General features: G+C 36.7%; 1 protein-coding gene and 2 long non-coding RNA genes across 7 annotated transcripts; all 3 read left to right on the top strand.

Annotated features, from left to right (window-relative positions):
- Window positions 1–27,979: 27,979 nt before the first annotated feature.
- On the top strand, window positions 27,980–50,095 carry LOC121241169. The gene is made up of 4 exons (XR_005935675.1): window positions 27,980–27,990; window positions 30,573–30,577; window positions 33,617–33,625; window positions 49,959–50,095. It is a non-coding gene; the product is annotated as an uncharacterized LOC121241169 (long non-coding RNA).
- On the top strand, window positions 33,260–39,111 carry LOC121241167 (protein FAR1-RELATED SEQUENCE 4-like). Of its 5 annotated transcripts, none has more exons than XM_041138822.1 (6): window positions 33,260–33,514; window positions 34,629–34,733; window positions 35,468–37,768; window positions 37,881–37,934; window positions 38,606–38,763; window positions 38,874–39,111. In XM_041138822.1, exons 3-5 carry the CDS (start codon window positions 35,693–35,695, stop codon window positions 38,741–38,743), a joined length of 2,268 nt encoding a protein of 755 aa, XP_040994756.1. In that variant the 5' UTR covers window positions 33,260–33,514; window positions 34,629–34,733; window positions 35,468–35,692; the 3' UTR covers window positions 38,744–38,763; window positions 38,874–39,111. The 5 variants fall into 5 exon arrangements, with proteins under 5 accessions (XP_040994756.1, XP_040994754.1, XP_040994752.1 ...); XM_041138820.1 differs by having other exon boundaries at window positions 37,878–37,934; XM_041138818.1 differs by lacking the exon at window positions 34,629–34,733 and having other exon boundaries at window positions 33,261–33,514; window positions 37,878–37,934.
- Window positions 49,427–49,814, top strand: LOC121241168. Its single transcript, XR_005935674.1, has 3 exons — window positions 49,427–49,470; window positions 49,574–49,634; window positions 49,739–49,814. It is a non-coding gene; the product is annotated as an uncharacterized LOC121241168 (long non-coding RNA).
- Window positions 50,096–68,070: the final 17,975 nt, after the last annotated feature.

Genomic DNA, 68,070 nt, shown 5'->3' with positions numbered 1-68,070 from the left:
CAATAAACCGGCCAATATCAACCACCTTTTTTTTTTTAAATATATATACCATTATTAAATAACGTCGTTTCACTTAAATAAGTGAAACGGTGTCGTTCTACTAATCTGCTTCTTTAGTTTTTAAAAAAATGAAGGGAACGCGGCACTATTTCTACCTAGCGTTTAAACAACCCATGTGTGTCCTCTGCTTCTCAATGTTTTCATTTAATCTCCATTTACGTTTCAAGCCTCAACAGACAATTCTCCTCAAGCAGCAAGCGGCCAACCCCCTCATTTGATCCTCTCCACTCTTCAGCGACGGCATCAGCATGTGTACTCTATGAGTCTAATCTTTTGTTTCAATTTTAGTGATGAGAATCTTATTACTTTGAATTTCATGAATATATAACCTACAACATGTTTATATATAGCCCCGATTCCCAAATGTATAACCTTCGAATTGGAAATATATAGGTCTGTACTTCACAAGTTTTTATTTAAAATAAAATCATAGCTATTTATGTATGTTTGATAAATTTGGATATTAGGTTTTGATTTTATATAGCTCCGAACTTCACAGGTTCAAAATTTTGATAAATTTTGATATTAGGTTTATAATTTATAGTGTTGATTTTTTTGCTGATTTAATATTGTGTTGGCATTTTTTTAAACCATACAGTTTTGTTATAAAATATAGATTAGAATCTTAGATTTGTGATGTTTGTCATATTGCAAACTAGCTGTTGTGTAATTGTGTTAATTTTTCTCTTCTTTGTTTCTTTTACATGTTAGATGGATTATCCGTCAAGTTCTAATTTAAATTAGCAGACTTTAAATGAACTGCAAAAAGTATATTTTTAAATTTCAAACTTGGTGATCACAACTTGTCAACCACCATTTTTTTCACTATCCTCTTGGTGGATCACTAACCATGACTTATATTTTAAACCAAATCGAACTCTCCATCACCCTTCCTATCCTCTCCATCACCCTTCCTATCTTCTTGCAACCATGACTTATGTTATCAACTATGGGCAATAAATGAGTTAAATTAAGGGACTTGCGATAATCTAAATATTCATAATGCTACATTATGAGTGAACCATCCTGATAGGTACCGCACTGAGAGTTAGATCGTCTCTAAACAACAAGTCGATTACATCTTGCCCACATAAGGGCACCACAATTTTATTTTAGAAAAAAAAAAAAAAAAGTTTACAGGAGACTCATCTGGGACCTTTAGCCAATTGATGATATGAAAGAGTGTGATTCCTTAGTGATTAGGAATCCCGTGCCATGACCCAAACATCATTTTGGAAGATGTGGAAGTCACACATCTCTTATTCGAATTGTAGAAATATTTTGAATTCTTCCACCTCTATATCTCCTGCAATAAACAAAAGAAAATGGGTTTCGAGAGATCAAGTGATCAACACTAATTAAAGCATAGGAAAGTGCTCAATCAACAAAGAAAGCATTGCCGATTCACATTAAAAGGGTACAAGAATGATTTCACTTTAGTTTTCCAAATAGATTATAATGGTTAGGATGTTATATAAAATTTTGTTGAAAAATATTAAATTGGTTTCAGTAATTGTAGGAACCATTTGTATTCAAATTGCTAGCCATTTACTAAATCCATCTCTTCTGGGGGTTTCATCCTTAGATCCACCCAGATATCGCATTTTACTCTTTCTTGAATTTCCAGCAAGTACTTGCTTTGGCCTTGGAGAAGAAATTGTTTCGGATTTTGAATTTGTAGATATTTCTTTAAGATGACTTACTAATCGAGATTTCAATTGCTGATTTGTTCATCTAATAAAGGAACATGAGGCTTTTGCTGGTGCTGACATATGGTTTGTTGTAGAAGTGGAATTGCTATTCTTGACAAAAACTTCATCAATTTTCGCAAAACAAGCATGTGCCCTGTTCACAAAGGAGCAGTCTGAATCAGAAGATGGACTAGTAGCACTATCCATGTGATATAAGAGATTATCTGTCATGTGTGGATGTTGCCTGCAGTTTGAGTGAGTTTGAGGCAGGGAAGGAGGTTCTCCTAAGCCTAGTTAAGTGCACAACCTATTTTCATATATATATATATATATATATATATATATATATATACTTTTACTTTAATAATTATAAACAAGAATTCCTTGTGCTATAAAAGGATAACCTCACTTCTTATTCAGGCAGAACTTATCTCTCTTCTAATCTTGAGTCTCTCCTACTTTTGATATTGTAAGTGCAAATCCAACATTACCTGCTCCCTTACTTTAAAGCTTTGTAATTTTAATAAAGTTTTTATGTTCATTATCTTTGCATTTATTTATCTTGTTTACGCATACATGCATATGATTGGTTATACCGTCTGAATATAATTGTGCATATTCTGATTTTAATCTATCTATTCCTTCTCTTCTTCTTCAGTCTTTATTCCTATTCATTTCTGCTGTTTGGTATCAGAGCCACTCTGATATCTGATTGTTACTTTTGCTTCTCTTCATTTCATTTATTTTGTTATTCTACAACCCCCACCTTGAGTTCTTACTTTGGTTGGTTCAACCCTTTATTGTCTGTCTAGTACCCTAGGTAAGTCCCATTTGCCGGAGAGCGTTGATGGCAGTTTGGGTTGTCGGGTCAGATAAGGTGTGATGTTCGCAGACCCCTGAAGTGCAAAGGTCGGTGTTGTTTAATGACAAAATGAATAGGATGTTTAGATCCAATTCAACAATTAGTTCCAGGTCGACTATGCCACCTGACATAATTAATGAAGAAGATTGCTCTTTCGAAGAGGCAATTCCAACTGTGCTGGAATTTTGGAAGATTCCAAAACAATGTTACTTCCATTTACCGAACCTCTTGGGTTCAAAATAGTTTCAAAACTGCTTTTAATGTTCGGACAGTCGAACAAACATATGCTATTTCAAAATCACAAAAAAATGTTATCTTTTCAAAAAAGGTAATATTGATGATTTTTTAAAGAAGGTTACAAGTATTTACATATTGGTTCTGTTCAGATTGTTGCCAAACCCCTAACCAGGAAAGGCATTAATGTATCTGTTTTATTTTGTTTACGAGATGCTAGATTCAATCATTTTGAAACTAGTATCCTTGGTATGATCCAGTCCTCTCTTTCAAAAGGACCGGTTCATTTTAATTGTTCCCTGATTTAACTCTTTCACTGGATGATAAACATATTCTTAAAGTTTTGACTTTAAATATTTTAACTTCTGGTTATGATATGATTGAGGGTAGCAAACCCCTTGCTTTGATTTTCTGAATTTATTATCGTCTTTTAAAAACGAATTTAAATCCAAAAACTATTGCAAAACCAACTGCGGGAAGCACTCTTTTGATCCAGAGTTTAACCCCAAATGCGAATATTCAAGTTCCAAAGATGGTTTATTGGAAAGACATAACTCTTCTCAACGAATGGACTTTGGAAAATGAAGTTCCTCCTATTCATAATATGCCTACTGATTGTAACCTTGATTACATTAGGCAGTTTATGGATGGGACTGTTAAAATTAGTTTTGATCAGACTAGCCTCAGAAGAAATTCTTTTGCTGGTTCTGTTTCTGATAATCCAGTAAGACGAGACCACCATCTCAAACAATTTCTGGAAGATTCAGTACAAATAGCTCAACTAGTTAATCCAGTTTTAAAACTGAAAAGACTTTCTACATCCTCTCAAGTTACTTCTCCTTACTATTCTACCAAAGATGGTGAATCCTTTAGTGGTAAACCCATTCAGGAAGAAGCTGATAAAGAAGAAGAAAATTCATCTTTATCACCAACAGTTTCAGATATGGTTGCTCTTGTCCATCACAGTTTGACTGTTTTAAACACACCTTTTCAATTTGATTTAATAGGTCTTGTTGATGAATATGCTTCTGATGAAAACCGTGCTAAGCGTAAAGCTTATCATGAGAAATATACTGATAAAGAAAAATTACGTGTTAAACGAAAATGGAAAGAAGAAATGAATAAGCTTCAAAAGCATATTCCCTTCTTTGATTTTGTTGAAAATTATTACGTTTCTAACAATACTTTAAATGTTGTTAAAACTGATTTTGTCAAAGAAGAAGAAAAGATAGTAGTTCAGGCTAGCCATCCACCTTTAGAGACAGTACTTATTTCTTACAAAAGAACTGAAGTAACTGCTTCTCTTTTCAAAATCCCTGAATCTATTTCTAGAGATCATGAGAATGACAAGATTTTGAGAGAAACAAAAAATGTTATTTCTCAAAATAACTTTGTAAATCTTACTCTTCATACGATCGGACAACAGTTAGATCAGATTGAAGAAAAAGTTGAGAAGCCTATTTTTACTTCAACTCCTATTTTCAAAATTGAAAATCCTTTGGTTCCTCCCAGAGATCAGCCACAGAAAAATGTTAAACTAGTTAACAACCTTTGATTATCTTACCATCAAATCGGCCTAAAATTAATTTTAAAACCCCTCAGGCCAAGACTCTTGATAAGATTGATCAACTGATTGCTTATCTTAAGAAAGAACAACCTTCTACCAGTGCTCTAACGAACAATGAAAGAGAATAAGTTCTTGTTGAAACCATATAAGAGTCATCTAATGATCACTCCTCTGAAGAAAAGGATATTGATTTACTTGAAAAGAATTTTCAAGATTTTAATTTAAAACCTGAAATCGCCAACTTTTCTTCAAAAAGACCCAAACCAATGAGTCTGACGAAGAACTGGTATTCTAGGCCCACTCCTCCTGATTTACAGTTTGAAGAAAAGGTTTTTCAAAATCAATCTTCTTACTCTGCTGACAAAGTTTATGAATAAAATATTGATGGATTGTCTGAATAAGAAATCATCAATACCATGAGTAAAATGTCTCTTGTTGCAAATGCTTGCATTAACTATAATATCAGACAACCTGATATTGCTATGATTTTAACCCAAGGTTTTTCTGGTGTTTTATACAACTGGTGGGACAAACATCTCACCAATACTATGAAGGAAACCATTCAGAATGATGTCAAGCGTAATGATGAAGGGTTACCAATTTTTTATGAGACTATTGGGATGACTCATCTTGATGGTATCAATACCTTAATCTATACTATTTTAAAACATTTTATTGGAGCACCATCTAATATAACTAATCGTGTTAGCGATCAGTTGAATAATCTGCGATGCCATCAGATGTCCGATTATAGATGGTATCAAGATGTTTTTATTTCTAGAGTAATGCTTCGGGAAGATAGTCAGAAGTCTTACTGGAAGGAGAAATTTATTGATGATCTACCTCGTTTGTTTGCTTACAAAGTGAATGAATAACTTACTGATATCTCAGGATTTCTTAATTACGAAAATTACACCTATGGTGATATTTTCAGTGTAATTAAGAAACTTGGTATTAGTATGTGTAATGATCAAAGAATGCTTTGAGAACAGATGAGAAATAGTAAGAAAGCCAAATATGAAATGAGAACTTTTTGTGAATAATTTGGCATTCCTTCTATTGCTCCATCTAAAAGAAAGCATAAATTTTCCAAACTCCATGACGGTACAAGGAGTAAACCCCGTGATAAACTTTATAAGAAAATTTATAAAAAAACCTTTTTCCAGGCCATTTTCTAAGAAAAAGAATTATAAAAATTTTTCACAAGGAAAATGTTTTCATTGTGGCAAACCTGGGCATTTTGCAGACAAATGTCCCAAGAAAGTCAAAAAACTAAAAAAGAAACTTAATCAGTTGAATATTGATAACAATGATAAAGAAGAACTATTTCAACTCTTAGAAATAGTCTCGTTTTTATCATCTGATATCCTCGAATTCAACTCTACTGATTCAGAATATCATTCAGAAACTGAATCTTCTGATTCTACTGGTGCAAAGCTTGGTTGCAATTGTAATAATACTTGTTGCAAGCCTTCTGGTAAAACAATCAATGTTTTAACCAAGGCCGAAGAACAAGAGAATCTTTTGCTAACCTTAATATCTCAAATTACAAATCCCGAGCTTAAAGAAAAATATCTTTTTAAACTCAAGAAGACAATGGTTCGCCAAGAACCAGAAACTTCTAAGCAAATGATTAGTTTTCAAGAAATCTTGGAAAGATTTCAAAAGAAAAAACCCAAGGAACTTTCTATTTCTGATTTACAACATGAAATAAATTTTGTTAAAAAAGAAATCATTGAACTCAGATCCGAAATTAACAACCTTAAATCTGAAAATGAGATTTTGAAACAAGAATTTTTAATGTTTAAAATTGATAAACAACTTGATCAGGATATTCCTTCTGATAATGAGCAAGCAAATGATTCTGGTTCGAGCCAACATGAAATGGCTGCTGATAATCAGATATGTTTAATCCATCATTCTATTCCTCCCAAATGGTTTTCAAGAGTTATCATTGTTGTTTCTCATGATTTTCAATTTTTTGTTGTTGTTATAATTTATTCTGGATCAGACTTAAATTATATTCAAGAAAGATTAATCCCCAACAAATATTTTGAAAAATGTATTGAGCGTTTATTTTCGACAAATAGATCTCAGATGAAGATCAATTATGAGCTCAATAATGCTCATGTTTGCCAAGATAATATTTGTTTTAAAATCCCTTCTGTGTTGGTTAGAAATATGTCTGACAAAGTGATTTTAGGGATTCCTTTTATTTCATCCTTATCTCCTTTTTTGACTGAAAAAGATGGTATTACTACCGACTATTTTGGTCAAAAAGTCAAATTTAAATTTGCTTCTCGATTTGAGATTAATCAAGATAAAGGTTTAAAATCTTTGATTCTTGCAAAAGAAAAACATTTGAATTTCCTCCAGCTGGAAATCAGATATAAAAAGATTTCTGAACAATTATCCTCCCTTTTACTTCTTTCTAAAATTGCTGATTTTAACAAACGTTTAATTTTTTATGTTTGTTCTGATTTACCTAATGTTTTTTGGTATAGGAAGAAACACATCGTTTTCCTTCCATATATCAAAAATTTTGATGAAAAAACTATTCTAACTAAAGCCAGTGCTATTCATTTGAATAGCAAGACTTTAGAATTTTGCCAAATTGAAATTGCTGATCTTCTTAGAAAATGAGTAATTAGACATAGCAAGTCCCCTTGGTATTGTCCTGCCTTTTATATCCAGAAAAATGCTGAACTAGAAAGAGGAACCCATTGCCTAGTTATTAATTGCAAACTTTTGAACAAAATCTTAGAGTGGATTAGATATCATATTCCCAACAAAAACGACTTGATTCATAGGTTAAGCAATGTTGTAGTCTTCTCCAAGTTTGACTTAAAATTAGGATTCTGGCAAATCCAAATAGCTGAGTTAGATAGATATAATAAGACTGCATTTGTTACCCCTTTTGGTCACTATGAGTGGAATGTGATGTCTTTTGGTCTAAAAAATGCTCCTAGTGAATTTCAAAATATCATGAACGACATTTTCAATTCGTTCACCCAATTCACCATTGTCTACATAGACGATGTACTTGTTTTCTCCAAATCTATTGATGAACATTGGAAACATTTGAGTTCGTTCCTTGACATCATTAGACTCAATGGTCTTGTTGTTTCTGCAAAAAAGATCAAATTGTTTCAAACCAAGATTAGATTCCTTGGTTATGATATTTCTGATGGCAAAATCAGGCCCATCCAACGAGCCATTGAATTTGCTGATAAATTTCCTGATGTCATCATTGACAAAAAACAATTGCAGAGGTTCTTAGGATCTCTCAACTATGTTGCTGATTTCTACAAGGATATGAGGAAACAATATCGTCCTTTGTTCAAACGACTTCTTTCAAATCCTCCTCCTTGGACAGAAACACACACCAATCTAGTAAGGAAAATTAAGGCACATGTCAAGATTCTTCCATGTCTTGGTATCCCTACTTCTGATTCCTTTAAAATTGTTGAAACAGATGCCTCTAACATTGGTTACTGTGGCATTCTGAAACAATTTGTTTCACTGGACTCTTTTGAACAAATTGTTCGTTTTCATTCCGGAGTCTAGAATCCTACACAAGAAAAATACAGTACTATTAAAAAAGAAATTTTATTTATAGTACTATGTATTTCTAAATTTCATTCTGATTTGCTTAATAAGAAATTCATATTAAGGATTGATTGCATGGGTGCTAAATTTGTTTTAGAAAAAGATGTTAAAAATATTGCATCAAAACATATTTTTGCACGATGACAAGCTATTTTAAGTGTTTTTGATTTTGATATTTAATTTATCAAAAGCACCAACAATTTCATACTTGATTTTCTTACTCGTGAATTCTTGCAGATACCCAACCATGAGCAAGAAAAAAAAAGAAAAGAAAAACAAACAAATGTCCCTCCCCCAATTCCCAGCTCAAAGCTGATAAAGAACGAGCCGGGACAAACCCCTGTGTCAACTTGTCTAGATATTGCCAATAGGTTCACACCTCTTGAAAAAATTGTTCAACCTGCGACCTTTGCGTCAACAGTTTCTATGCCCTTTGATCCTTATGCTAAGGCAATTGCATCAAAGGTTAAAACCCCTGCTTCTTCTCAATATTTCCTTCCAAAAGGAAAATCTGAGTATTTGAAGAAACCCTTTGTTTCCTATCTGTTTCACGTAGAGCCAAACCGGTTTGCATACACAGATAATTTCAAAATTGCTTCTTCTTACTTCCCTCCTAATTTTCACTGGATCCCAGAAGATTCCTCCAAGAATCTCCAATTTTATTCCAGTATTTTGCTTCTTACCAATTCCTTTGTCATAAAGCCAATTTATGACAAAAATAATCCAAACAAATTAATCTATCATAGTGCCTATATCTTTCGAGTCATTATAGAAGAGAATGGGGGTACCAACCCCTATACTCCTAAAAGACTCTCAGATACAGACACTTCTTTTAATTGCCATGATTACATCACTGCTTGGAATAGATTCATGTTCTTCCAAGTCTCTGATATGAGCCATTCTTGGTTCATTAATTTTGATGCTAAATTCAAAGGAAGTTTTCCTTTTTGGTTTCTCCAATGGTGGAATCAATTTGGTCTAATTCCAGAAAATTTCCCCAATGAGCTCTCCCGAGCTTTTAAACATTACGCCATGATTGTTGGTCCCAAATTAGACCGACATTTAGCTAAATTTCCTTACTCTCTCCATTTTTACAAAACCTACAAATTACCTTGGATTTTCAGATGGAGTTATGAAAGGAATGCTGATGTTATGACTTGCTCTTACTTCACTAAGTGGTGGGATAAGTTTTCATATGTGCAAAAAACTATCGACCGAATGATCAAGGATTTTCCTCAAGCTGCACCTGACTTGCAGAATAAAGAAGAATTTCCAACCATCACTGGTTCAACTGCTCCTGAATATCCATTAATCCAAGCCCCTAATTCACCAACAACATCACAACGAGAAAAAGCCAGCAGCTCAACCTCAAGAAAATCCTCAAAGTCTGAAAAGAATACTGATTTTCTTAACAGACTTAATAAAAAGGATTTAATTAAAATATTAGAAAAACAATTGTCAAAGTCCCTGAGTAATGATTATGAAGAAGACAAGAATTCAGAAGCGTCATCAGAGGCTTCATACAGCAATGTGTTTGGTCACGATTCAGAAGATACCCCAAAATTATCTGATGACTGACTACTACTTTGTTCAAAAGAAGATTACCAATGCCTCTTTTGATACACTAATATTTGTCGCCTTATGCCAAAAGCAGCAGCCTACAGAGACAGTTGAAAGACATAAAGACGACCATTACACTATTTTGTCATCATATGCCGAAAGCAGCAATCCACAAAGACAGCTGAAGACATCTTGATGATATTTATGCCCGTGCCTAAACAAGTCCCCACTAGTCACTCACGAATTTACTTTTACTTTTACTTTAATAATTGTAAACAGGAACTCCTTGTACTATAAAAGGAGAACCTCACTTCTTATTCAGGCAGAACTCATCTCTCTTTTAATCTTGAGTCTCTCCTACTTCTAATATTGTAAGTGCAAATCCAGCACTACCTGCTCCCCTACTTTAAAACTTTGTAATTTTAATAAAACTTATATGTTCATTATCTTTGCATTTATTTATCTTGTTTACGCATACATGCATATGGCAAGTTATACCGCCTGCATGTAATTGTGCATATTCTGATTTTAATCTATCTATTCCTTCTTTTCTTCTTCAGTCTCTTCTTCTTCAGTCTTATATATATATTTCGTTACAAATTCAGAACATAATGACCATCTTTTAGATATTATCCCGGATTTTGTTTTTAAAATTAAAATTATAGTAGAATTCTCTAATAAGTAACCGTTAACAAATATACTGCTCATTCCTATATGTATTGTTGGTAGAATTGCACAATGATGATCACATATGCTTCTTTTTTCCTAGAATGCACAACTTTTCCACAATGAATTTCAGATGTGTGGTAATTACAATTCCAATGAAGTTAATTGGTAGTGATTATCCTTTTAGTGTGTAAACGGTAGGTGCATACATCTCAAAAAAAAAAAAAAAAAAAAGTCAGTGCATAATGTGATTATATCACTAAAAGTCACTTATTTAACCATTAAAAAATTTTTAAAAAAAATTAAATACACGAGATGTCGAAATGGAGGGGCAAACTCACAGGGCATATTAGCATTTTCCTTTGTATAAATGATAAGTGGCTGCTGAAATTCTTAATTTTTTTCAAAAGTAATGACTCAACTTTTCGATATAATGAGTTATTATATAACCTTTGAGGCCAAGTACTTTGCTGATGGAGGCAAAACTAAGACCTACCAAGCTGTTGTGCAAGACGAGATACTTGAAATTTCAAAGTTGTCTTCCAGGCTAAAATCTATTGAGGATGTGCATGGTAAAAGAATATTACTTTGGAAGTGGATGGATTTAATTAATTAATTAATTAATTAAAGCTTTGCATATGCTTAAGATGTTATTGTTTTAGTTACTTCACTCAATTTTCTAAGTTTCAGTTCACCTTTGTTGATTTGGCTTCTAGAGTTCACAAACTTAGCTCAGTTCAACATACCACATATAGAAAAGCAAAAAGTCTACTTTTATCCTGGAGGGGAACCCCCCGCGTACCCGGGGTTCCACGTGTACACTAGTAAAACGGTGCGTTTGCATCATCATTTGCCCCCTTTTGATTCCTACTTTTTGAAACTCGAAATCCAACCCATAGAACACCTCGTTTTCACCTCACCCCATAGAATACCTCATTTTCACCTCAGCAAGGAACACGACCATGGAACCCCACACGGAACACAGCAAGTTTCCCAAGCAAACTACGAAGACGATTCACACAGTGGGAAAAAAGGGAAAAAAGGAAATTACAACTTGAATGTAAAGAACTGCAACGGGAACAAAATCCATCCATCTTGTTTCCAATATTTACTCGTTGTGGAGAATAAAACCTTTTAGTATTGTCCTCTCCATATATGCCAGTTTCAGGCGGGATATTGATGTGGCTAACAGACATTTCTACCACCATTACCATATTCTTCTCTAACCTTTTCTCATTGATTCATTTTTTCCTCAATGTCCATAATTTTACTCTGCGCACCTTCTTTATCTCCTATTGCTACTTCTTCTTCTACTACCATTTTTGGTCTTTCTTGTGTTTTGTGCGTAGTTCTATTAAGGTTTGTTTACTCAAAAGAGTCAAACTTTAATACCCACATGCTTAAATTCGTTCTTGTTTAATTGCAGCAAGCTAGAAACCCTTATAAACTAGATCTTTTGTCAGATTCTTTATTGAGGGGTTGGTTTTCTGATTTGGTTTAAATTTCGAATCTTTGTTGGTTAGTTTAGCCCATTTCTTGTCTTGGGTTTTGGTTGGTAGTTTACAGATAAAATCAAATTGTTTGGGATTAGAAACTCTAAATCTTGTGATTCCTTGATTCCTTTTTTTTTTTTGGTCTGTGAATTCTTATCTCCCCTAATCCTAGACTCTTCTTACATTCCAATTTTGAAGTTGTCTGGGTGGATAGACAACATCTCTTCACTTAGACATACTCTTCAATCTACCTGCTTTTTCTGAGTTTGGAAGTGGGTGCGTTCCGTCCTTCTTCAATCTGTTGTTGATTACATGGGTACTTGGTTGGACCATAGTGTCTCTATGGATCTTTTGCTACATGAGTGCAGATGTGGGAGGGAGAGGGAGAGAAAGAAGGAGAGGGAGAGGTTTTGGATGAATGCGACTCCATTTTACTTTTTTTTGGAATGCCTATGTGGCACTTGTTGAGACGTCGAAGGAACTGCACCAAAAAATGCGACTCCATTTTTTTTTTAATAATATCGGCAGTTAGCCGATTTCGCAAAAGGTACCCAAGGGCGAGTACCTGTAGCAGAGCTGATAGAAAAGATATATTATTTTACACATCATATCAAATGTTGTGACCTTTTATCAACAATGCTAACATGCACATACAAGTATAAAATGCTATGTCACTTATTTCATTAGAAAAAATAAAGCAAAAATCTTGCATCACTTAGTACTACTTGCTATTCTTTTATTGGATGCAACACACCATCAAAATGATTACACCAATCCCACTCTTGATATAAAAGCTAAAAATATTAGAAGACAATTTGTTTTGGATAAAAGTAATAATATTTTTATTAAGATAAGTAAATACGCATAACCCAAGTATACAGAAAATATACGGGCAGAAACACCTAAATACAAGCTAGGAGCTAGAAAAAGCTAAAACAAAATCATGAAACTTGTCCCCATTCAATATAAGAACATTCGCCCAAAGACAAAGTTCAAATGGAAAATTATGAATTCTTCAACAAACGTTCTCTATCATCAAAATGCCGCCCATTCTTTTCCGACCATAAGCACCACATCAAACATAGAGGAATCATCTTTCAAATAGCAGCATTGCGATGGCTACCCATAAACCCTTTCCAACAAGCCAATAAATCCACCACCCTCTTAGGGATCGCCTAAGCAATATCCGTCCTATTGAAAATCTTATCCCAAAAGGTCTTTGCTACCTCACGATACAGAAATAAATGATCAACGGACTCACCATCTTTTTTATACAGCACCAATCTAAGCATATAATACCATGCTTTCTCAAATTATCCATAGTCAAGATCTTCCCAAGAGACCAACCAGCAGAAGAAGACACTTTACCAATAGATCCACCACCCTCTTAGGGATCACCCAAGCAATACCCGTCATACTGAAAATCTCATCCCAAAAGGTCTTTGTCACCTCACAATGCAGAAATAAATAATCAACGGACTCACCATTTTTTTTATACAAGTAACTCCAATCTAAGCAAATAATACCATGCTTTCTCAAATTATCCATAGTCAAGATCTTCCCAAGAGACACCAACCAGTAGAAGAAACCACTTTACTAGGCATCTTGTATCTCCAAATGCACTTCCAAGGAAATTGATCAACACGGTGGCAATTTAGCTCTTTGTAAAACGAACTAACTGAGAAGCTGAAGTTCCAGCTAATTCCATAGCAATCTGTCCTCCCTTCCCCGCACAATCTTCATATCATACAGCCTGCTGAAAAAATAAGAAACAACTCCCCAATCATGAACGTCTCTAATATATCTCACATTCCATTGAGAGATATTATTAGAAAAAAAATAACAGAATCAACCACTGTGGCTTGTTGATCCCTTGCAATCCTAAAGAGAATAGGGTAAGCATCCTTAAGAGCCATGTGCCCACACCAAAGATCATGCCAAAATCGTATCATATCACTCGATCCTCCACCCACCTTAAAAGAAACATGGTTAAGAAATTTCCCCCAACCATTCCAAATAGATTTTCATAGACCCACATTGTACACACCTATAATTTCGTTAGAACCCCAACTCTCCCAAGCCCTCCCATATTTAACATAAATAATATTCCTCCATAATGCACCATTTTCTAAATGATATCCCCAAAGCCATTTCCCAAGAGCTTTGTTAAGCCTCAAATTGCAAATCCCCAAACCTCCCCAAGAAACTGATACAAAACTTTATTCCAACTCGCCAAATGGAACTTTCTTTCTTCCCCAAGACTACCCAGCAAAAAAATTCAGAAGATCCAAATCTACTAGCCACCGCAGCCGGCAAAGGAAAGAGGGATAGGAAATATGTTGGAAGATTAGACAACTTACTTTAAATCAGTGTAATTCTTCTCCCTTTAGACAAATAAATAATTTTCCAACCAGACAACCTCTCAATTTTCACGATCACTCCATCCCAAATTGACGACAATTTATAGGAAGCTCCCAAGGGAAGGCCAAGATATCTTATAGGGAGAGATGAGATCTTGCAACCCAATAGAAATTTTAATTAAACAAAGGGATTTCTTTCTCATTTACTCATGGCCTTTGGTGTTATTCCTAAATTAAAAATTTCAATTAAACAAAGTGTTTTCGATATCTGACAGTTATACAACATTAATATTCAATCAGGGAGTGAATGAAATTAGTCAAGTTCTAAGACTAAGGTCATGGGAAAGCATGCAAAAAACTCACTCATATATAGAGAAAAACCAAGAATGTTTCCGGTTTAGAAAAGGTTACACATAATTAATTCTTGCATACACACGCCTACACTTACACACCTAAATTTTTTGGAAAATGGAAATATTCTCAATATAAAGCGCTCTTAATTTCAATCAAAACATCTTTCCATCTCAAAATGAATTTTATTTGAACTTTCAATTCCATCATTTATTATACATGAACCCAGTAGCATACCTGAACCGTTACTCAAGCTCACAACAATAGAAATGCAAGCTTGACAATAATGTCTTCTAAACAAAATTAATTGAGAATATATACACATACAAATTAACTAACTATTACAAATGTTGCAATATTGTCGTGCATTCAAATTACTATTGGACATAGAGTTCCATAAATTATATTCTTTTTATTCTCTGATAGATTAGAGTATCGACTTTCATGTCACTTTTATATATCCGCCAATACCCCAACTCGGTCCCCATAACCCACAGATTTTTTTTTATCAACCAATAATTATTTCCATGCATTCTTCTTCCTTTTTAGATTTGCAAGGAAATTTATACACTTTTAAAGTATAATCATTTTCCTTTCTAATTCCATTGGTTTGGATCCGCTCAAATCCTTCTCACTTTCTTTTTCTTTACAAAAATTAATAAGCTTATGGAAAGAAAGATCTCATAAATCTTCTTCCAGGTACTTGCTTTTTATTACGGCGGCAATAACTTCTATAGCTATAACTGGCCAAGAACAATCTAAAAAGAAAAGTAATAATAAAATAGTTAAGGCATTAAATTTATTGTTTTCCAAAGATATAACTTCAAACAAAAAGAATGAATAATTAAAATCAAGGGAATAAACGGCCAATTCTTGACCCTTGCAATATGCATATATATTACATTTATCTACTAATTAAATTCAAAAAAGCAGAAAACCGTGTAAATTAAAAAATATCATGTGTTTTTTTTTAAATATCCTATCAAATACGTGCATTAAATGACTTTCTATTTATTTCATCAACAATGCTAATATATAAGTAGAAAATAGTGATTAATACTACATTCATTGCTCATTTCAGAACAGCAAAATTTTTCCATCACCTACTTATCATGATCGTCTGCCTTGTGACGGGCTGCAACAATCCATAAAAAATATTAGACCAATCCCACTCCTAATATATATATATATATATATATATATAAGCTAAAATATCAAAAGACACGTTTATTTAATTAATATAAAAGATGCATAACAGTGACTACAGTAGTGCATGTAGACGATTCAAAATATAAAATATAAAAAATAGCTAGCATCCATGCACACATTTGTTTTAAGAAAGAGATGCCATATCTATTAAGGCCATAAACATGAATGAATAGTATTTTTGTTTGACACTTTTGTTCCATTTATACCCGTATAGTTGATAGTTATTACGGTTTTGTTCCTGATTGAGTTTTGTCTCTTTTTTTTTTTTTTTTTCAATTTTGTTCCTCTATGTTTCTCGTTTTATAGTGATTTTCTTGAAGTTTCACTGATCTTCACTTCCATTTGGTTCCCATTAACGAAGATATTGTCACACTTGAGATCTATGTGTATCATAGGAGAGTCATGGCTAGGAAGATAGAGAAGCCCTCTCAAGATCTACCTACACCAGTGTTTTACTGCCCTAAGGTTAAATCTCTTTAGTTTTAGTCTATACGCATCAACAATACAATCATAAAGACAAGAAGAACCCACAAAAATAAATCAGAAATCCAAAAGATCAAAAGTAACAAAAAGACCCAAAAAGCTCAAATTTTGAAGAAATCTGAGATGGATCATATGCTACATGTCGAATGAAGACAAAAAATAGTTGGAATTGAAGGGAAAAAAAAAATCTCAAATTGGTGTTCATACACTGTGACACTCCGTATTTTAGTGTATTTTTAATCGAATGGATATTTTAATTAATTTAAATATTGGTTCTTTTACCTTAAATTTATCGGTTGGTTTATTTTTATGATTTTTAAGTTGTGTAATTTATTTTGATATACTTTCTTAATATTAATTATTGTTTTACATTTAAATTGCTCTTTAATTTAAATTAGTTTATTGTTAGATTTTATGATTTTATTTTACTTAATCACTGCGTTTAAGTTATTTTATTTAAATTTACTTTTTTGAAATAATTTTCATTGGATCAATTTTTGTGACCCAAGTTGTGAAGACTGAACTTTATTTTTTTCCCTCATTTTTTCTTTTTTTCCCTTTTTTCTTTTTCTACTCTTTTTCTTTTCCTTCTCTTTCTTTTTCTACTTATTTCTTCTTTGTTTCTCTCCCTGCCCGCACGTGTAACACCCTGTATTTTAGTATATTTTCACTGAATGATTATTTTTAATAATTCAAAAATTTATTCTCTTATTTTATAATTATCGGATATTTTAAATGGGTTATTTTATGATCTTTAAGTTGTGAAAATTAAATTGTTATGCTTTCTTAATATTTATTTACTGTTGTACATTTAAATTGTTCTCCTTTTAAATTAATTGATTGTGAGATTTAATTATTTTATTTTTGTTGTATCATTACGATGAATTTAATTTAATTGATTTGCTGTTTTAAAATCATTTCCGTTGGATCATTTTCTATGACCCAAGATGTGAGGATTGAACCTCATTTCTTTCCCTTCATTTTTTCTTTTTCTCCTTTTCTTTTCTTTCTTTTCTTTTCTTTCCCAGTTTCCCCCCATCCCGCGCGACTCACTCTCTCTCTCTCTCTCCGTCCGGTTTTGCCTTCCGCCCAGCCCGCCGCCGTGAGCCACCGGTGACCGACACCACCCCCTCCGTCCAACTCCCCACCGGCCGGCGACCTTTCTCCTTAAATCTCAGCTCCTCCATCGCCGGCGTTCTCCTCCACCCACGGCTTGAAGCCGTGGCCTTCTCTTCCTTCGCGCGCAGCCGTCGCTTCACCTCCGGCCACCATCCCTTCACCACTTCATCCCCGACCTCTTGGCAACCCAATGGACCTAACCCCGGCTCCGATCCGTCACCGGTGAAGCACAACCAAGCTCATCTCCGATTTCGACTTTTTGGCCTTAAAACCACCATTTGCGCCGCCACCCACGGCAAACCACCATCACCACCGTTGGCTTCACTGACCTCTCTAGGCCCTACCCTATCAATTTCAGGTCTTAGTTTGTCCCCATTCAAAAGTGGGTATTTGAGACCCACGGCCACAGTGTATTTTACACTGTTACGTTGTTGAGTCACCACTTCTTGCACCTCTGTGATACTTCAAAAATCATATTATAGCGCTGTAAGTATTTTTCCAAAGAACTATCGTGATTTAAATATATTTTTGCACTAACCCATATTATTGTGAACTGATTGGTTGGACATGCCGGACTGAGTCCGAGGAGTTCGGGGGTCGGATGGACTATGAACGGAGTGGTGTGATTGTTTGGTATTGTGAATTATTGGTTGTTGGTTTTGGTGTTCATGTATATAGCATATTGCACGCATGATCATGTTTGTAAAGGAAACTGGATTTTCGTGTACATGCATCATGTTCATGTATTTAATGAAAACTGGGTTTTCATGTGTTAAAGGATTTTGGGTGCGTGTGTATCACGACCCCAAGCCGAGATGGGGTATTATCTCGATGGAGCTCCTCTGGTCACTCGGGAGCGGAGTATACTGAGTGATGTCCCCTGTATTGTCGCTGGGCGACGATGGGATCGGACGAGATGGTCTCGTGCTGACTCCGTGGCCCCTTTTGCTGGTGGGGGCTAGAAGATGCTTGGCCACGTACGCGCTGGGCGTGGAACTGGGCATCGCTCGTTGCGTAGTGGGTGCTTGGCCACGAATGCGCTGGGCGCGGAACTGAGCATCGCTACGAAGCCAGGACGTGCGGATGATCCCTAGGGGAGATCATAGTGCATTGGTTAATGGAATATTGGGTTATTTTCTGGGAAAATGACAGAGTATTGTTTTTGGGTCAAAATGGGATTTTGGCGTGTGTTGGAAAATATCTATTTTCGGAGAAAATAGTATTTTTGGATTTAATGCATATCTCATCATATGCATGCATGTTAGTAGCATTAATGTATTTTTTATCTTGTGGTTATTTGGGTTATACTGACCTGCGGTACCATTTTGTGGTAACGCAGATTTTGATGCAGAGGAGGATGAGGGTGAGCCTGAGGAGTCGGCTCCGCCCGAGGAGTGATTGGATCACTCGTATTTTTGGTTGGGACTTGTAAATATTTATTATGGATGACTATATAATTTTTAAACCTTTTATCTGATTGTTTAAATTGTATTAACAATTCTGGTACTTAGTTGTATTAATTATCCGCTGCGTTGTTTTTGTACACCGTTGCATGTACACACACTTGGCACTAACATTGGGATGTGTGATCCTGTTGTCATCATCCCGGTGTCTCGATTCCCGTGTCTCCTTACATTGGGGTCGTGGGCGCCACATGTGGTATCAGAGCTTTCGGCTCTGGGTAAACTCACATGTCCCTTAGGAGAAGTACCAGAGATATTCTTTTAAAAATATAAGTTAAATTATTTATGTTAAGGAATCTTTTAATTTGGATTTGTTATTTATTTTGTTTATGTTATATTATTTTATTTTACTTTATCTTGGTTATTTCAGTGTTACTTTGTTTGGGTGTTTGATTTTTGTTCGGGTAGTTAAACGGACTTAAAGATTGCTATGACAAGAAGATGGTGAGACCAAGAAGGCAAGCTAATGAGCCTGAGGATGAATTACCAAGAGGTGATGGAAATTATGCCATGGCGATGGCGTTGAATAGGATGACTGAGTTCCTTCAACAGAATTTCCGACCGCCGCAAGGAGATTTAAATAGAGCTGTCCATGTTGGGTGCACCTATGAGCTCTTCCTAGCGCATAGGACTCCTGCCTTTACTGGGGAGGAGGATCCACTGCGAGCTAGGAGGTGGATAGAAGATCTGGAGAGAACATTTGAGGTTTGTGGGTGCACGGAGGCCCAAATGGTATTGTATGGAAGCTATATGCAGCAAGGTGAAGCGGCAAACTGGTGGCAGACCAAGCGGCAACTCCTAGAAATGGAGTTGGAATCTTTTGCTGCTGTGTCCTGGCAGCGTTTCAAGAAGGAGTTCGACGACTGTTTCTTTCCTGTTGCGGTGAGATGGCAAAAGGCTCGGGAATTCAATAATTTGGTACAAGGAGACATGACGGTCAAGCAATATGCTAGGAAATTCATGGAGCTTGGGCGATTCGCTACTCACCTCATTGCCACTGAGGAGTTGTGGGTTGAGCGTTTCCAGGAAGGTCTGCGCCATGATATACGCAGACAAGTGGCCTGTCTAGAGATTGTGGATTTTCAAAAATTAGTAGATTTGACAACTATTGCAGAGCGGGAGAATACTTTTGTGGTAGGCTCCCCTCCAGGCCAGAAGAGGCGAAGTTTTGCTGGTGAGGGCAGTAGTTCTGGGTCACCGCAGAAGTTTGTTCAGCGGACTGGGCCCCGTGCGTAGGCAGCCTCTAGGGTTCGTGCAGGAGGTCGAGCTCCAGTTTGTAGCAGGTGTAATAGAGCCCATGAGGGTGACTGTGGCCAGAGAGGGATCCAGTGCTTTAGATGTGGCCAGCCGGGTCACTTTGCTCGTGAGTGTCCCAATCAAGCTCAAGGAAGTCAAGGAGGACGAGGAGGTCGTCGAGGCGGGAGGACCAGCCAGAGACAGTTGGTACAGGCCTGAGTATATGCTGTGACTCCTGGTGATGTGGATTATGGGGCTCCAGAGACCCACGATGCTGGGGTGATTACTGGTATGCTTTTAATTTAATTGTTGGACTTGATGTTTGGTGCGAGTTGGTTTTTGGATTTATCTGGTGTATGTATTTGCTTCAGGTAGAGTTCGTCTGTATGATTTTTATGCATGTACCTTGTTTGATTCTAGGGCGTCTCAATCTTTTGTGTCCGCTACTTTTGCGTGGATGTGCAATCTAGTCACCGAGCCGTTATCACAATCCTTGGTAGTGACTCTTCCAAATGGTGAGCTGGTGTGGTGCTCCAAGGTTGCTTTAGGCTGTCCTTTGGATTTTGGTGGGAGGATATTGGATGCGGATTTGATTGTATTCAAGCTGCTTGGATTTGACATAATTTTAGGTATGGATTGGTTGCATCGATATTCTGCAAATATCAATTGTAGAAGTCGGATAATTGGCTTACAACTTACTGATGGAGAGTATTTGGAATTCGTGGGAAGCAAGTTGAAAGCAAGACCTGCAGTTATATCTGCAATTCAAGCTAAGAGAGACATAGCATGTGGAGCAGATGCTTTTTTGGTTCAAGTGGTGTCTACGCCATCCGAGAAGAAGTCTTTAGTGGATATTCCGGTTGTGGAAGAATTCCCTGATGTATTCGTGGACGAGTTGCCCGGATTGCCTCCTGTTCGTGATTTGGAATTTGTTATTGATTTGGAACCTGGAGCGTCTCCTGTGCATAAAGCTCCTTACCGTATGGCACCGTCTGAGTTAAAAGAGTTGAAGACTCAATTGCAGGAACTTGTGGATAAAGGATTTATTCAGCCTAGTACTTCACCGTGGGGAGCGCCTGTTTTATTTTTCAAGAAGAAGGATGGTACACTCAGAATGTGCATCGACTATCGGGAACTTAACAAGGTGACTATCAAGAATAAGTATCCTCTTCCTAGAATTGATGATTTGTTTGACCAGCTTCAGGGAGCAGCTGTCTTTTCAAAGATTGATTTGAGATCAGGGTACCATCAGTTGAGAATAAGAGATAAGGACGTGCCCAAGGACGTGCCCAAGACTGCTTTCAGGACGAGGTATGGGCATTATGAATTTAAGGTGATGTCTTTTGGGTTAGCTAATGCCTCTGCCGCTTTTATAGATTTGATGAATAGGGTATTTCGGCCTTTCTTGGATTCTTTTGTGGTGGTGTTCCTCGACGATATTCTTATTTATTCGCGAGATGTGGAGGAACATGCTTGTCATCTTCGTTTGGCACTTGGACAATTAAGGGAGCATCAGTTATATGCTAAGCTGAGTAAGTGTGAATTCTGGTTGGAAGAAGTTAAATTTCTTGGACATGTGATTTCCCAGGAGGGAGTGGCTGTAGATCCTAGTAAAGTGGAAGCTGTTTTGTCATGGCCTCGCCCTTCAACAGTTCGTGAGATACGGAGTTTCTTGGGACTTGCCAGTTATTATCGAAGATTTGTGGAGGGGTTTTCTCGACTATCTGGACCTCTCACTGCTTTGACTAGAAATAATGCTGAGTTTGTATGGTTTGATAGATGTGAGAGAAGTTTCCTTGAGTTGAAGAGAATATTGACAACGGCACCTATTTTGGCACTTCCGGAGCCACACAAGCCATTTGTGATTTTTAGTGATGCATCTAAATTCGGGTTGGGATGTGTTCTTATGCAAGAAGATCGAGTTGTTGCTTATGCATCTCGCCAGTTGAAAATTCATGAGAGGAATTATCCCACCCATGATTTGGAATTGGCAGCTATAGTTTTTGCTCTTAAGATTTGGTGGCATTATCTGTATAGTGAAGTCTGTGAAGTTTATACTGACCACAAGAGTTTGAAAGATCTGTTTACTCAGAAGAATCTCAATATGAGGCAGAGGCGGTGGTTAGAACTGATTAGTGACTACCAATGTGAGATCAAGTATCATCCTGGAAAGGCGAATCTAGTCGCAGACGCTTTAAATAGGAAGTCTCAACAGGAAGAAAAAGCAAAGTCGTCAGATGTGGATTCTCTCCTTTGCGGGATGAGGAGACTCCTTATTGAAAGTTCGCAGTAGGAAGAATTATTATCTTCGGTTTTAGATATCCGGGTTGTGGATTTTGAAGAATTGAAGACTATTCAAAGAAGGGATCCAAAGTTGTTGGCCATCAGAAAGAGAGTCAGAAAGTCTAAGGGACCCTTGCACTATAGTCTGGATAAGGATGGTATCCTTCGGTTTCGGGATATTAGGGTGATTCCCCGAGATTTAGAATTTAAGGAGCGAATTTTGGCAGAGGTTCATGCGGCTCCTTATTCAGTTCATCTAGGAAGCACGAAAATGTATCGAGATTTAAAGAAAAATTACTGGTGGGAATGAATGAAGGTGGATATTGCCATGTTTATCGAGAAATACGACACGTGCCGTCAAGTTAAAGCTGAACATCAAAGACCTGCTGGTAGGCTTCAACCTCTCCCTATTCCTGAGTGGAAGTGGGATGACATTTCTATGGATTTTGTTGTGGGTTTGCCAAGAACTCCTAGTGGAAAGAACTCAGTTTGGGTGATTGTTGACCGGTTGACCAAGAGTGCCCATTTCTTACCTATCAATAACACTGACTCTTTGGGTAAGTTGACTCGGTTGTATGTTAAGGAGAAAGTGCGTTTGCACGGAGTGCCCAAGAGTATCGTGTCAGATAGGGACCCGCGGTTCACGTCCCATTTTTGGAAGAGTTTGCAGGCAGCTTTAGGCACTAAGTTGAAGTTCAGTACTGCATATCACCCACAGACAGACGGTCAATCAGAGCGTACTATCCAGACTCTTGAGGATATGTTACGTGCTTGTGTCTTGGAATTTCAGGGGAGTTGGGAGAATCACTTACCACTAATTGAGTTTGCCTACAATAACAGTTTTCATTCTTCCATTCAGATGGCCCCGTATGAAGCTTTATATGGGAGGAGGTGTAGATCACCGTTGTGTTGGGATGAAGTCGGCGAAAGTAAATTGATTGGGCCTGAGATAATTCAAGAAATGAAGGACCAAGTTCAATTTATAAGAACTAAAATGGCAGAAGCGCAAAGTCGCCAAAAGAGTTATGCAGATACAAGGAGAAGAGACTTATCATTTGAGATAGGCGATTGGGTTTACCTTAAAGTCTCTTCGATGAAGGGGGTTAAGCGCTTTGGCAAGAAGGGTAAGCTTAGTCCGAGGTATGTTGGCCCTTTCCAGATTGTAGAGAAAGTTGGGCTAGTTGCTTATAGAGTTGCCCTGTCGGATTATTTTGGGGATATCCATGATGTGTTCCATGTGTCATCTTTGAAAAAGAGTTTTGGTCAGCTAGAACCGCGTTTTGTCGACTCTGAACACATTGAACTTCGACCTAATCTTTCTTATGAAGTTGCCCCGACTCAGATTGTGGATTGGAAAGAGCAAAGGCTAAGATCTAAGACAATACCTTGGGTGAAGGTGTTGTGGGGCGATCCGATGGCTCAGGATTTCTCTTGGGAGAGAGAAGCTGACATGAGAGAGCAGTACCCGTATCTGTTCGATTGATTCTAGCGGTATGTTTTTTAAGTTTGCTCCTAGTTGAATCTTATTCCTATCTTAGCCTTATGTTTGACTTTGCCAATTTCGAGGACGAAATTATTTTTTTAAGGGGGGAGGATGTAACACCCCGTATTTTAGTATATTTTCACTGAATGATTATTTTTAATAATTCAAAAATTTATTCTCTTATTTTATAATTATTGGATATTTTAAATAGGTTATTTTATGATCTTTAAATTGTGAAAATTAAATTGTTATGCTTTCTTAATATTTATTTACTGTTGTACATTTAAATTGTTCTCCTTTTAAATTAATTGATTGTGAGATTTAATTAGTTTATTTTCATTGTATCATTACGTTTAATTTAATTTAATTGATTTGCTGTTTTAAAATCATTTCCGTTGGATCATTTTCTGTGACCCAAGATATGAGGATTGTACCTCATTTCTTTCCCTTCATTTTTTCTTTTTCTCCTTTTCTTTTCTTTCTTTTCTTTTCTTTCCCAGTTTCCCCCATCCCGCGCGACTCACTCTCTCTCTCTCTCTCCATCCGGTTTTGCCTTCCGCCCAGCCCGCCGCCTTGAGCCGCCGGTGACCGACACTGCCCCCTCCGTCCAACTCCCCACCGGCCGGCGACCCTTCCCCTTAAATCTCAGCTCCTCCATCGCCGGCGTTCTCCTCCACGCAGGGCTTGAAGTAACGGCCTTCTCTTCCTTCGCGAGCCGCCGTCGCGCCACCTCCGGCCACCATCTCTTCACCACTTCATCCCCGATCTCTTGGCAACCCAATGGACCTAACCCAGGCTCCGATCCGTCACCGGTGAAGCACAACCAAGCTCATCTCCGATTTCGACTTTTTGGCCTTAAAACCACCATTTGCGCCGCCACCCACGGCAAACCACCACCACCACCGTTGGCTTCACCGACCTCTCTAGGCCCTACCCTATCAATTTCAGGTCTTAGTTTGTCCCCATTCAAAAGTGGGTATTTGAGACCCACGGCCACAGTGTATTTTACACTGTTACGTTGCTGAGTCACCACTTCTTGCACCTCTGTGATACTTCGAAAATCATATTATAGCGCTGTAAGTATTTTTCCAAAGAACTATCGTGATTTAAATATATTTTTGCACTAACCCATATTATTGTGAACTGATTGGTTGGACATGCTGGACTAAGTCCGAAGAGTTCGGGGGTCGGATGGACTATGAACGGAGTGGTGCGATTGTTTGGTATTGTGAATTATTGGTTGTTGGTTTTGGTGTTCATGTACATAGCATATTGCACGCATGATCACGTTTGTAAAGGAAACTGAGTTTTCGTGTACATGCATCATGTTTATGTATTTCATGAAAACTGGATTTTCATGTGTTAAAAGATTTTGGGTGCGTGTGTATCACGACCCCAAGTCGAGATGGGGCATTATCTCGGTGGAGCTCCTCTGGTCACTCGGGAGTGGAATATACTGAATGACGTCCCCTGGATTGTCGCTGGGCGAAGATGAGATCGGACGAGATGGTCTCGTGCCGACTCCGTGGCCCCTTTTGCTGGTGGGGGCTAGAGGATGCTTGGCCACGTACGCGCTGGGCGCGGAACTGGGCATCGCTCGTTGCGTAGTGGGTGCTTGGTCACGAACGCGCTGGGCGCGGAACTGAGCATCGCTACGAAGCCAGGACGTGCGGATGATCCCTGGGGGAGATCATGGTGCATTGGTTAATGGAATATTGGGTTATTTTCTGGGAAAATGACAGAGTATTGTTTTTGGGCCAAAATGGGATTTTGGCGTGTGTTGGAAAATATCTATTTTCGGGGAAAATAGTATTTTTAGATTTAATGCATATCTCATCATATGCATGCATGTTAGTAGCATTAATGTATTTTTATCTTGTGGTTATTTGGATTATACTTACCTGCGGTACCATTTTGTGGTAACGCAGATTTTGATGCAGAGGAGGATGAGGGTGAGCCTGAGGAGTCGGCTCCGCCCGAGGAGTGATTGGATCACTCATATTTTTGGTTGGGACTTGTAAACATTTATTAAGGATGACTGTATAATTTTTAAACTTTTTACCTGATTGTTTAAATTGTATTAACAATTATGGTACTTAGTTGTATTAATTATCCGTTGCGTTGTTTTTGTAGACCGTTGCATGTACACACACTTGGCACTAAGTTGGGATGTGTGACCCTGTTGTGATCATCCCGGTGTCTCGATTCCCGTGTCTCCTTACATGGGGGTCGTGGGCGCCCCAGCACGAGTCCCTCCCTCTCCCCTGTTCATTTGTTTCGTCAGCCCCAAGCACCGCTGTGCGCCGTGTGCCGTGCGCCGTCCGTGTCCACCACCGCCCCTCCCAACCTCTTCCTCACCGGTCGGCGACCACCTCCCTGTGTTTTCAGCTCCTCCCGCGCCACCATTAACCCTCACGCGCTGCCTCAAGCCGCAGCTTTCCTTGCGTCCTTGGGCCGCTGTCGCGCCACCTCTGGCTACTATCTCTTCATCACATCATCCTTGACCTCCCAGCAACTTAAACCACTCATCCTTAGCTCTGATCTGTCACCGGTGAAGTTTTACCATCTACTTTTCTGATTTTACGCATTTTGGCCTCCAAACACCTCCCACGGCCAACCACCGCCACCACTCGCTTCACTGACACATCTAAGCCCTTCCCTTGTAATCTTAAGTCTTCGTTTGTCCCTACTCAAAAACTTGCATTTTGAGACCCACGGCCACAGTGCATTTTGTACTGTTACATTGTTATGCCGCCACTTCTAGCACCTTCGTGATCGTTCAAAAATTATATTACAGCACGGTAAATATTTTTCCAAAGAACTTTCGTGATCTAAATGTATTTTTTGCACTAACTCATTTTTATGTGAACTGGTTTGGTTGTACCGGACTGAGTCCGAGGAGTAAGGGGGTCGGTTGGATTGGTTGATGGAGTTGTTTGTGTGATTGGTTTATGCTAGAATTTGTTGGCTGTTTCGGGTTTAAATATTAATGTTTTGGACTTTGACGTTGGTTATGGTGGATATTGATGAATTTAGAAAGGGATGATATTTAGAGTTGAGAGAATTTTAAGTTTTTTTTAGGAATTAAAATAGGTACTTCAGGTGTAATATGAGATTTATCTGTTCACTGGAGATTTATTTTAAGTTACATGAATTTTTTATAGGTGACGAATGACAATTGTTCAATACTGTTGCGGAGAATTTCTGAATAAGCTAAGAGACCCAGGTAAGCGGGGTTCCTATGCTAGATTTGCATAAAAAGAAATGAACTAACGTTGGTTTGTAAAATTGTGCATGTTATTTTAAATAGAAAATGTGAAAAACAACCTCAGTATATGTTTTGCATTCACTCATGAAATATGTATGAAAGATTAAAGAAATGTTTTTGACATGAAAAGTGTAGACATGAGCAATATTTGACATGTTTCTGAAATGTGCAAAAGAGCGAATATGAAAATTGAGATTTTTATACATGTGATATGAAATATTTTGGAACTGTTATTGATCATCTGAAAATGATACGAATGTGTTCAGCACGTGGTTTGATATGATATGCATATGAGAAACTTTGGCATACTTATATGTTTTGATTCTGATTCTGAATATGGTTCTGATATGATTATATTGGTTTACGTGATATGGTTGGTACCAACATGATATGAAATGAGTGCACTCACTTTGGAAACAAAGTGGTCTTTTATATGTTCTTTCCTGTGTGCACACTCGGGGCTCCGAGATTGAAAAATGGAAAGTTTCACAACATGATACTGTCTGGTTTGGCCACCGAGGATAGCACAACCCTACCACGTGGGTTAAACATGGTATATGACATGATACGATACGATACGATATAATAAGATGAAGATGTGCAATTATGTTATGCCAAAACGGTTTTTGAATATGAAAATGGTTTATGAGTATGAAAAGATTGAAAAGTCGCTTTGATTTTTCTAATAACACGTTTTGAGATGTGCATATGAAAACGAAATGTTTTATTTCTGCATACCAAACTTTTTAAAAATGGCTCATGTTTACATACTAGTATATGTTCTCTGCTTACTGAGTTATGGATAACTCACCCTCTTATCTTCATATATTTTCAGATGACATTGATTACCCAGTTGGGAGTCAGGAATATAAATTGGAGTTTGGCTAGATATGGATGGAAGGTCAAGTACCTAAGAGTACCATTGTTAGTAAAATGATTTAACTTGAATATTTAAGTACTTTATGTTGTTTGGACTTATTAAGACCTAAATATGTATCGTTTTATTTCGTTGAGATTATTGGAAAATTGTGGACCCCCTTTGGTTTATGTTATTCTGTAATGATGATTTATGAAATTTGTATTATGGTTATTTAGAAAATATGAGATTATATACTATTTATGAAGTCCTTGGAGTTTTAAATGCCTGGAGAGACAGGTTTGTAAGTGACATGTAGTAATTCTCTGACCCTTCTGGGTACGGGGTGTTACATACACTCTCTTTGAAACTCCTTTGCAGAGGATTTCATTGTACCATAACAAACATAGAAGCCTAAAAATCAGCCTCAAAGATGATAACAATAAAGAGAGAAAGCTAGGATAACAAGAGAGAGAAAAGGAGAGAGACAGAGAGAGGTGTACGCTTCTAGATCTGCCAGTTGGATCAACTTCAACAAACTTGGAGTAATCTGGTTCAGGATGTGCAAGGCCATTTACCTAGGTGACGTAATCTGGATCAACTTCAACAAACTCGATGGAACAAAGAGGTGACAAGAGAGAGAGAGAGAGAGAGAGAGGCAGTTTTGAGAAATTGTAAAGGTTGTCGGAAAGGAAAGATAGAAAAGATGAAAAAAACAATTAGGGTTTGATGGCTTTTATTGACAGTTCTGCTAGGGACAATGGGCATGTGGAATCAGGAGCAATCTAGTTTTGATATAACACCCCATTTTCTATATTCGAATCCTCACCCACATAAAAGAGAAATAAAAAGAAAGAAAAATGTTGAAAGCAACAAAGCAAAAGAGAGATTTTTCTTCTTCTTCGAACGAGTAGCAGACCAGATGCGAGAAATATCACATTTTGAATGTAAAGAAGAGCAAATTCTGTTGAAGCATTTCATGCAAGGCCACAACCCATATTTTGTAGGACTTTGAAGCATTTTTCCACCAAGCAAAGTTCATGAGAATCCGACTTGCTGGAAATTGTGCGTAGTTCTTTTGCATTATTTTCTTCCCAATAGGTGAATGCTCTACATTGTTTTTTAGTCTAATTTTACTTTATTTCGAATTATGCTGGCTTTGTGGCGGCCTAATTTGTATTTTCTAAATAACTTAAATAGTATTCAAAGTTAAAAACCTATTAGAATGTTTGTGGAGGATGCAGGCTCATTTTGTAAATTTGAGAAATTTTAGTACCACGATTTATTGTTTGTTTCTTTTTACAGCTAATGTCTATATCTCTGATAATATATTCTTTTATTTCTTTTCAATTTTTGTTTCCAGTACTCAAATGAAGAGATTGAACGTTCGTTATGAAAAATTTCACGAGGATCTGCACATAGAGTTCTTGAAGTTTGGGGAAATTGTGAATTTTAAGGTTGTTGCTTCTGTCCTAGTATTGGTTTTGCCCGCTATTCCATTAAAATATTCTCACCTCATCTTGGGATATTGTGTTTATGGGGAGTTGAGGAATATTAGAATTTTTTATTTGTTGAAGAATTATTTACAATATATTGATAATTATGAATTCCATTAGCTGATTATAGCTATACTGGGAGACTATTTTCGGGTGCTAACTGTGGGTAGTTGGGAGTTATGGTTCGTCTTAGGGTAACAGATGTCATGTCTTTTTCAGGTGTGAAAAAATGGCTCGTTTCATTTACATATGTTTGACATCGAGAATAGGTGACAAAAGAGCAGGATTTAAGTCCCAAGAAAATGAGGTACTGCTGCTGTAAAAATTGCTCAGCAACGCTCACAAGAAAATGAGGCAAGCTTTCAGCAATTTGAAACTAAAAGAGCAGGATTTAAGCCCCAAGAATAAAAGCCTTAACCGAACCTTGCATGATCACCTCTAGCTGGTCTAATGTGCGCTATAGATATTATAAAAAATGGGACAAGTAATTAACCATGAAATAAGAAAGTGATGTCTATTACTAATAAAATATACAAAATAAAAAGTGATGTCTGTGTCAAGAAAAGCTTAAAAGACATTCTTGGAATATACATGTATTTAGTAAGATATTCTTGGAATATTAAAAATATACATGTACGTGAGAAGTGCTTATCACTTGTATAAACAACTCCAAGTAAGAAAACATGGTGAATCTTCAACTAATGGAGCACAAGGGTTGCTGTGGAAGAGGATTTGGTCCTTACAAACAACAAATGCTATTAAACAGTTTATTTGTAGTGCTTGCACAGATTCACTACCCACTCGAGTTAATTTATGCAAGAGAAATGTGATTACTGACTCTTGTTGTCCTATTTGCATGCTTGAAGATGAAACACCAGCTCATATTTTATGGTCATATTCCTCTGCCAAGGATGCATGCTTTTTGTGTTCCAAGTTTATTCAAAAGGCAAATATTCAAGCATCCAGTTACTTATATGTTTTTGAGTATCTAGTTGACAGATTACCAAGTCAAGAACTGGTGTTATTTGCCACCCTAGCTAGACTAATCTGGTTTAGAAGAAACACTCTTATTCATGATGGCCATTTTCAATCCCCTAAGGTGCTCTTTGGTATTGCTGTAAAGGCTATAGAGGATTATTGTAATGCAAGAGCAAAGTCAACAAGGTTAGGAATTCAGAATTTGTTGCCTGCTACTCCATGGGAAACACCTCCATCATCTCGAGTGAAAGTGAACTGGGATGTGGCCGTAAGATTTGGTTTCAATAAGATTGGTGTTGGTGTGGTGATAAGAGAGGCCGATGGTTCTGTTTTGGTATATTTAATGCAACCAAGATTCTATTGCACTGATCATGTGTTGGCTGAAGCAAGAGGTTTACTCTCTGTTGTTTTATTTTGCAAAGAGTTGGGTCTGACTCTTTAATCATTGAAGGTGACTCTAGTCAAGTTGTCCATGCAATCAAGAGTTTTGCTTATTCTACTGGGAAATTGCAGTGCACTTTCTCAGACATCATTACTCTTCTGTGTGGTGCTCAATGGAAAATACAGCATGTCTAAAGAGAATTGAATGGTGCTGCTCATTGTCTTGCTCAAATGACAGTGACTTTAGAACATGAGCTATTTGATATTGATTGTAATGCTGAATGTATTAAACCTCTTGTAATGGTTGAATGCCATATTTCAAATCAATAAAATTGTATTCTATGTTGATTATAAAAAAAATAATAATAATTGAAAGGAAAAATTACAAATATACATTGCTTTGGCTAGCTATACTTTTGTACGTACATGTAACATGATTATGATGAGAGTTTTGGTATGTACAAACAAGTTTGCGTACCAATCTGCATATTAATGTTGTTACCTTCATATTCTAAATTCAAATTAGCATTGTTTTCAATAAAATTTAATTTTCAATCAATCATATTGAATGTGTACGCGTATTAGTGCGCAGAATCGCTTACAATTAAATTTTTCCTTATGATGATGATGATGCTACATGATATTGAGGCCTCGTTTGATAAATAAACTCATCTCAACTCATCTCAATTCATCATTACAACTTTTTCAAATCTCATTATAAAATATAATAAATAATTTAACTTTTTCAAATCTTAAAATAATAATAATATTAAAAAATAATATTCTAATAATATTTTATCATCTTAACTCAACTCAACATCTAAACACAGCCTCAAACCATTAATTATCGGTATTATACAGACACATACATGTGAGAATATATAATACCCTTTAAAGTCTTTACAGCTGGATCAAAAGTGATGCTACACGTGGTGGTTTTTTTAATTTATTTTTAATTTTTACAAATGATATTTGTAGTGCACAAGCGTCTGAACTTATTTAAAGAAAATAGTAAATAAGAAATTCATGTAAAAAAATTAATTTTTTAATGATAAATCTGACCACTATTAATTTTGACGTAACGTTTACGCACTTTATGATTATATATAAAATTACACTTTTTCAAAAGAAGTGTGCGATACTTGTACAACTCATGACTGTATCTAGCATTACTCTTTACCTCTCGATGATGTTAGATACAATTATGTATTGTTCAAACGTCGCGCATTTTTTTTGAAAAAGAGTAAAATTCACTATTAAAAAATTGAATAATACTAGATACATGTATGGATTGTACAGGTGCCGCACACTTCTATTGAAAAAGAATAAGGGCACCATTTAAAAAATTAATTTTTCATGTGTATCCCATATAATTTATTCATTTTTTTAAAAGAAGTATGCAACACTTACACACTCTATAACTGTAAATATCATTTTTCTTTGTATCTTTCGTCTCCGGCATGTAATTTCCCCCTCAATTTTGTTTCTATTTTTTAAAATAATTTAAAATAAAATTATGTAAAAAAAAGTGTACATTTATAATTTCATCACGACTCTACTTAATCTGCAACAATAAACTAAGGGATTGTTTGGAAAAAATTTCTTTCTTAAAATTATCATCTTATCTCATTTCATCACATCTTATCTCTTTTCTAAACATCACTTAAATACAAATATTTTTAAACTAATCATTATAATTTTTTTAAACTTTCAAACAAAAAATAAAAACAATTTAATTTTTTTAAAATTGAAAAAATTCTCATCTCACTATTTAAATTTACATAACTATCTTACTATTATTCACAAAATATTTTACTATTATTTATAAAAATTTTATCTCATCTCACTCTTTAAAAAAACTCTAAATGATTATAGATAGGATAGCTGATGGATGACATAAAATATGTTTTCTCAAAGATCATATTAGAATGCTTGGTTTATGTATCAAAAAACAACCAGTGTGACTCATAGCTTGTGAAAGAAGCCTTTACAATTAGAAGGAGAGCAATGCTTGATTGAAGATGTACCAAATGAGATTTTTTCTCTTGCAACGAAAGATACTGCTTGTAATAATTAATTCCTTTAGTGCTAATGAGTGGGATGAGGAGTTTTTGATTTAAATAAAAAATAAATAACCATATAAACATCAGATAATTTATATAAATTTTATATTATCTATTATCTAGATAATATTGAACATAATAAGATTCATAAAAGAAAAATATTATTATATTTTTTAATTTATCTAGAGAAAAATGTTTTTATACTGTAGTGTCCGTGTCCAACACTACCGATGTGACTTATTAAAAAAATTAAAAACAAACGAAAAAAAGATAGAGGGAAGCTGGATATAAAAAAGATTCACTAGTAATATTATTTATTATTTTAATTTTTATTATTTTTTTATTATTTTATGATATGATATTAAATAATTAAAAATTATTTATTATATTTTATTTATAAACTTATTATCTAATATTATTTTATAAAAAAAAAATTATAAAAATTAAAATGATTAATAGATTTTTTCTCGACAAACGTAAAACCGGTCCAAAGGGCACAATACTTTGCCACGTCAATTATCTCTAAAATTCTGAGTTTTGTCTCTCCGCCCGGGCCTTCTCGTTCTAGTCTCCCTTCAGGCCGTCTCTGCCGCTTCTGGAACGCCAGGGTCACTGCCGGCACTCGTCCGCAACCTGCTCTCCGACATTGAGAGATCACTGCCTTTGTTGTTGCCATCGATCTCGACAAAGAGCTCTCCCGCGCTATCCCCGGGGTCGATGTGGTCTTCAATTAAGAATTAAAGGTTGGATGAAATACCAGAATTCACTAGTTTTTTTTGTTTGTGTTTTTTGTTTTCATGTTTGTGAAATTTCGGCTAGGAAAAGGATGGGAATTGTGTATGTAGCTCAAATATGTGCAAGGATGCAACTTGAGTCGAACCCCTTTTCTCTTCAGGGCCTTGGATACTCCAAATTCACTAACTTTTTCTCTGTCTCTGTCTCTGTCTCTGTCTCTCTCTCTCTCTCTCTCTCTCTCTCTCTCTCTCTCTCATATGAGCCTAACATTGACGTGTCCATTTGCTTAGAAATAGGTTCGGAATCCTAAAGATAAGAATTTTTGGGTGTTCTTAATTGTGTTGTTTATTGAGTAGTTACTATTGCTTTGGGTATGTGAAGTTTCTGGAATTTTATAGTTGGTTTATTATTTTGTTGTATTGTAGCAAATGACATGGAATGAAAGCCCACCGACCTTTCTTGTAATGAGAACAAGTTACTAATGAGTGTTTGAGATTGAACCAAGTGGCGTGATGGGAATGGTACCTTGTTTAGTTTTTTGTATCATGGAATTTTTATTCCTTTATTCAGAGCTTAGTTTTAGATTACTGGAACTGTTTTGAGAGAGAAGAGAGGGAATACTGACCGAGTTTTGCTGAATTTATTTTCTGCTCTGGGATTAACGGTGTTGTGCAATCAAACTTTGGGAAGCAGGTGTTTCATTCCGCTAGCATGTTTGGGGGGAGGGAGGGGGAGAGAGAGAGATCTTGGCAAGTGTTTGTATAAATCCGTTGGGTTCTGAACCAAACTTGCATGTTGTGTGTGTGAGTGAGAGAGAGAGAGAGAGAGAGAGAGAGGGGGGGGGGGGGGGGGGGGGGGGGGAGGGAGGTTGGATTCCTTAGCACTTAGACATCATTTCTCAAGTCCTGTCATTTTCTCTATTTTGATTATAAACTGTTCTTTTTTCCCCCATTCAGAAATTCATAATGCAGTTCATCTATAGATTGGAAAAAAAAAAAAAAAAAGACCAAGGTTTTATAACATGATATCAACTTTCAAATCTATACATAGTTAATCTTCTTGTAGAATTCCAATAACTTTGTTTCTGTGGTATAATGGCCCATTTCCTTTTGAAATCACCAGAACAAGTTCTTCATGTTATCCTCTTGTATAAGATAGCATGACCCAATTTCAAGGCACCTCCAATTGAAGGGAAAAAACGGAGAGCAAGAGGAGGAGAGGACAAATGTGGGTTGTGCTATCTTACTAGTGCATGCCCTATGTCTTTAATGAGTTGTCTATGAATCTATGAACTTATTGACTATTGCTTTTTTTTTTTTTCCCTTTCTTTCTCTGTTTTTTTTTTTTTTTTGGGGGGGGGCGGGGGGGGGGGGGGGGGGGGGGGGGGGGGGGGGGGGGGGTGGGGATTGAGCAATTGTCCTAAGATTACCAGAATGTGACAATTGAAATGGATTACCTAATGGGTTTCTCAAGACAGGAACATGATTGTGCATGATAATAACTGTGAATAATTGCAAATCTTTGTTGGACATGTGACTTCATTTTCTTGTTCAAAAATTGGAGGTTTTGTGCATGCCTTACAAGCAATGAGGTTGATTGTATCCTATTCTTTTTCTAGTTTCAAGCAAGGGGCTTGCTTCTGTGATTCAAATTAAGAAGGTGAAGGTGATGGGTACAAACCTGACATATTAGGGTCTTGGAGGCATTGAGTGTGTGCATCCTAACAACAGATTCTGCATGTGGAAGCAATGTAACATTGATTCCAGGATTGAGTTGTACAAGGGAGTTATAATTTTCTAAGGTTACTGAGAACTCTAATTCCAATTCTGTGAATCCAAATGCAGCATGTATATTATTAGTTCACAATCAGTTTATGGGATATATCTTGTGCTCATAAAACCTTAAATAGCACTTTTTTTTTTATGATTCTAATGGCTGATGGTACTTGTCCTTTAATTCAGGTGCCTTTGTGATTCTTCCTGCGTACTAGGCTTTGCCTTGTTACTTATCTCAATAAAATTTTTATTCATAAAAATAAAAGGTGCCTTGGTGATGGGATCTGTGAGATGGAAATGTATATTGTTTCCATGGCGGAGATTCTGTACCCTATTAATGGGACATCAGATGAGTGATGACCAATTCTGAGCAGTTTTGGAGTTGAAGTGCAAGGTGGATGTGAAGTGGATATGAATATACCCACGACAACCATGGATTCTAACATCATCATGGAAAATGCAAGTATAGAGCCTCGTGATGACATGGAATTTGATTCTCATGAAGCGGCATACTCGTTTTACAAAGAATATGCTAAGTCTGTGGGCTTTGGCACTGCCAAATTGAGCAGTCGTCGGTCTAGGGCATCAAGGGAATTTATTGATGCAAAATTCTCATGCATAAGATACGGCAATAAGCAACAGTCTGATGATGCCATCAATCCACGGCCTTCTCCGAAAATTGGTTGTAAAGCTAGCATGCATGTAAAAAGAAGACAAAATGGAAAGTGGTATATTTATAGTTTTGTGAAGGAACATAATCATGACCTTTTGCCTGCTCAAGTGCATTTCTTTCGGAGTCATAGAAATGCTGAGCTACTTAAGAATGATGTTCGCGTACGAAGACGGAAGAGTTTACCTGCAGTGTCCAAGCTGTTTAGTGCCTATCAGAATGCTGATTGTTTAGAGAGTTATATGAAAAGTCAGCATGATAAAGGACGGAGCCTGGTTTTAGAACCAGGGGATGCTCAAATACTACTTGAACATTTTATGCATATGCAGGAACAGAATCCAAAGTTCTTTTATGCAGTTGATTTGAATGAAGAGCATCGATTGAGAAATGTGTTTTGGGTGGATGCCAAAGGCATGGAAGATTATACTACCTTTGGTGATGTGGTTTCTTTTGACACCACCTATTTTACAAACAAGTATAAGATACCATTGGTTCTCTTTATCGGAGTAAACCATCATATTCAACCCACGTTACTTGGTTGTGCATTGATTGCAGACGAGACAGCTTATACTTTTGTTTGGTTATTGCAAACATGGTTGATAGCAATGGAGGAACGAGCTCCAAGAGTAATACTCACAGACCAAAATAATGCCATAAAAGTAGCTATTGCGGCTGTCTTTCCAGGCACCCGCCATTGTTATTGTTTGTGGCATGTACTGGAAAAGATCCATAGACAGCTTGAGTTTTTGTGCACGTGGAATGATAGTTTTTTGCTAAAATTTACTAAGTGTGTCTATAAGTCATGGACAGAGGAACAATTTGAAAAGAGATGGTGGAAAATGCTCGACAGATTTAGCCTTAGAGAGGTTGACTGGGTCCAATCCTTGTATGAGGATCGCACACATTGGGTGCCTACTTTTATGAAAGATGTATCTTTTGCTGGGTTGTCTACAGCTTCACGTTCAGAAAGCTTAAACTCTTCGTTTGACAAATATGTCCAAGGGGAGACTTCAATGAGAGAGTTTATAGAACGATACAGGGTAATTCTTGAGGATAGATATGAAGAGGAAGCCAAGGCAAATTTTGATGCATGGCATGAAACACCTGAATTGAAGTCTCCATCGCCGTTTGAGAAACAGATGTCACAAGTGTACACACATGAAATCTTTAAGAAATTTCAAGTTGAGGTTTTGGGAGCAGCTGCTTGTCATCTTAAGAAAGAAAATGAAGATGAGATGATGACAACATATACTGTTAGAGACTTTGAAGATAGTCAGAATTATATAGTCGAATGGAATGAATCAAAATCAGATATTTATTGTTCATGCCGATCATTTGAATATAAAGGTTATCTTTGCAGGCATGCTATTGTTGTCCTCCAAATGTCTGGTGTTTTCAGCATCCCGTCTAAATATGTATTGCAGCGATGGACTAATGCTGCTCTGAGCAGGCATGGCATTGGCGAAAGATTGGATGAGGTGCAGTCTAAGGTCCGTCGTTACAATGATTTATGTCGAAGAGCCATAATATTGGGTGAAGAAGGTTCTCTGTCTCGAGAAAGTTACAATATTGCACTCTGTGCCATAAAAGAAGCTTTGAAGCAGTGTGCAACTGTGAATAACTCTGTAGAGAATGATTCAAGAACTATGACCTTGGCAGCCCATACTGTTTGTGGTGATGAAGTGAATCAGTGCGGCAATGTATCTAATGTGGTGGCTCCTCATCCTAAAGTGACCAATGCAAACAAGGCTTCTAGGAGAGCTGGGGCTGGGAAGGGAGTAGCAAGTAAGGAATATAGTTCAAGCAATAAAGGAAAGGTTAGTAAACTTGATGATTTAACATGTCAACTTTTCAAATATGGTTCCCACTGAAAACTGTTTGGAAAATGGAAAAAAAAAAAAAATGATGTTTTCTTCATGTATATAGCAGGTACCCCAGCCAGAAGCTGTCAGCATGGGTATGCAAGATAGCCTTCACCAAATGGTATGCATGCTTTCACCAGTTTACTAATTTAGCTGGAAAGAAAAGAAAAAAAAAGATTACTTCTTTTTCAATTTTCAATTAACTCAAAATTTGGTAGAGAACTTTCTCAGAGTTGAATCTCTTTCTGGAATTATTTAGTTCACACACACTCAAGACTCTTGAAATTCTGACCAGCATGGGATAAAGCAACTAACTTCGTTGACTGTATTTATTGGGGAGCTGATATGGAATGTGCATGTTGCTATGCTGCTATTAGCAAGAATTTGGAGTGCAGTGCTGGCTGGAACATCTTACAGTTTTATAATATTTGGGTTTGGGGTGAAACTTCTGGCATGTTTTCGAAAATGCTGGGAAAGATTAAACTTTCACAACCCTTGATAGATGGCCCAGCTTTTGTATATGGCCAGGCACATAGATCACACCGGTTTGCCATGCAAGATCAAATCGGAAAATCATTAGGCTACAGTGTTATGTTTGCTATGATGAGAAGCTTTTCATCTTTGAGGTTTTGTAGAGTTAGGAATAGTTGAGACCTCTAGTTGATCACCAACCAGTCGTAGTTGCGAAATCTGGCATGTTTTGTTGATGTATGTTTAGCTACAAAGCTTAATTTATTCATGAAATGCATGCATTTTATCACAGTTTTGTTTTTGATGTCCCTCTTGTGGCAGGAAATGTCTGGCATGAGGCCCACTCACTTACACAATGTTGTGCCAGCACAGTTACATAACATGGTACCACCAATGTTTCACAATATCGCGTCGACGCATGTAGCAACAAGTTTGCATGAGAATGGGCTCCCTCGATAGCTCGACTTTTAGCCTCTTTTGTAAAGATGTTTCTCTTCTTTTCCCCCCCTTTTTAAGAACTTTTTTGTAAAGATTATGTAAACATTAACTAATTAAGAACTGTAACAAAAGCACTTCAACATTTTTGCAGTTGCAAACGCTCAAAGCGAGAGAAATGGGTGCTGTCCAGTTTGGTGGAAATTGAGTTGCGCTACTTTTTCTTCGTTGTGGACTCACTTCAATAGTGTATTGGGTGTCAAAAAAGAAGCTTCCAAATAGAATATTTATAAGAACAGTTAAAAGAAAAGAAAATGGGAACAGTTTGGTCAATTAAAATCCAAAAGTTTTAACTACTGAATGACCTATATATAGCCATTTGGCTTGCTAGATTTTTTGTGCATGATAGGATACTGGATTATTGACAAAATGATCTTCAGCTTTATGGGTCAGTTTCTCCGTGGTGATGATGACAGTAGAATCTGTTAAATTTATATTGCAAATCCTTTGCACTCCATTTAGAAAAAAATAAGAAGACTTGCATATTCTGTACTCTAAATATTATTTATCTGATTATTTATTTTATTTTTTTACATTATTTTTTAATTTTAAGTTTAATGTAATAATTTAACGGACATTAACTCTAAATAGAAACATCTGCTGTTAATTCAGAAACCAATCCTCGTAAATAAAGTAAATTGCAGCTAATGTCCAAGTCTTTGCTTTCTTTTATCACAATAACTTTGGGACAAAATTTCTCAAGAAGAGATCTAAAGATTTTACTCATAATTAGGGGTGATACCCGCATGGTGCGGAGCGGGGGGTACCCTCTCCCGCACCCCGCCCCCGCACCATGCGGGGGTTGGGGTTTTTCCCCCGCCTCCAGATTTTTTTAGACCAAAATTATAATATAATTTAAATAATAAATTAAAATTTATAAATATAAAAAGAACTTAAACTCATTAGGGTTAAATTTTGGATTGTCTTGGCCTCTTAAGCTAACTTTTATATAGGAAGCACAATAGTCATCCTTAAGCAATGTGGGACTTAATAGATCCAATGACTTGAATATAATTTTAAGTCTTTAATAAATTGTATATATCTATATACAATATATTTATTTATATATATATATAAATAAATAAAAATTATATATGTGGAGCGGGGGCGGGGTGGGGCCCCGCTGGGGTCATCCCGCCCCGCTAGGCCCTCTCCATGCGGGGCGGGGCGGAAGCTGGGCCCGCCCCTGCTGCCCACCCCTACTCACAATTATATTTTTAGGGATTTTGTCCCCTAGATTAAAACATGAATTGAAAACGTCATTCAGTTTAGCATAGAAAACATCAAATATTTCATCATCCTTCATTCTAAGTTCTTCAAAGTTGGTGGTCAATATTTGTAGTTTAGAATTCTTTACATCCTTGGTACCTGCATGGGTAATTTCTAAAATGTCTCACGCCTCTTTGCTAATTTCACACTTAGAGATTTGTTTGAACTCCTCCTAGGACACCACAATGAAAATCACATTTAGGCCTTTACTATTCCAATTACACTTGTTGATTTCATCCTTTGAGTAATCTTCCACACTTTTTTGAGAATTTCAACTCCATCAACAATTGTAACCGGCTATTTCCATCCTTTTGTCATAGAAACCCACACTCGTTCATCTATAGACTTCTGGAAAACTCTCATTCAAACTTTCCAATACGCATAGTTGCTACCATCAAAATATGGTGGTGATGTGAGAGATTGAGACCTATCCATTTAAACTACTACAACATGATCACACTCAAGAACTAAATCCTAGTGGAGTGAACATGGCTCTGATACCAACTGAAAAAGCAGTAGTTCTACTCAACACAATACCTAGAAGGGGTGAATAGGTGTATTTCCAAATTTGTGGTCTATTAAAATTAATGACCAACAGAAATAGTCAATCAAAGAAGCACAACACACAAATAATCAACACAATGATTTTGGTCACGAAGTGGAAACTCATTTGAAGAACATCTTCAAAATCTAAAACTACTCTGGGTGTAAGTTTGATAAATGGATAATTATGTTGTTTTTATTACTCTTAATATACTGGGTTTAGACACTTTAATTGCGAAGAAGAGTATTAAAACAAACAGATTTTGGTAATTGCTCTTATGGATTGTGAAATGACCGATTACCCTTTAAGAGACTGAATATGGACTCAAGTTATTGGACTTAAATCTAACTAAAGGCAATTGTTGCAGGAGAAAAGCCCACGTAATTGAACCCAAGAAGAAGAACAAAGGAATACTTCGGGAAAGAGTAATCGAGAGGCAGAAGAGAAGAGAGAAAGAGAAGGAAAAGAGAAAAGGGCAATACGGTTATGCGAAGGAGACGTCCATAGCAAAGGATGGAGGTACCGGTTACGAAGAGAGAGAAGATGACCATGGAAGGCATGATAAATAGGAAAGGGAGATGGAATTGGAGAGGAGGAAAGATTCGGTTTTATTTTTCTGCTCTCGCATTCCATAAACTTTTAAGGATTTCTAAGGTTTTCATTTTTGTTGAGATCTGATGTTGATGATGGTAAACTTAGGCTAATTCTATAGCCTGGGTTGCGGTAAAGCTTTCTTTTGCTTACTTTATTTGCTGGATTTCTATAGTTCTTGAATTTTACACTTCACTGCATCGGGAATCAATTTCTGAAAATGGTTTCTGTAAGATACTCTCGCCATTGCCCTTGTTCTGTTGTAGACACTAGGCACAACAGAACCTTGAAGCAATCGAGGTTTCTTCCAGCTGAGTGTTAAAGCAAAAATTTGGTTGATGTTTGTGATGAATTTTAACAGTCTTGCTTGCCCTTTCTTCCTTCTTTCCCATCTCAAAAACAAAGTTTTCATTGGCCGCCATAATGGCAAAGCAATGTGCCCCACCTTTGCATAATTTTTCGAACATAATGGCCCCACAATACTTGACTTCCTTGGCCGCCAAAGCTGCCCAAGCTCTTTTCTTGGGCCCGAGCTTGAAATCCATAGTCATATTGTGGTAATCATGCACAACCCTTCCAAGGCCTCTGAGCCATGCATTGCCCAAGACCACATCAATCCCCACCAATGAAAGAACATGTAGATTGGTGACAATTATCACCCCTTGGACATTCATCTGCACTTCTCTCACTAGCCCTTCATACTTCAACATGTCCTCATTAGCAACTTTGACTTCAAATGGCTCAATATCAACCTGTTTCAATCCAACTTTGGTGACAATGTTGAAATTAATAAAGTTGTGTGTAGAACCACTATCCACCAACAAAATAACTTCACATTTCCCAATCCATGCCATCACTTTCATAAAAGTAGGCTTTTGGACCCCCAACATGACATTAAGGGACAATTCGGCGTCCTTTTGTTTCTCACTAGATTCAGTCTCTTCATGATCAGTCTTTTGGCTTGACGATTCATCATGGCAGCCCTCATACCCTCACTATCTTCCTCATCAATCAACATAAAGGCTTGACCCGATTTACACTTGTGCTCTCCACTCCACTTCTCACCACATTTGAAACAAATGTCCTTCTTGATTCTATCCTGTAACTCTTCCCTCGAAAGTTTCTTCACTTCAGACAGCTTGGACTTAGAAGCACCCCCATGTCCTCCTTACCTTTCCAAGGAATTTTGGTTTGCAAGGGTTTAGAAAACCTGCTCCCCATGTCCTTAGATTTGTGCCTCTCCATAGTAGTGCTTTCTTCTAGGATCTCTGTAAGTTGTTTCAACTTAATCTCCTTAGCTAGCCAAAGCTTCAAACCATCCACAAAAGTGCCCACAAGTGTCTCTTCGGACCAACCTCTCACCATAGTCTGAAGTTTCCTAAAGTCTTCAATGTAAGTGTGCACTTTTCCCTCTTGCCTTAACTTAGCAAGTTGGCCATGGTGATTGACAATCGGTGATGGGCCAAATTTCTTAAGAAACTCCTTCTTAAAGGTCATCCATCCCAACCTTTTTATTTCATTCTCATATTGATCACGGATCCACATCCACCACTTGTTAGCCTTCCCTTCCAAGTAGAAGCATGTCGTTGACACCATTTCCTCTATAGGAATCTTACAGGAACGGAAATAGTGGTCCACCTTAGCCAACCACTCATATGGGTCTCCCCCACTATACTCAGGCAAGTCCACCTTAGGTCTCTTAGGTCCCTGGTCATAAGCCCAGTTTCCTCTCCTCTCCTCATGGTACCCATCATCATACTGTCTTCCATGGTGGCCTCTACTTCTCACTTGTTGGTGCCTTCTTCTATCAAAGTAATCACCTCGGTTATAAGGTCTTCTCACCTCATGCTCATACTTGGCCTCATAGTTTTCCTATTCTTGTTGATGTTCAAACCTCACATTTTGAGGTTCTCTTCTCAAGCTAGGGCTCTTGGTACGTTGGTCTTCATTTTAGGTGTACCTTTCTACGGCAACATGCTCATTCTCAACTCTTCCCCCTCTTCCGAACTCAGCTATTGGTGGCTCTTGCATAGACCCTGTCACACTTGTCTCAACATCATCAACAAAAACATCTTGTGTTTCCCCATTTGGATTCGGAAGTGGCTCATGGCCATTCCCTTCAACAACATTTCTTTCAAACCTCTCAATATTTGCATCGGTCTCTCTTCTCATGGCTTTAATGGCTCTTCGATTCTCTTCACTATCTCGGCATGTGGCATTCAAGACCATCCTTAATTCGGCCAGAGTGGTAGTGACCTCATCAAGGAAATTAGTGAGCCTTGTGATATGCCCCTCAAGTGTCTCAATGCTTTCCCATTTGGAACCTTGTTGTCCAGTGGCTTCATGAATGGCCTCTTGTATTGTTGCTTCAAAGTCTTGAATCAAAAACTCGTGACCTCATCAAGGACATTAGTGAGCCTTGTGATATGCCCCTCAAGTGTCTCAATGCATTCTCATTTGGAACCTTGTTGTCCAATGGCTTCATGAATGCCCTCTTGCGTTGTTGCTTCAAAGTCTTGAATAAAAAACAACTTGCAAACTGAAAAATCTACTCAAACTTGGACAACAACGTTGAACCTCTTGAACACTGGCAACAAGCTTCAATAGTCCAACCTCGGGTCCTCTACCTTCTTGGGTGGTCGACCCCTACAACCTTCAAAAGTCCAACCTCGGCTCTTCCACCTTCTTGTGTGATCGACCCCTACAACCTAACTACTCCGACGTCCTCCTCAACCCCCAAATACAAGTTTCACAAGAGCACAATATGGAACCCAAGAGGGGTTCCCCAATCCAATTACAAAGTTCAAGTTAACGCTTTGTTTACCTCGAAGAGAAGTGAGAACTCCTCTAGAAACCAAGCAAGATTGAGCCTCTCAACGAAAGCACCAATTAATGTTAGGGACCTCGATCAAGTTCCCAAACTTTAAGGTCCTCTAGCTCACCTCTCTTTGTGATGACTGATTGCACCTTGTCATCTTGCTTGGTCTTGGAATGATTATGGCAATGAATGGTCCATAGGTTAATGGAAGTTTGGTGTTTAATGGTGAAAAATATGATTGTAGTGATGATGATGTATTAGGATGATCTAAGAGATGAACTTGTGAGTATGATGCAATGCGGCACGGCTTGATGTTGTTTCTTAAAGGTGGCACCTCTTGGGTGATGATTAGGGTTTGGATGTGAAGTGAGGCTAGGGTTTGGAAGATGATATCCTAAAATTTAGGTGGTGATTAGGTTGGTTAGGATTCTCGACTAGGTCAAATATGGAAGGGATTTGGTGGTTTGGATGAGGCTAAGGTTGGTTCCTTGAATTTGGGGGTTTGGATCCTAGATTATACGGGTTGCTTATGGAAGAAAGGGTTTGGGGTCCTAAATTATAGGACTTGTTTATGGAGGCTAGGGTTTGGATCCTAAATTATAGGACTTGCTTATGGAGGCTAGGGTTTGGGTCCTAAATTATAGGACTTGCTTATGGAGGTTAGGGATTTTGGCTATGGCAATTGTATGGAGGCAGGGTTTTCGACTATGACAATTGGCGATGGATGAAGGGTTATTTTAAGGAAATGTGATAATGTGAAGAATCAAGAATACGAAGGGAGAGGTTAGGATATGTTTGATATGCGAGAAAGTGCAAGAAAATATATGAAAATGCAAGAAAATATATGAACAAGGATAGATAATTGGATGGAAAATGGAAAAATACTCATAAGATAATAATGGAATCACCACCTATTCACGAATTGTAAGGTGATGTCTCTCTCCAAGGGATTCATGAATTTCACCTAAGAAGCCCAAAGTGCAAAAGCACCGAAAAATGTTAAGAACAACTCAAATTGTCCACAAAGGAAATTAGCCAAAAGATATAAGTGAAATGTCAAAAAGACTTATTTAAAGCAATACATAGGAGGAAAAATCCTAAAAGGTCCCCTTTCAAATATGTCTTGGGTGGGCTCTATGATGGGCTCATGGCAAGGGTTGGCCCGTGGTTGGCCTTGGCTGGCCCATTGCATGGTTGGCAGCTTGGTCGTGGGCCACTTTCCTTGGGGTCTTGACATTCCCCCTCCCTCCAAGCACATCCTTGCCCTCAAGGATCAAATCTGGAAATCTCAATGCCAACTCATCATATGCCTCCCAAGAAGCCTCTTACCTTGGCAATCCTTGCCATTGTATCAACACTTGCCACACCTTCCTCCTACTCCTCCCTCTTTTGACCACCCTATAATCAAGTGCTTCCCTTGGTTGCAAGAGCATTCTTCCCTCTTCATCAAAGGTAGGCAACTCCTCAATGATGAGCCTAGTTTTCCCAACCCGCTTCTTTAGCACCAACACATGAAAGACCATATGTAGCTTGGATGTTGGAGGAAGTTCCAACTTATAAGCCACTTCTCCCAATTTTTCTAGCACCTTGAAAGGCCCATAATAAGCACCTTCAAACTAAGCTTCTTCCTCAATGTATTTTGCCCATATGGTTGTAGCTTCAACTACACATAGTTCCCCACTTCAAAGGCGATGACACGCCTCCCCTGGTCGTAGTACTTCTTCATTCTCTTTTGAGCTCTCTTGAGCTCCCTCTTCACATTCACTAGGATCTCATCTCTAGTAATCGACTCTTTCTCCACCTCATCATTCTTAGCCGCCTCCCTTTCATAATTCACTAAAATGGGTGGTGGTCTTCCATAAACAACCTCAAAAGGACTCAATTGAATGGAAGATATTGTATTATACCAATACTCGGCCCATGTGAGATAATCACCCCACTTCCCTTGCTTTTCATGACAAAAGCATCTGAAATATTGCTCAAGTGTCCTATCACCGCCTCTGTTTGCCCATCGATTTGAGGATGGTAAGAGGAACTTGCCTTCAACTTGCTCCCTTGCAACTCAAATAGCTCATTCCAAAAGGTGCTCATAAACATTCTATCTCGATCGGTCACGATGCTCTTCGGAAACCCATATAGCTTCACCACATTATCAATGAAATGATGCTTGAGAGGAACAAAGTGAGCATACTTGCTAAGTCGAGTCACCACCACTAAAATCACCTCATGGCCACTACTAGTAGGTAGCCCCTCCAAAAGGTCCATTGTCAAGTCCTCCCAAATCAAGTTTGGAATTGACAATGGTTGTAAGAGGTCAGTTGGTGGTCTTGTGTCATACTTGACCTTTTGGCACACATCACATTCGGCCACTAACTTCTTTACCTCTTTCTGAAGCCCCTTCCAATAGAAGAAGTGATTCACCCTTATGCAAGTTCTTAACCACCCCGAATGTCCTCCTTCCTTACTATTGTGGAAGTAATCAAGAATCTCATTCCTCAAGTTTGGAACATTAGGCACATAAACATAGTCTTTGTAGTTGATAAGACCATTCCTCACCTTGAAGCCGACTACCCCTACTTTTTTGTGCTTTCAAAAGTTCAATAATCTCAAGGGCACTCACATCAATTCTTGTAGCTTCTCAGTTCTTGTCCCAAACTCTCCATTCGGTCCCACTCAAGGCCATCATAGAGGACTCATCCTCCTCATACACAACCCTCAAACGTGAACTCCTTTCTCTTCTACTCAATGCATCGGTTACTTTGTCCTCTTTACCAGGTTGGTAAACAATCTAATACTCAAAGCCAAGTAGCTTGACATGGAACTTTTGTTGCTTGAGAGTGACAATCTTTTGTTGTAGGAAGTGCCTCAAAGCTTCTTGGTCGGTCACAATAGTAAACTTGTGCCCCAAAAGTTCGGGCCGCCACATCTTCACTGCATGCACAACCGCCAACATCTCTCTTGCATAGGTGTTGCATGTCTTCTTCGTTGGCCCAAGTGCCTTGGAAATAAAGGCCAATGGTTGCTTCTGTTGCACCAAAATAGCACCTATTTCTTCTCCACTCACATCCGTATACGCCTCAAATGGCTTCTCAAAGTTGGGCAATGCAAGCACAGGGGTTACAGTCATAGCCCTTTTCAAATTCTCAAAGGCTTCCCTTGCTTCTTGTGTCCACTCAAAATTGTCCTTCTTGAGCAAAGAAATAAGTGGCTTGGCAATGAGACCATAATTCTTCACAAATCTTCTATAATACCCGGTCAAGTCCAAGAAATCCTTAAAAGCCGAAACATCCTTAGGCAATAGCCAATGCACCATGGCCTTAATCTTCCATTGATCAACCCTTACCCCTTCTCCCAAGATAAAGTTACCAAGATACTCTAATTCTTTTACCATAAAGGCACATTTGGAAGCCTTTATGAAAAAAATGGTGTTATTCTAAAATCATCATCACAATCTTCAAGTGCTCTTTGTGTTCTTCAATGGACTTGGAGTAGACAAAGATGTCATCAAAGAAGACCAATACAAATTTTCTCAAAAGTGGCTTAAAGATTGTGTTCATGGTGGCTTGAAAAGTGAAGGGGGCATTGCACAACCCGAATGGCATCACTAGGTACTCAACGTGTCCGGAAGGAGTCCTAAATGCCGTCTTGTGAACGTCTTCCCTCATATAAATTTGGTGATAACGGGCCCGTAAGTCAAGCTTGGAGAAGACCTTAGCCCCATGTAACTCATCCAACATCTCATCAACCGTTGGTAAAGGAAATCTATCCTTTACCGTTGCTTCATTCAAGGCCCAATAATCCGTGTAAGACTGCCACGATCCATCCTACTTCCTCACTAGAAAAGCCGAAGAAGAAAATGGGTTAGTGCTTGGCCTTATCATTCTCTTTCTCCCACTGTTTAAACTCTCTCTCTCTCTCTCTCTCTCTCTCTCCCCTGGTCCCACCTTCGAGTATCACATCGAAATGGTCCTACTTATAAGTGTTTCCCCTTTGGTTGTCTGGTAACAAGATTGCAGTGACAGAAAACTTGGGTGCTACCAAGGTTATCAATTTTTTCCCCTCTAAATTTCCACTTCCCCACATGGTAGCGATCCAACTAAAGATTTTGATTCTAGTGGGTATTTTTTGCAAATTTTCTGCTTACAATATACAGTTGATCGAAGTGATGGGTTTGTGCTTTAGTAATGAGGTCTCAGTTCAATTGATTTTTGTTTTTTATGCTCATACCTGATAATTACTACTGCTGGCTCGATTGCTTTATTTGATGTTTGATGAATTTTTAAAACTAAATTGATGTTAATGATTTCTCATATCATAAACCTTCCCCAGCATATGGTCTCTCACAAGCGTTGTTAAGCTAGAAAACTTTCCTCATCTTAGCCGTTTGGGCACTCAGCTTATAAATAAAAATAGAATTACTCGCATCAATCCCAACATTGGAGGTAAGGTTTGAATATTGCTCTAGTCATTTTGTCATGGTGTCATAAGCAAGCCTGTTGTCGGTTTTTTTGTTGGCAGGTAATATAATTTTATATGTTGTTTGGATTGCAGAGTTCTTACCAAATTTACACACCTTAGTTCTTACGAACAACACGCTTAATTGTCAACTTGGTAGAGATTGATCCTTTTGCGTCACTTCCAAATCTGCAGTTTCTTAGTTTGTTGAATAATAACATCACAGAGAAACCAAATTATTGGCTATATGTCATTAACAAATTAAAGTTCCTTCGTGTTCTAGATTTCAAGAAGGTGAAAAACAAGGTGAGGTTCTTTTGCTTAAGGCTGTGTTTGGATGTTGAACTGAGTTGAGTTGAGATAATAAAATATTATTAGAATATTATTTTTTAATATTATTATTATTTTGAGATTTAAAAAAGTTGAATTGTTTATTATATTTTGTGTTGGAATTTGAAAAAATTATAATGATTAGTTGAGATGAGTTTATGAACCAAACGAAGCCTAAGTCCTTCGGGTCCTAGGAAGTCAAATTACTGAAACTTTTTTCTCTGGAGATGACCACAAGTCCTCAAGTCCTTTTCCAGCTAATGTCATTTAAGTTCTTATTTTGTTTTATTTTCTCTTGTTGTTCACACATGTATGTCACACATTCAGTAGGGTTAGGCCCCTTGTTGCGTTCTTTTATTAGTTTCTAGTAGCTTCTGAAAGCTTTTTTTTTTTTTTTTTTTTATTTTTTAAAATGGTGGCATTATTTCCAGAATACGTTATTGTAGTCTGTAAGATTTATTCTTGGTTTTGCAAGTGTTCAAATACTAATATTGAATTAGCCAATGAGCTCTAGCTCAAAAGGCACAGTTTCTGTCTATTATAACTATGTGGAAGGTAAGTTTATGGGTTGAGGGGGGGATTGGACGTGCGAGTAACTTTCTGGTCAAAAGAGAACTAAGATTGAATTACAGAAAGATACATCATGGAAAAAATGGGTTCTGTCATTCCGAGACTGGTGATAGGGTATGCAAAGCAATGATTTGCATATGTTTTTTTCTTGGAACCATATCTCTATATCGAGGCATAAAATCTTATGATTTAGTTTGATGCCAATTTGCATTCTCAGGGCATTCATTCAGTTCACCTGCAGCTACAGCACCCTACCACTCTACGCAATTGTCACACAGGTTAGTTGGATCATCATTGAAAACTTGCCTTCTTGTTTCAACATCTTTATGTTAGGATTCTTGGCTGATAAAAGTTGTTATTTTTATGGTTCCCTAAGACGTAGATTGGAAGTTCATTGAAAAAGGAAATATTCGCAGAACATGTACAAAAGGACTAGTTGACTGGGCTAGACATGCCAAAAAAACTTAAACCTTCAAATATGTTAAATAAAAAACTTAAACCTTCAAATATAGCAGCCATCAAATTTAAAACAATTTTCAAAACAAAATTTTAAGTTAAATTAGGGAAAGTTGAAATATCACAAAAACCAAATAAAAACAAAGTAGACTGCCAATAAAACCATACAGAAGACACTATATATCCACCAATTGGTCACTAATGTAAAATTAATGATAGAAAATCTCAAGAAGTGATGATGATAATTGTACGAGTTTTTAATATCCACAATCAGTTTTCAAACAAGGAAAACCCTACTTTATTTGTTGATTAAGCACTTTCCTATGCTTCAATTAGTGTTAATCACTTCATCTCTCGAAACACATTTTCTTTTGTTTATTGTGAGAGATATAGAGGTGGAAGAGTTCAAAATATTTCTGGAATTTGGGTAAGAGATGTGTGACTTCCACATCTTCCAAAATGATGCTTGGGTCAGGGTGCATGATTCCCGATCACTAAGGAATCAAACTCTTTCGTATCATCAATTGACTATAGGTCCCAGATGAGTCCCTTGTAAACTTTTTTTTTCTACATTTCTTTCTAAAATAAAATTGTGGTGCCCTTATGTGGGTAAGATATAATTGACTTTTTATCTAGAGACAACTAACTCTCAGTGTGGTTCCTATGAGGACGATTCATTCATAATATAGCATTCTGAATATTTAGATTATCATAAGTTCCTTAGTTTAACATATTTATTGCCCGTAGTTGATAAGATAATTCATGGTTACGAGAAGATAGGGAGGGTGATGGAGAGTTTGATTTGGACTCGAGTTAGTGATCAACCAAGAAGATAGTGACCAAAATGATGGTTGACAGGTTGTGATCATCGAGTTTGAAATTTAAAAATATACCTTTTACAATTAATTTAAAGTCTACTAATTTAAATTAGAATTGTAAGTGACTAAGACTGTGTAAAGAGCCTCAATAAGTGATAATTTTAAAATGAAAAAAAAAATCGATGGCCAAATTTTAAATTATAAAAATGAGTAATTCAATCATCAAATAATAAATAAGATTTAACGTAATTATAGAACCTAATTAAAATCATCAATCCCAGTAATTAATATCTCGTAAGCTTATCCAATGTAGCTCATCAAATATTATTTGGGCCCAATAAAATATTCTTATTCAATCCCATATAGCATTGAGTCAGATTGTTTCATCTAAGAAGGATTGATTTATTTACGTAATAAAGTATTTACATGACATAAAGTCTTTTATTAAGTTTTCAAAAATAAAGGGGAGAGAGTTGATTAAAAAAATATTAAAATACTTTTTTAATATTTTTTTAAATTTAAAAAAAAAGTTAAAATTATTATTTATATTTCATTTGGAAGTTTGAAAAAGTTGTAATAATTAGTTTGAAAAATATTTGTGTAAATGATATTTGAGAAAGAATTGAGATGAGATGAAATAAGAAGGGATGGAATAAGATAAAACATTAACAAACAACCCCTTAATGTCAAGAACATAAATAAAAAGATAACAGCCATCCATAGGTAAATTTAAAACAATTTTGAAAACAAATTCTAAGAAAATCAGGAAAAGTTGAAACATCACAAAAACCAAATAAAAACAAAGTAATATTCTTCGATCGAGGACAACCTCCTATACTCTGATCCATAAGCATGTCACCTCTGAATATCTTCTCAACCACCAGCAATTAAATGACCTGAAAATGACACTCAAATATCCACCAATTGGTCACTCATGTAAAATCAATGAAAAAATCTCATAAAGTGATGATGATAACAGTATGAGTTTTCGAACAATTCAATCAATAATATTCACGGTCAGTTTTCAGGTGATGCATATACCAACATCTAGACAACCTAAACTCCCATCTGCTTTGGCTTTTCCCATCCCAAAATTAGCCTTCAAATTCAACATACTCAAAATGCAGTCAACCATTTAATCCTAATCGTAGTATATAATCTGGTGCAGCCAATATTACACAAGGCGTTTTACCACTCACTCAACTTCACAAAATTTTACCCCAGTTCAAATTTGCATACCATCACCACCTTTGAAACCTTATGACTTAAACAATGATAAGGACAATGCTTGCCTTACAATTATTTACTCGTTTCATCGGCTCTATAAATGTTCACCATCCTTTAGGATCCAACCATCAAACTTGTACTACATCACTTATTTACCATTCATTTTTGTCAGCTTTTCCCATTCAAGTGCAATAGATCAATTTTGATCGTTTAAGGTGGATTTGGATCCTCCACCGTTCCTAAACGAATTGAACTCTTGAGCTTAGAGTGGGGGAGAGATAAATACGTGAAGTGGGTCTTACAACATTTATTGAGTATTTAATGTTGCCTGAGAAATTCACTCAAATAGCTATACAATAGTCACTAAATGCTATGGGACCCACTTTGTGTCTCTACCTCTCTCTCACTCTAAGCCCTATAGTTCGAGCAGAAGCTCTAAGAGATCTGAGATTGTTTGGGAATAAAAACTGTAATGCGAAAAAAGGAAAGCAAAGAAAAGAAAACTATCATTCAAAAATATAGAAATCAAGGTACAAAACTTGGGTCCAAATATATGTGAGGGAGGAAAATAAATATATCGATCTCATATCCATTCAAGATGCAAAAATACTAACCATTGAAGAGATGGCCTTCCCAAATCCATTCTTTCCCATGGTTTCCTGAACTGACTTGACAAAAATCAAACAAAATAATGAAAAATAAGCAGCATAAATGGAATCCCAACACAAATATCTATGAAAACTCAAGGAAAAGACGACTTACAACATTTACTCGTATGTTTTCGTATCAGTTCACAAACAGATCTTGTAATTCCAATGCTAATAAAATTTTTCATCACAAGTACTGTTTTGTTATTTCAGTAATTTTTTAAAGGAAACTAAGATAATCAAACCCACAAACCGGTAAGCTAGACCTAAAAGCCAAGAGTTAGTTGTGGACACATTCTCTCTATTTTTTTTTAATTGGCACCGGGTATCTGAGAACAGCATACCGAGTCCTAACTATCATTAGATAGTGAGAGTTGAGGAATATTAGAATTTTTTATTTGTTGAAGAATTATTTACAATATATTGATAATTATGAATTCCATTAGCTGCTTATAGCTATACTGGGAGACTATTTTCGGGTGCAAACTGTGGGTAGTTGGGAGTTATGGTTCATCTTAGGACCAATTTATGAAACTTCTTATCTAGATGGGAATGTTCATTCGCAACAAAATATTTTCTTTGTGCGGCGGTAAAAAAAAACAGATGTCTCGTATTTCTCGAAAAAGCGATTCGATTGATGGGATTTGAACCAGCGTAGACATAATGTCGAATCGGGATCAACTAGGACAGAAATAAAGCATTGGGTCGAACTTTATTTTTCTTATATATATTTAATTTATATATTAGATTCTAACAAATGTCATGTCTTTTTCAGGTGTGCAAAAATGGCTCGTTTCATTTACGGGAAAATGTCAACATACGATATATGTCATGTCTTTTATAATGAAAAACCAATAATTTAGGAGGTTCTGGCAGTGCCAAGCAATGAGATAATGCCTTTATTTGAGATCAAATGTATTGGTGATTTTTCCATTTCCGTTCTAATCATATATATTGTAGATTGTGAAAGATAATGATCATTAGTTTCCCTTTGAAGGCAGTTTTTATGAATATCAAATGTGGATAAATAGTACTCTTTTTTACATATCTTTGACATCGAGAATAGGTGACAAAAGAGCAGGATTTAAGTCCCAAGAAAATGAGGTTGCACTGCTGTAAAAATTGCTCAGCAGCACTCGCAATAAAATGAGCTAGGCAAGCTTTCAGCAATTTGAAACTAAAAGAGTAGGATTTAAGTCCCAAGAATAAAAGCCTTAACCGAACCTTGCATGATCACCTCTAGCTGGTCTAATGTGCGCTATAGATATTGTAAAAAATGGGACAAGTAATTAACCATGAAATAAGAAAGTGATGTCTATTACTTATAAAATATACAAAATAAAAAGTGATGTATGTGTTGAGGAAAGCTTAAAAGACATTCTTGGAATATACATATATTTAGTAAGATATTCTTGGAATATAAAAAATATACATGTACTTTTTCTTTCAATTGCTGTTCTTGGAAGATATTCTTGGAATACACATGTATTTAGTAATTTTTGAAAAGAGTAAACTCTAACTTCAGTAAGAGGTTCGAACGACTATAGGAGAATAGGGATTGTTTGAAAATAGATCTCATCCCAAAATTCTCATCTCATCCCATTTCTTTCCTAAACATAATTCAAATACAAACATTTTCAAATTAATTATTACAACTTTCTCAAACTTTAAAACAAAAAATAAAAAACAACTCAACATTTTCAAGTCCCAAACAAAAATAATATTATAAAACTATATTCTAACAATATTTTAATTTTCTAATATTTTTTATTTAACTTTTTCTCCCTCCTTTCTCAAAACCCACAAAATACTTAACTCAAACTATCTCACTACTATTCACAAACTATTTTACTACTATTCACAAAATTGTCATCTCGTCTCACTATCCAAAGAAGCTCTAAATGGTCATGGATGGGGCAGCTAATGGATGACCTAAAACATGTTTTCTCTCAAAGATCATATTGGAATGCTTGGTTCATCTATCAAAAAGGAAATAGTGTGACTCATAGCTTGTCAAATAAGCCTTTACAATTAGAAGGAGAGCGCGCAATGCTTGATTGAAGATTGTAACACCCCCTTCTCATAGGCTAGGAGTGTCACGTGTTTTTCATAAAATAAACTCGGCAAAAGATCTCATATTTCATAAATAAACTTATTATTTATTTTGTAGAAAAACTGTCTAATAAAATGTCTTCCAAAATCTTAAATAAATAAACTGAATAATATTTATGTCATAAAAGAAATTTTATTCTTGAAGGTCTGAAACTAAATCAACTGCTCCTTCTAATCCTGGCATGCCTGCTCGTATTCATCATCCTCACCTGGGTGGTTAAAAATATGAAAACAAACTAAAATGAGTCGAAGACTCAGCAAGTAATCCATCACAACGTAAGCATAATAAACATAAAGTTTTCATAAAAATTTTTCATGCTAAAAGCTTAAAATCATGACTGTTCATACTGATGTTTATGCTATGCATAATTGATTTATCTGAATTAACTGACTGATCTGACTTAACTAACTAATCTGATTTAGCTGACTGATCTGACTGGCCAACACACTTAACCCTGTGTGCGAAGTTGTGCATCGGCCCCACGTCCCGCTGCCGCGAGGGGAGCCGCTGATAGTATTTTAGCATACTATGGTGGACCACGCTTGAGTCCGTGGCTTGCACATCCACGCTGAAACTGAACCGCATTGGTACCATGCATCTAAATGACCATCTAATTAACAAATCTAATCTTATCTTGCACTTGAACTTAATATAGTTTACGTGTCTTATACACATGAGATGCATGACATAATACATACATAATTATAATTTCTAAATTTGAACATGATGTGAAATGACATGATCGTATGCTATGCTGGATGACATATTTGTATATAACATGAGTAGTGCCTAAATAATGGTTGTCAATGAACTGGCTTGAATAATACTTATATATAAGCTGAACTATGATGATCTTAATTTGTGCTCAAATTACTTATCTCGATGCGCTTATTCTTGAATATCACTTCGTAGCTTGTCACCTATATGCAGTATTAACTATTACTAAATCTGTCTAGGAACAATATGTACTAATATCCTACTTAATTAAATTCACAATCTAAAAGATAGTCAAATAAATCTTTTGTTTAACACCATAATCAATAAATCCTAGTATTTAAATTACTTAAATACTAATAACATAATATAATTTAGTAGAATACTTGGGCTATTTTAAAATATGTCATAAAAATCTCAATTCTTAAAATAGGTTTCCTTTCTAAAAATAATTATTCAAAACTTATAAGAAATCTAATAAATATTAATATCATTTAAATATTCTTAACATATTTCTTTATCTTAAATTTACAACTCTAATAGTTGTAAATTAAATCTTTTATTTAATTTACAACTCAAAATCTATTATAATAACATTAAAGATTCATTTCATACCATAGATTTTAAGTATTTCAAATAAAAGATTTAAACACTTACTATTTACTATTGAAATTTAATTGTAAAATTAATAAAAAATAATATAGTTTAAAATTCCTTAATTGTTTCTATAGGAAAGTAAGGTTTCTGTAACATAGAGTTTATGGCTAAACAAACGTAAACCAAGCTCAAATTAAAAATAAAGCCCAAGATTACAAGTCAATATCCTTTCTAAGTAAACTTAACTCAAAATATAAGTATGATAAAATAAAGTTCAAGTAATCTGCCATGGCTTATAACCAAAGGGTAGCAACGTAATAACCCTAAAATAATCTTCACTGTAGGTATAGGAAAGTTACAAGGCAAGGTGTTAAGCCTAAAGGGTATTTGTATAAAACTCTTAACATTTGTATGAAGCAAACTAAAAACAAAACCTAAAGCAATTGACATTGTGAAGAGAAACACAGGGCAACGGCGAGAAGCGTGCGAGGCAGGGGACTCACCGAAAGAAGAAGCTGACATGCGGCGGTTTTGGGTGGCTGGGGAAGGATTGGCGACGCGACTGGGTGGTCCTCTAGGCAGGGAGGTGCGACGCCAAGAGAGGAAGTGAGAGTTAGAGAGGGAGAGTTATGTCAAGCTGAAAACAACCGAGAGAGAGAGAAGGGTGGCGACGGTTGTGGGATATCGGAAAGGAGTGGGTTCGACGGGAGGTAATCAGCCGGCAGTTTCTGTGATGCCTAAGTTTTCCCCGACGTATGGTGGTGGAGGAACAACTTGGACTGGCTGCGTCGAGGTGCTCACCTACGGGTGCAAGAAGCCACAGCGTGGTGTACTTGTGACAGTGCTTGGAGGTCTTCACGATCATGCATGGTTTGGGCAGTGGAGTTACTGCGATGGTTTCATCATCGAGTCGCGACCCCTTTTCGGTTGCTGCTGATGGTGCTCTATTCGATGAGTGCAAAACAGAGTTGCGTTTCGTGCATGAATGTAGCGCACGGAGGGGTTTACTGTGCTATCCAAGGAGTCGGTTGGTCGTCCCTTGAGATGGTCAACAGTGGCGTCGGCGTGCCCTGGGCAGAGGGGCTAAGTGTGGGCTGGGCAAAGACTCGAAATGGTTGTCGGTCTACGGCTTGAGGTTTTCTTCATGCAGGAGATCTACCATATAGACATATATATATATAGAGAGAGGTGATAGAGAACGCCATAAAAATAAACCCTAGGGAAAGATACGTGCATCAAGTAAGAAGGCTAGACGTGCATGTGGAGGAACAAACTTCCATGCGGAGGAAGCGGACACGATGAAGCCATGCACACAGTGAAAAACAACGGATGTGATTCATGTAGAACGTGGAGTCTGATACAAGATCTCACGGTTTGGGCTTTTTGTCCCATTAAAAAAAATTAGGCCCAATAAAAAAATTTAGAATTATTGGGTCGGGTCGTTACAAAGATGTACCAAATGAGATTTTTTCTCTTGCAATGAAAGATACTGCTTGTAATGATTAATTCCTTGATTGCTAATGAATGAGAAGAGGACTTCTTGATTTTAAAAAAATCAGATAATTTATATAAATTTTATATTATCTGTTATCTTCGCACAGATAATATTGAACATAATATGATTCTTTAAAGGAAAATATTCTTATGTTTTTTAATTTATACCATTTGTCATGTCCGATACTACAATGTGTAGTGCTACATGGTTTATTAGAAAAATTAAAAACTTCTAAAAACAGAAGTAAAAAAATTTAGAAGGAAGTTGTATATACTTTGCTGTATATAAAAAACAATTCACACAAACATAAAACCGGTCCAAAGGGCACAATACTTTGCCACGTCAATTATCTCTAAAATTTTGAGTTTTGTCTCTCCATTCGGGCCTTCTCATTCTAGTCTCTCTTCTCAGGCCATCTCCGTAACTCCTAAAACGCCAGGGTCACTGCCGGCACTAGTCCGCAACTTGCTCTCGGACATTGAGAAATCACTGCCTTTGTTGTTGCCATCAATCTCGACAAAGAGCTTTCTCGCTCTATCCCCGGGGTCGATGTGGTCTTCAATTAAGAATTAAAGGTTAGATGAAATACCAGAATTTACTAGTTTTTTTTTTTTGTTTGTGTTTTTTATTTTCATGTTTGTGAAATTTCAGCTAGGAAAAGGATGGGAATTGTTTATGTGGCTCAAATTTGTGAAAGGATGTAACTTGAGTCGAACCCTGTTATGGGAAGGCTAATGAAAGTAGCAACTGAAATATATTAAGATGATCTATTTTGAGAAGATCAATCTCCAAAGATATTGTTGGGGCTGTATTTCTTACTTGTTATTATTTCCAGAATATTTAAAGATAGCAACTTAACTGACTTGGCAAAAGAATTGCCTGATTACAAGGAATAAAAATAACAGACTGACTTGGCAAAAGAATTGCCTAATTACAACGAATGAAATAACAAATTACAATTGATAGACGTGACCACTTAAGACTCAGTCAACTAACTACTATTTGTTGTAACTAAGCTGATTATTTGCTGAACTTCAAATCTCACAGAAATCTCGTGGGCCCCATAAGCCACAAGACCGTAAGGCCACAGGCCCAAGACACTTGTCTTGGCCCGTAACATCCCCTCCCCCTTATAGGACCTTGCCCACAAGGTCAGGGAATTCCTTTTGTAAGTTGTGGAAGTCAGCCCATGAAGCTTCTTCATCAGGTAGCCCCTTCCATGTCACGAGTAAGGCTGCAAACGAGCTGAGCTCGAGCGAGCATGGGGTATGCGAGCTCGGCTCATTCACTACTTGAGTTGAGCTTAGGCTTGGCTCATTTGTTAGCCGGGCCTATGAGAACATCCGAGCTCAGCTCGTGTACAGGGAGATAAGCTCGAGCTCGGTTCTGTTAACGAGTCGAGCTTGGGCTCGACTCGAGCTCGGCTCACAGAGACAAGATTTTATTGACTAAAATTAATAATATAAAATTAAAATAAATGCATTAGTAAAATAAGCAAATTAAATACAAACTTACATCATGAAGCCTTCAAGAGTATTATGGCCATGGACCTATAGTATATTAAATGACATTTTGCATCCTAATGGAACAAGGGAATAAAAAAATATTTTACAAATTACAACAATAAATTATGAAATAAGATACATTAAACTTCAAAACAAAAAATGGGCTGTAAGATCATTGAAGTCCTCAGTCTTCATGAATTGATCCTGAAATCTTAACATTATTGCCCTACATACACTAATACACTAAAACATTTAAGCTTACTTTTAATCCCATGCTCAAGTACTATTAACTAGGATGGTTTGGATTCACAACTCACATCAACTCATCTCATCTCATCACTACAACTTTCCAAAATTTCTACACAAAATATAACAAATAATTTAAATTTTATTCTACTATTCACAAACCATCTCAACCCATCTCAACTCATCTCTGAATCCAAACCACTAGTAATATTGTCAATGGATGTTTGACAAAAAATGTAAAACTTAATTTGTCTAAAAAATCGATATCATATCTCTAACACAGTTACACAATACAATTACATAAGCAATCTCATAAATAAATGTGTGCATTAGGGATTCAAACAAGTTGAAATCTGAAATCATCATGACATAAGTCAACAAGTTCCCAAAATCAGATAGAAATATGTGCATCAGGGATTCAGACAAGTTACCAACTGGCGTTACCAAATGCAGTTACCGAAGAAGTTACCAAAATAGCGAGTATGCAATAAGCAATAGGCATGACTCATATCAGCTAGACAACAAATTGTGAGGTAGACAAGTTGACAACTTCAATAGGCATAGACTAATACAACAGGCAATTACCAGCCACAAGAACAAATTGAACAATCAAGTCTGCCAACCAGCAGGCAGCAGTATGCAAATTTGCAATACTCAATAGGCATACACTAATACCATAGGCAGTTACCAAATAAGTTATCAAAGAAGTTACAACTTCAGTAACAAGTTCACAATAAGTTGCCAAAGTTCAACAAAACCAGCCAGACAAAAGTAAACAGACAACTGTAGTTACCAAAACAAGTTCACAAAAAGTTACCAAAGTTTAACAAAAAATAGCCAGACAAAATTAGCCAGACAACTGTCTTTACCAAAACAAGGTCACAATAAGTTACAAAAGTTTAACAAAATCAGCCAGACAACTACAGACTGCAGTTACCAAACTTCAACAAAATCACAATGACAGGAAATTACCAAACTTCTACAAAATCTGAGTTCACCATGACAGAAGTCAGCAAGTTCCCAAACTTGAACGAAATCACCATGACAACCTGCACACATTGATACAGTAAAAAACATTAATATCATTTTTATTCCCTTGCATCATTTCTTAAGCACTTTTAACTTAGTAATATTGTCAATGAATGTTTGCGATGCAAAATTTAATTTGTCATTTAAAAAAATTTAGGAAATCTAGATGGTGAAGAGTAGAACTTAGAAATTATCTGAACTTCATGACTCATATTATTTTAAACAAAATCAGATAGAACAACCAAACTGTCCAAATATTACAAAGTAAACTGTCCAAATATCATATAGCAAATCATATAGATTAAACAATATAGACCAGATAAAACAACCAAACAGCCCAAATGATCCATAGATTAAACATGATAAAATGTGGAAATATTAGTTTCACTTGAATCTGAGTCTGTATGGGCCAATGGCTATGGCAAGAGAATCTGAGTTTCTGATGTAACATCCTTCTATTGACAAGAAAAAAAACAATAGTTAATATTTTTGTAAATAATAGTAAGTATAAAATAGTAAAATAGCAATAGGTAGTTAAAATAAATGTAACACTTACATAATTAGTTGATGATCTTTTAAGCCCATATAATGCTCTAACCCAATCAAACCCACATAACATCTGGATAGTTTTAGTTGACAATGACGCTCGATGAGGATCAATCCTATGCTAAATGTTGGTGTAGCCAATATTTCTCGGGCCAATTTGGACAAAGTTCGAAACTTAAGACTATTTGCTTTCCACCATTCCAAGGCATCGAGACTTGCATCTGAAACCCCTTCACAGATATATATACTCTACCCTAAATAATTGTCCAATTCTGATTTACTAGGTTGCATTGTATCAACACTTCTAACAAAAAATTTAAATAATGATTAGCGACTTTACATGCTTCTCCCAGCACTTGAGGAACAACTGGATACGTTTATTCTAGTATTTTCCTGCTCTCTTTGTGCGTCAAGAGTCGAATTGTGTTCATGAACATACTCATCATATAACTCATGTAACACTTGAGAGACGTGATCAATATTCTTAGAAGCATCCGACTCTTGATAAATTAAAGGAAAACAAAACTGGATCAGGACCATTTTGAATCTAGGGTCTAACACCACAGCGATTGCCATCAATAGATTACACTCTCCCTAATATTTCTCAAACTTAGCACTCATTTTCCTTACCATTGATTTCATGTATTCATTATCATCTCTACTCTTCTTACCAAAGATGTCCTTCATTCTCCATACTTTAGAAAAGAAAAAAAATAAGTTTGTTGTTGGGTAATCACTTACAGATACAATATTGGCTACTTCATTGAAAATAGCTAGTAGTTGACAAACATTTTCAACTTGCCCTCACTCTTCAACAATTGGAAGCCATTCAAAACTGCTATATCTATCACCATATCTAGGAAAAACTTCTTTAAACTGAATTGCAGCATCCAACATTAAATATGTGTTGTTTCATCTTGTAGGCACATCTAAAATTAATTTTTTTTAGGGCAATTGTAACTGTTTTACAATTTCACTAAACTGTTTTAGCCTATTCTCTTATGCTACCACATATTTTATACCATCTCTCACACAATCAACAATCTCCTTAATCTCTCCAAGTCCATACTGTATAAGTAAATTAGTTATATAGACACAACAACGCACATGAAACAATTTTTCTCCTACAGACAATGTTTTCTCCAATCTAAAATCATCTTTCAAGATCCTAATGGCAACATCATTAGAACTTGCATTGTTAACAGTAATTGAACTAATTTTATTCTCAATTCCCCAACCTTGGAAATACTTTTCTAAAGCATCAGCAATAAGAAGTCCTATATATGGAGGTGGCACATTACAAAAGTTCAACACACGCCTCTGAAGATGTCAATCAGTATCTATAAAATGACATGTCACTACCATATATGAAAGTTTTTGACAAGAAGTCCACATGTCCGTTGTGATATGAACTTTGTTAACAAGTTTAAGAAAAGCCTTTAGGTTTGTCTTTTCAGTCTCATAAGTTATCATGCATTCCTTCTTTACAGCAGTCTGAGACATTTTTTCCCAATATGGAGTGTCTGCACTCATGAACTTATTAAATACCACATACTCCATTAAAGAAAATGGATATTCATGGCAAAGTATCATATGAGAGGCAAGCTCTCGAATCCTACTACGATCATAGGTCAAGTTTGAGACAATGAAGCCACCATCTGCCTCCTTGGACTCAACTGCTAAGACTTTCTATTTTTTCTTAGACTCCATGTATGGCAAACAAGTTAGCAAGTGCCAACGTAGTGTAGTCGTAGAACTTGATCGAAATGCTTTAAACAAAATTTTACACCACTTACATTGAGGTTGTTTAGTCTCATCTCGTTCAAGTTCGACAAAATTATTTCATACAACGAAAGTCCTCTTTCTCTTTTTTCTTTTATTGGCTATTGTTTGAACTTCTGTTGGGCCCTCAGTAGAGACTATGACGCCCCCAATCCCCACTTGGGATGGAACGAAGACTTAGAGTATCGGGACATGCAACACAAGGTTACATACCCTCATTCATGACAGTTAATATACAATGCATCCTAGTATGCAACTAGCAGTATACAATAATCGCAGCGGAAATAAATGTAACACCCCGTATTTTAGTGTATTTTTACTGAAGGAATTATTTTTATGTAATTAAAATTTATTCTCTTATTTTAAATTGGTTGGATTTTTAGTAAGTTTATTTTTATGATTTTAAATTGGTGAAAATTATTTTTATGTGCTTTCTTAATATTTATTTATTGTTATGCATTTAAATTGCTTTTAATATTTAAATTAATTACCGTGGGATTTAAATTATTTCAATTGACTTTACCATTACGTTTAAATTATTTTATTTAACTTGTGGTTTTAAAATCATCTCCGTTGGATCATTTTTGTGACCCAAGTTATGAGGATTGAACCTCATTTCTTTTCCCTCCATTTTTCTTCCTCTCCTTTTCTTTTCTTTTCTTTTTTTCTTCTACCTTATTTCTCCTCCCCCGTGCGCGCGATCTCTCTCTTTCTCTCTCCCCGCGTCCGTTTCTTCTCCACCAACCAGCGCCGCCGTGCATCGGCGGTGGTCGACACCGCCCAGCCCACTAGCTTCCCCAGCCGCCGGCGACCTCACCCCACCAATATCACCTCCATTCGTGCCGCCGTTAGCCCCCACGAAACCCACGAAGCCGCGGCACACTTTCCGCCGTTGCGCCGCCGTCGCACCGCCATTGGCCACCATCTTCCTACCACTTCATCCCCGACCTCTTGGCAACCCATTGGACCCAACCCCAGCTCCGATCCGTCACCGGTGAAGCCCCACCAAGCCCATTTCCGATTTGTGCATTTTTGGCCTAAAACCACCCCTTGCGCCGCCACCCACGGCAAACCACCACCACCATTGGCTTCACCGACCTCTCTAGGCCCTACCCTACCATTTTTGGGTCTTCGTTTGTCCTCGTTGAAAAGTGGGTATCTGTGACCCACGGCCACAGTGTATTTTACACTGTGGTGTTGCTCAGACATCACCACTTGCAGCTTCGTGATCCTCCGGAAATTATTATATTGCACTGTAAGTATTTCTTCAAAGAACTTTCATAATTTAAATGTATTTTTGCACTAACCCATTTCACTGTATTTTTGGCATGTCGGACTGAGTCCGAGGAGTTCGGGGGTCGGATGGATTTGTGATTGGAGTTGTTTGGTTGGATTTGATTGGATTGGTAATTGTTGGTTTGGATATTGTGTTGGTACATGTGCATTTCATTATTTCATGCATGATCATGTTTGTAAAAGAAAACTGGGTTTTTGTGTATTGCATTCATGTTCATGTGTTTATGAAAACTGGGTTTTCATGTGAAAATGGATTTTTGGTGCGTGTGTATCACGACCCCAAGCCGAGATGGGGTATTAACTCGGTGGAGCTCCTCTGGTTACTCGGGAGCGGAATATACTGAGTAACGTCCCCTGGATTGTCGCCGGGCGACAATGGGATCGGACGAGATGGTCTCGTGCCGACTCCGTGGTCCTTCTGCTGGCGGGGACTAGAGGATGTCTGGCCACATACTCGCTGGGCGCGGAACTGGGCATCGCTCGTTGCGTAATGTAGGTGCTTGGCCATATACGCGCTGGGCGTGGAAATGAGCACCGCTACGAAGCCAGGACGTGCGGATGGTCCATAGGGGAGGCCATGGTGCATATGGAAATAATGCATGGTGCATTTGGAATTAATGCACTATTTTCTGGAAAAATAGTGCGAGTTGAATTTTAGGTAAATCATTTTCTGGGAAAATGTTTTACGGATATTTTGGGCCAAAATGGGATTTTGGTGTGTGTTGGAAAATTATCATTTTCGGAGAAAATGATGTTTTGTGGAAAATGCATATTTTTCATGTGCATGCATGTTAGTTGCATTTAATGCATTTTATATTACATTGTTGTTTTGGGTTATACTTACATGCGATACCACTTTGTGGTAACGTAAATTTTGATGCTGAGGAGGAGGAGGGCGAGCCTGAGGAGACGGCTCCGCCTGAGGAGTGATCTGGGATCACTCGTTTGTATATCTAGAACTATTATAAATTATTTTATGGATGACTGTATAACTGCTATTTAAATCTTTACTGATGTTTGATTGTAAATAAATTCTGGTACTTAGTTGACTATCCGCTGCGTTATTTTATTTGTACACTGTTGCATGTACATACACTGGCACTTCGTTGGGATGTGTGACCGTGTTGTCACCATCCTGGTGGCTCAATCCCTGTGTATTTATATAAGGGGGATTGGGGGCGCCGCAATAAAAGGTTAAGATGAAAAATATGCCAGAATAACTAAAACATCCCAGCTTCATTAGATAATCATTATGTTCGAAATACTAAAGTAGCATAGACTTATATACAAAGTCATATCATTATCTTAATGCGATCTAAAGCATAAAGGACTTGGGCTATGAACATCAAAAATAAGTCCAGCTTCCTCTCCAGATCCGACTCCTCCTCAATCATGCGAATCCAGTGCTCAATCAATCTTGTCTTGGTCAATTCCTGACACAACTTCTATCATTCCGAGTGGAATGATAGTAGTCCCATAAAAGGGTGAGATTTACTTGAAATCTCAGTAAGTTAAACAACTAACTGACACAAAGATAAATCAATCATGAAAAATGATAAATATGCAATACATGAGATGCGAAAAATCAGTATACATGTCTACCATCCAGATTCCTCAACATCTTTTAAAAATATGAAGACACGGGTTTTTACTCAGTAAGTAATTTCGTCATCATTTTTGAAAAGATATAACTTCTTTATAAAAATTTCATCATAAATTTTCTTCATCATTGTCTTAGTTAATAACATAACGTGTGGTAATGTCACAATTCCTCATATGCACTGTGAGTACCTGCCGGTGACTGTAGTATAACTTACGTTGAAACTACGTTGTCTATAGACTCATTCTCAATGCATTGGTAAATAACATAACATCATAAAAAATCATAACGTGTACACCCACCAGCGTTAGGTGTCATAACATGTTGACTTCGCTCCAGCGTTCTTTAAAAAGAACCCATTCGAAACTTGTTGACTATTCTTCTTCAACCCGGGAGTTACCACTCCATTATTAAACACTCCAGAGTGGACAGAGGAGTTCCACCAAGATAATTCTCCATCCTGGCCTTTGGGGTCATGACAAAATGATTTTCATGCTATGCTTTAAAAAAAAAATATTTTTCATGACATGTGCATATGTAGTAAATTTCATGCAAAAAATGACATTTATAAATGTAATATGCAAAAATGGTAAAAATGCCATATGTTATGTAAGTATGCACTTGATGTGTCATATAACATGATAATTTATACTCAAAATGATAATTAAAGAATAAATGAAGCATTTATCAATAATTCATAAAAAATTTATCAAGGTGTAAGTTAGAGGCCAACTTACAAACTTTCGGGAAAAATTGAAATTAGTGTCGTAGCTACGTAAATAATATGTATACTAAGCTTGGGTTAATACTCTTATGGATAGGTTCAAAATCAAAAACTTCAAAAATTAAGTATTTACAAAAATATCCCTAAACTTTCAAAAATTGTTATTTAGGCCCTAAATTTTCACTAATTGCAAACGAACTTCAAATTTAACCAAATTTCATGGAATTTATATTTTTGGCATTCTAAAACCATATACGCCCTTATATTTTTAAAATTCAAAGTGTAACTTGTCCAACTAGTCCCAACCCGTGGCATGCATCCTAGTTGATGCCTATGTGTATTTTCAACTATTGATCCCTATGAATGCATGCATATGAGATTTTCCTTAATCATTAATGATCACTAACATCTTTAAGGACATTATGAAGTATAATCCTTGAGTAATCAAGTTCATCCCAACACTTAATTAAAGCTAAGAAATCCTTAATCACCAATATGCTTAAAATCGATTATGTTTGATGATCAAAACAAGATACATTTAAAACCTATCATGACATGCTTCTGATCACAAATTTAACATTTCATAATCATGTTAGGATAATTATAGATCATATCAAATCATGCTTTGGACATGCCATAGCTAAATTTCCAATTAAAAACATTCAATCATTCAAAACTTCCTTTAATTGACCCAGTTTTGCATTAAGCATCATAACCTTCTCAAAACTCAACCAAATTTCATACCAACACTTGGAAAAAAAGCTTGAAATGCTAGCTAAGATCAAAAGGAAGAAAACTTACAAATTTTGTGGCCTTCCAAGCACTCTAGACTACCTTACACAAGAACACTAAAAAACTCACTTGGTTTGCACTCTTTTGATCTCTAAGAGGGGGAAATGCTCTCAAGGCTCAAGATGATGCTTGGAGCCATGGTGTGGGTAAAATTAGAAAGGAAGGGAAGTATTTATAGGTGGCCAAAGGGTGAGGGACATTGGCTTGGGTGCTTGGTGATTGGGTGAAGTAGGAGGTGCTCAAATCTGGAAAATTTTCCAGATTTGCTTGCATGAGTTTAGATTACTTGTGCAGAATGAAATAGTACCCTAAACCACCATCATTTCCTCACCACAATAGCTACAAGGGTTCTGTAGATGAATACAGGTCATGGGACATCATTTGGATGGTAGAAGATCCCTCAAACCACCATTGAAAACAGGTGGATGAAGGTGGTTTTGTGGTGGCAGAAAATCAATTCGGTTTTGGATCTTTTTAGGCAAAAAAAATGAGTCAAAATCCTTCATGATGGTCATGGGGCTTCTTGGTGATTAGGTGTAGAAGGAGGTGGCATGGGGTGCTGGTGCAAACCATGGCAGGAGGCTGGTTCAAATTCAATACAAATGGTTCCTACACAATCTAGACCAAGGTGCACCCAGTTTGGTTCTTTGAGTTGGTTGATGCAACCAATTTCATCCAAGGCTCAAACTGAGTTTCGAAGGGTCTCATAAGGTGTTTATGAACCATATTAACCTTGAGGATAAACCACAAAAATGTTGGGCCCAAGGGCAAAATAGTCTAAGCATTACAAAGGGCAATGCACAAAACCGATTGAAGCATGGTTAGGGCTTGTTATGTCATTTTTCTTAATGACATGTGGAATGGTTCAGCTAGGGTATTAACATGTTCTAATCATGGTTTAAGGGAGTATTAATTCAAGAAAATTTGAATTAAAAGGTTTAAGAAAAGATTAAGCATGATTAAGCTTCAAAGCATAGCTTAAAGTTCACTAACCTCAAGTATGATGGTTAATGGCCTTAGCCAATTTTCAAAACTTAATTTGAATACTTTGAGTGTTATTTGGGCTTAAGGAAACCAATGGTATGGTGTATTGGACCTTTGGTCTTTGAATGGTAAAATGAGTCTAA

The sequence above is a fragment of the Juglans microcarpa x Juglans regia genome, chromosome 7S, assembly GCF_004785595.1.
Source record: "Juglans microcarpa x Juglans regia isolate MS1-56 chromosome 7S, Jm3101_v1.0, whole genome shotgun sequence".
Lineage (NCBI taxonomy): Eukaryota > Viridiplantae > Streptophyta > Magnoliopsida > Fagales > Juglandaceae > Juglans > Juglans microcarpa x Juglans regia.
Note: the sequence above shows the minus strand (reverse complement) of the source record. Positions and strands in the feature narration are given on the sequence as shown.

What these genes read in the sequence shown, in the direction of transcription:
- LOC121241167 (XM_041138820.1), top strand. Translation starts at nt 35,693, where the DNA reads ATGAATATACCCACGACAACCATGGATTCTAACATCATCATGGAAAAT. An exon ending in GTTCAAGCAATAAAGGAAAG is followed by an intron (nt 37,769 to 37,877) that starts GTTAGTAAACTT and finishes TCATGTATATAG; the next exon opens with CAGGTACCCCAGCCAGAAGC. An exon ending in AAGATAGCCTTCACCAAATG is followed by an intron (nt 37,935 to 38,605) that starts GTATGCATGCTT and finishes CTCTTGTGGCAG; the next exon opens with GAAATGTCTGGCATGAGGCC.